We start from the raw sequence: 72,089 nt of genomic DNA, 5'->3' as shown, positions 1-72,089 counted from the left end.
TCGGAATCGGGACGACGCTGAATGTAAATTTTGCTCAGAAGTAGGAACATGCCTTCCCGTAATCGGGGTGTGCGACTTTAGCCCTGAGCACCCTCCTCACTTACCGTCAACTACCCAACAAGAGCAATGGGAGATGCTGCTGTCCAGGCCCTCTCTACCTACCCAGCTTCAGTGGGTGGACAGAACACAGGCCGCGCGGACTGCATATGGGCCCCACAGAAGAAGGAAACACTCCCCAGGGCGGCACTCTGGGCCGTTCAGAAATCTGAACAGAAGTATTTCTTCCTCCTCCTCCTTCTCGGCCGCAAATCTCGTTCCCTCCGTCCGCGGCACAGAGACGGAGAAGACAGATCGTCTAACACTGGGTTGGAGGTTACTTTAATTTGTTAAAAAAGTTTCCACTCTTGTGCTACACCAATACACTCAATCAAACACCGTTTATGCTTCATGCATTGATTTTACGTTAACAAGAATATCCTTTGAAGTAATAAATGGTGTGGTTAAGTGCATTTCACTTCTCTCTGGTTTTGCTATTTGTAGAGCGATGTGAGTGAATTGAAGTTACGTCGCATGAGTAATCGTTATCGGTGCCGTTTACAGCTTTGCTTTCCAACCACATTCACGGGTGGATTGGCGCGATTTTTTACTTTTCTCTTGCTTTCCTACTTTCCTCTCTCTTCCCATCTTTACACCTTCTTTCGTATGCCACATGGTAAAAACACGAAGAAAAAAGTAGCTACGAATTTGTACTATGGTGCTTCATGGAACCAGCATGACACACATACCATGTAGCAGTGAAGTATCAGCATTTAGGGCAGCATTTAGGGCCGAGGTCCACTTAGGGCTGCTCCAGTTGATTTTAATGCTTGCGCATTAAATTCAACGGGAGCACTCCGACGTGCGCCTTTAAAACTGTGTTCCATGTGAAGAAGTGGGGTACAAAGTTCACGTCAACTATGCTCTACTCCGGAAACACTGCATCAGCTACAAGCCTGAGGTTCAGCTGGCCTTTCTGACCGCCCTGCCGACGACTACTGTATTGTTCTGCCCCGCCTATCCGCCAGTTATATAGTTCGCAATGCTGTTTTTCGGTATGTAGATCTCCGTGGCTGACCGAACCCGGCGATCGATTTCCGTGATGCCTTGGGGTGTCTTGTCGTGTTGCCGTAAACCTTGCTTCAAGGTATGAAGCTCGTGTGGGACGTGGGTTGGAGGTTCTTGCACGCTTCGGTGCCGTGCGATCAGGATCCAAGTAAAGTTGACGCTGCGCGGGCATGGAGTATATGTGCTGTGGTACCCGTGAGGTATGTCCGACGGTGGGTGAGGGCAGGAACGTTGAATATATGATCTCCTATCCGTTAACGGCATCCGGACCCTCGTCGGGATTCTTGGTAGACCCTCAATGTGCCTACGCTGGCAATGGGTTGATCACGTCGCCAGTGCAGAACACCGCTCTGGGAGAAGAAGTACGACAGGTAAGCTATTTGAGCGAAGCTTGCGTCTCCACTTAGACACGAAATTCTCCGGATTCTAAAGAAGAAGACCCCGTCATTTAACACTAATTGACACTACAGAGGGGGTTGACACAACTAGAGTGGCTTCCGGTGATTCTCCTGTTGTCACCTACGCTTTGCACTGGTCACGACTCATGTGTTTTGCATGAAGCGCCTCAAGCAGTCCTGTCGAAACTAGACTAGTATGGAGCGCGTCAACCGGCGTTAAATTGACCCTTCGGTACCGGCGGGCACGTCGCCTCCATCCCCGTACTTTGACTGCTATGTCAAAGCTCCCTCGCAAAGATAAACGGTAGAGCTCGGCTATGACTCCGAGTGTGCGGAAGTCATTGAGGGTTCTGAGTATTCTCAGCTCCCTGCTGCGGCACAGCCGTCTTAACGGGCACATGTCAAAAGTGACTGGAACTTGGCTCCTAAGCGACATGATTCTGAAGTAGCTTCTTCACCTACTGTCTTTAAGGAGGATTCTGTGCCAAGGTCTTACGAGCAGAAGGTTCCGGGAGTGCGGCAGAAGCCATTTGAGAAGCGTACTGGTCATCACAGACTGTCGGACGATGTCTCAGGTGCTAACGTTCCGCCTGTATAGAATATTGCACTATCAAAGTCCTTGCAATTCAAACTGCTTCCGAAAATATTAGGGGCTATTAGATCCAGTAAACGGCAGCAGCAACTCTTGCAGTTGTTGCAAGAAGAGCAGCTTCCGAATAGCAGACCAGGAACCCAATTTTCTTGAAGCTTTACGGCCGTTCCAAGGTCCTTTCGATGTCTGTGTTTGTAGTTCCACTGGATTGTCGGTGGGTGTCCATAGCTTTTATGTGAGGATATTATGTAAAATTTGTTGTCGCGAATAGCGTTTATGGGGAAGAACATTTGAACTGTTGCCACCTTTTGGTCGGATCTTGTAATTTCCGTCCACGCCCCCAATAAGATTCCTGAAAGGAACGCTACTTTCATGCAATGGCTGAACTTTTAGGTACCGGTAGGGAAGTTATCCTGCTTGCGACATTTATTGCGTTTGCTGAGATTCAGATAGGGCGACGCATTTCAATGGTTGCTCTTGTTGGTTCACTTCAGAATAGCGCTATTGTTGAAATTGGCGAGCGTGAACGTACTATAAACTCTGTTTCAGACATTTCAATTGAGGCCAATATCCCGAGGTTATTAACTTTGCGAAGAATATTCCGCCGTCCTTGATAGCTGAGCGATAGAGAGGAGATTTTCAGCCGTCTCATTCCAATTGTTTCTTTGATTCGAATGCTTTGCGGCTTTCCCCGGACGATGAGCGACGTCATGCTCCGTAAAAAGTAATAATAAAAGCCGAGACTGAATCAAGGACATTTGTTGGCACTCCTCCGGCTCTCAAAATATTTGGGCTTCATTATGCCAACATATTTTATGCTCCACTCTTTAGCCAAACTCCTGTCGTACAGTCTTGCCTTGTCCAGTTAATACTGCCTTTGTTCAACGGGAAAACAAACCTACCGCTTCAAGCTTATATTATGGTAGACGAAATTCAGTACGCGGTAAAAGCTCTGCAAGAGTACAAAACGCTAGGTAAATTGTACAAGCGGTTTCAGCCCCAGCTTTGTCCGGTATTTTTGGAGGTTCGGCAGCATGCCTATCAAGTAAGGGACCCTGACCACCACTTTTAGGGGCGAAGCTCCTCTTGCTCGGACCCTGTCCCGTCCCTCGTTGCTGCCAAGCACGGCGGAATGATGATGATTGTGGCAGGATCCCCCTAGGGATTGGCCAACCAAAGATTGGCCGAAGAGGTCAAAACGTTTAACGCGTTCGTTGCTACCCAACAAGGAGGAGAGGAAGAAGAAGAGGTTGTCGTTCGTCGCCTGCGAGCTCAAGACATGTACCGGGGGTACGCGACACAAGACGGTCTGCAGAAAGCGACGGCCAAGGTGGCTAAAATGTCACACACCGAATTTGCCAACTTACCCATGGAGATTCTCATCGTCCCAAACAAGCTCCACAATCACCACAAACATCGACGTCGTCGACGGGCTTGTCAACGAAGCGGTGGTAAGCTTGACGTGTCGAGTCTTTATATGATGTGCGGGCGAATGTTTCACGGTTTTACCGATAAGCATTTTAGCTTCGCCCCTCTCATCATCATTCACTTCGTGGAGATGGCGGGATTTTTTTTACCATGGTTTTACTGTGTTTATCCGGAAGAGTCAATCCCACTCAATCCCACATGATAAATATCGTATTTCGGGCTATATATTAATAGATATTCGCAAAGCATTGGGTAATCGGCTCCAGACCCTTATTGACAAAATTGTGGGCGCGCGCACCAAATTTGCTAAATTCACTGCCACCTTTGTAGCAGCCCGGAATGTCGGCTGCTGAAGGAGGCGAGAAAGCGGATGTAGAGCTGGTTTGCAGTTTCAAGACAAGACTGTTTATTTTCAAAAGATGCGTACGCCAAGCAGCTTCCCCTGACGAGGGAAAGAAGGGGAACCCCCGCGTCCCCTAAAGAAAGAGGAAAAAGGCCCCCCAAGCGAGCAGGCGGCAACGGTACCAGGACTAACGCCAGGAGTCGGCCGGACAAGTTAAGCTTTCCCCCGAAAGGTGACCCTTGAAGGGGACGGGGGAATGACCTCCGTAGTAAGCAGGCGCTGGCGTCGCCATTACGCGTCTTGCACAAAGGCACACTGTCGTCAAGCCGGCGGCAGACCGGAGAGAAAGGAATGCGCGGCTGTGCCGAGCGCCTTCCGCTACACCTTATTCATAGAATATCCACATTGCTAGTTTTGTAATGAAATGCACGTCCAATAGCTCTAAGTAAGCTGCTTATGTTCCCACAGACACAGACAAAATATTGTGCAAAGTGTGTCCCTAATTTTTCTTCTGGGCACTGCACCAAGCCAACGTTGACAAACAAATATTCGGCTGTATTCGCATGTTTTATGCGCATAGCACAATAGGGCTTGTTATAAACGGAAAACTTTCTGTTCCAATAATTCACTCGTTAGTTCTGCGAATGTCCCTCCTCACGTCCTGCTTTTCTATCTTTGCTTCTGTGTTCTACACCGCCTTGATGTCCATGATTTCAGTTGTGAAAATACCCGCTGCTGTGGCTCAGTGGCTAAGGCATTGCGCTGCTGAGCACGAGGACACGGGTTTGTATCCCGGCTGCGGCGGCCGCTTTTCTGATGGAGGCGAAAATCAAGAACGCACTTTCGTACGAGATTTCGGCGCACGTTAAAGATCCCCAGGTGGACAAAATTAATCCCTCCACTACGGTGCGCCTCATCGCCTGCGTTGCGTCGGCGCGTTAAACCCTAAAATCAATCAATCAATCAATCAATCAATCAATCAATCAATCAATCAATCAATCAATCAATCAATCAATCAATCAATCAATCAATCAATCAATCAGTTGTGGAAATGCTAGTGTCAATGTGCTGGCGTACGCAAATGATGGTGCTTATTGGTGTGTGAATCAGCCATGTGCCTTAAAACAAACGCAGTCATTTTGCTTAGCTACCGGGGTTTCTATAAATCTCTAGAAATACCGGGGGTTTCGTTCGAACAAAGGGGAATTACCCCATTCCACCAGAGTTTGCTTGTATTAGCTGGCACACTGTTGCTGTGCGCTACCTGGGGGTTCTCTCGCATAGATAACGTAATAGTAACCAATCTTGGGCAGGGTCAGCGAATTGCGTACGCCGTAAGGCTGAAGCATGGGAAGGACGGCTCTTGCTTGGGACAAAGTTTGAATTTTATTGTTTGCGTTTAGATTGTCGTGCGTAGTAAATTAACGGAGTCCATTTTGATGAGGCCATACATTAGTCAAGTGTGCACGTGTGGCCATTCAGCGTTTTCATGGGATCTTCTCAAAGGTTTGAAATTCGTAGTGGGAGCACACGGGCCAGGAAACTTTTCTGCCTTTGGATATGGGAGGATTTGAACCTGTCGTTCGCTCCGCGAAACAAGAGCGGGAATGGAAGCAGCGTCGGCGCATCGAGAAGTGCGAATGGCAGCGAAAATAACGGAAACCCGCTGCGGCAGAACATGCAGCCGCCGCCATTGCCACCTCAAGTTCCACATCGTCGAGTAGCTACGAATTCCTCCCGGATGAAGAACAACTTGCCCGCTTGGAATGTCGGCGTGTGCGAATAACGATAATATATATAATAAATCTTGCAAAACCCCAAGATATCAACGCCCACCATGGATACAACTTCGCTGGCTTCCATCTTGACAGTGTGAAAGGGCTCAGAATTTTTGTTCTTTTTTTTCGATATAACGATTTCTAAGTTTGTAGTTAAGCACACTATCGTAGATGCATATTGGATGGTAATAATTAGTCATGAATGATGCCCCGAAGCAAAACTGTCGATGGGGTGCCCCGACAGTATGTGAGAAAGATACAAAAGAAATTTGGAATAAATTACAATAACACTGAAAGGCGGGCTAGTTGGTGGCAATTCATAGCTGTAACTTTTGCGCACACAAAAAACGACGACTAAACGGAGACACGAAGACCAGCGCAGACTAACAACTGAAAGTTTATTCATCACCCAACACATATATACCCTATTTGACATCGCCCGCGCATGCTCAAATGTGTACGCATCTCGTCATACACACAAACACAAGAAAAAAACACACTAACATTTGCATTATCTCATGTCATCTAACAACTTAATTTCCTTATCCGACAGGGCTATTGACGGTTTACTTATGCACTTTCCCTTTAATTTCGACATCTGCCAGGCTTCCACTATCTCTCTTGTAGTCCTGTCTTGGTGGTGGAACTCCGTCGTCGCTAGGTCAAACAACGGCTCGCACTTCTTTGTTGTGCACTGCGCACTATGCACTGCGCACCGTGCGCTGTGCACTGTGTGCGCACTGCGCACCACCAAGACAGGACTACAAGAGAGATAGTGGAAGCCTGGCAGATGTCGAAATTAAAGGGAAAGTGCATAAGTAAACCGTCAATAGCCCTGTCGGATAAGGAAATTAAGTTGTTAGATGACATGAGATAATGCAAATGTTAGTGTGTTTTTAAAGCAAAGCTTTTTACCTCTACCCCCCAAGGGTTCTTTCGCGACCGTTGGTGTCACCAGAAAACTCCAGCGAACAAATAAAAGAATTTACTGGCACCGCCGGGAATCGAACCTGGAACTAACAGACTAACAAAGCGAGAGCCCGTCGTCTTACCGATTTAGCTACTAGCCCTCACCAAGAGAGTGAAGACAGGTGGTGTACTCACTAAGTACATCTACGGGTTTACCCCCTTCGTTCTGGCTGAATGCCACGTGAAAGCGTCACGCGACCACTCATGCCCGTCTAGCGGCCCTGTGCGCACCTTGCTCATGTGCTAAGAGTTACAAAAATGAAAGGAAGCTCACACCAATGCATGGCATCTCATTTCTAGTAAGCCAATGTGCTAAAGCCTGTGGCCTCCAGTGTTTACGTAAAAAATCACAGCTCCTTGTCGTCCGCCCTCACGCCAAATCAAGGAATACATTCAAATACTCCTTGATGGCCAGACCATCACTCCAAGCCCCAGCATCAAGATCCTGGGACTACATCTCGAGGCTAACACCAAGAGGGACGTCTCCTTGCATCGCCTCAAAAACAGCATTAATCAAATCATACACATGATCAGGCGACTTGCCACCAAGAAGCGAGGCCTAAAGGAATCCGGTACCTTTCGATTAATTGAAAATTTTGTCCTCTCGAGAGTCACTTACCTCAACCCCACGTCTTCTTCTCGACAAGGAAGACACAGAGATGCCTTATATAATGATTAGAAAGGCGGTCGAGCAGGCCATTGGTCTTCTCATGAGTGCGTCCACACAGAGGCTGCTTAGCACGGGACTCCACAACACGGTGGAAGAACTGATAGAAGGCCATCTTTCAAACCAGAAGGTCCGACTCAGAACTGTGGTGGGTAACCGCATGCTTCACCAGATTGGCTGGGCAGCCCAGAATGTCACTCCGCTTGACGTACTCCCAGACTCTTGGCGACTAAAATTAAAAATGCTCCCTTTGCTTAGGAATATGAACCCCTCACATGACGAGGGTCACCGAAAAGCACGGGCTCAAGCGCTAAACACCGCCCTCGGTGGGGATCACGCAGTTGTTTACACAGACGCCTGCAAATATCTAGGGTAGCAATACGCCATCATCGTGGCTACCTCCAGAACCAACCTCCTTGCGTGTACCTCGCTAAGGACCCAAGAAATGACGGCAGCAGAAGAGGCAGCTATCACTTTAGCTCTCACTCAACCAGGGGTTCGGAGGGTAGTCACCGATTTCCAGCAAGCCTACTGGAATTACCAGTCGGGTTGGGTGTCCTGACCTGCACTGCGCATGCTAAAAAACCCCTCCCCAAATGGTTACATTCAGCTCATCTGGACACCCCCTCACGCTTCAATGGAGGGCAACAAATACGCCCACCCAACGAGCCTGCGCTTTTACCTCCCGTGCTATGGAGCTGCACGAGAACAGTCTCCCGCTTGTCACGTTCAGGGAGATAACCCAGCATTATTGCCTTCTGAGACAGACCGTACCTTCGCCTTACCGTGACCTTTCCAAAGAACAACAAACTACCCTACGACTCATACAATCGGGGCTCCTTCCCACAGCCTACGGGTCTTCACTTAATGCATCCGAATCGCTACGACGCTGAATGTAATTTTTTCTCAGAAGTAGGAACACTCCGCCCCGTAATCGGGGTGTGCGACTTTAGCCCTAAGCACCCTCCTCTCTTTCTGTCAACTACCCAACAAGAGCAATGGGAGATGCTGCTGTCCAGCCCCTCTCTACCTACCCAACTTCAGCGGGTGGACATAACACAGGCCGCGCGGAGTGCATATGGGCCCCACAGAAGAAGGAATCACTCCCCAGGGCTGCACTCAGGGCCGTTCAGAAATTTGAACAGAAGTATTTCTTCCTCCTCCACCTCCTTCTGTGCCGCAAATCTCGTCGCCTCCCTCCGCGGCGACGAGATTTCATTTCTTTGGTCCTAAGCGAGGTACACGCAAGGAGGTTGGTTCTGCAGGTAGTCACAATGATGGCGTATTGCTGCCCTCGATGTTTTTAGGCGTCTGTGTAGATAACTGCATTATCCCCACCGAGGGTGGTGTTTAGCGCATGAGCCCATGCTTTCGGTGACCCTCGTCATGTGAGGGGTTCATATTCCTAAGCAATGGGAGCATCTTTAGTTTTAGTCACCAAGAGTCTGGGAGTACGTCCAGCGGAGTGACATTCTGGGCTGTCCAGCCAATCTGGTGAAGCATGCGGTCACCCATCGCAGTTCTGAGTCGGACCTTATGGTTAGAAAGATGGCCTTTTATAAGCTCTTCCACCGTGTTGTGGAGCCCCGTGCTAAGCAGCCTCTGTGTGGACGCACTCATGAGAAGACCAGTGGCCTGCTCGACCGCCTTTCTAATCATTATATAAAGCATCTCTATGTCTTCCTTGTCGAGACGAAGCAGGGGGTTGACGTGAGTAACTCTTGAGTAGACAAAAGCTTCAATTAATCGAAAGGTACCAGATTTCTTTAGGCCGCGCTTCTTGGTCGCAACTCGACTGATCATGTGTATGATTTGATTAATGCTGTTTTTGAGGCGCTGGAAGGAGACGTCACTCTTGGTGTTAGCCTCGAGATGTAGGCCCAGGATCTTGATGCTGGGGCTTGGAGTGATGGCCTGGCCATCAAGCAGTATTTGAATGTATTCCTTCATTTGGCGTGAGGGCGGATGACAAGGAGCTGTGATTGTTTGCGTGAACACTGGAGGCCACAGTCTTTAGCACATTGGCGTACTCGAAGTCAGATGCCATGCATTGGCGTGAGCTTCCTTTAATTTTTGTAACTCTTAGCACATGAGCAAGGTGCGCACAGGGCCGGTAGACGGGCGTGAGTGGTCGCGTGACGCTTTCACGTGGCATTCAGCGAGAACGCAGGGGGTAAACCCGTAGATGTGCTTGGTGAGTACACCACCTTTTTTCCCAGTCTTCGCTTGAGCTCGTAGCTAAATCGGTAAGACAACCGGCTCTCGCTTTGTTAGTCTATTAGTTCTAGGTTCGATTCCAAGCGGTGCCAGTAATTTCTTTTATTTGTTCGCTGGAGTTTTCTGGTGACACCAACGGTCGCGAAAGAACCCTTTGGGGGTAGAGGTAAAAAGCTTTGCTTTAAAAAACGCACTGTTAGCTTTTAATCAATTTAAGCGCTAGGCAATTGTGTAGGATAAACGAAGCGTATTCAGTGCAGACCAACCACGAGAGCACATGTGGCTTAAACCAGCCGGTGTCATTCCCGGCAGGTGCAGCATGAATATCCAGCAGTGCTTCTTTATTGGCGCATTTGCATGCTTTCTTTATTGTTCCCCATTTCTCTTCATCTTAGGTGTCTTCCGAGAGCAACTGCGGTGTCTCCAGCAGCGCCCCACCCATTTAAACAAGAAACTTCAAATCACGCACTCACCCCAGCATGCAGCTTTTCGTAGCAACCGCAGCGCCCATAGCAACGCACGACGTGCAGCCGTCACCTCAACTCTTCGCATACTTGCTTGCGTAGCCAACTCGCTCGACTATCAAGAGGTGGACAGGAGAGGATGGGAGAGTAACCCAATAAAAAGTCCGAGTACGCGTAAGTGCTTCTTATGAATTGGGATTGCGAAAGCATGAATGCCCAGCTGAACGCATTGGGACGTTTGCGATCTTGCCTCTTGAGGCTCATGGCTCGTCTATCCGCCTTAACGCTTTCAAATGGCTTCAATCCGTCTCCTATGCGTTGTGCCGCAGCTCGTTCCTTCCGCTGTGTAATGGGACGTTTGATGACGATGGTGAACTTCGCTGCTTACTCTTCCGCCCCTTCATCTTTGGTGTACTGCCGTGGACGACCCCGACTCGCTAGCGCTGAGTTTGAGTCCTGAGTGCTGAGTGCTGAGTCCTATGGTACGCCTCTAGAGTAGCCGTGCTTGCGTTGCGGACGCCACACGCCGGCTTTTGCCCTCAATACGCCATTTTAAGCTTTCGCTTTAAATGTTGACAACATAGCCGTAAACAAAGGTATTTTTTAAACCAAAGGCATGGTACGGGGATCGAAGGATATAGCATTCATGAAAATAGTGCCGATGACGTTTTTTTGTTACTGCGAAGCAGTATATGTCTAACGCCGTCAGTTTTCATTCCAGTGAAGCCACTTACTCGGCGCCACTGCGGCGCGCTGCTCCTCGCCTCCGTCGACCCCTTTTTTACTACATTATTGCCCTAGCCACCACTGCAACCTCATTTACGAGCTTAGCAATGGGCTGATAACGAGATGATTACGGAGAATGAACAGAAGCGCGAATGGGTGTAAAAACTGCGAAAAGCCGCTGCAGTCTAATATGCGGACGCCGCTGTTGCCGCCTCAATTTAATCTCCTCGAGTAGCTGCGAATACCTCCCGTATGGAGATCAACTTTCCCGCTTAAAACGCCGACGTGAGCCCATAATTCGTCTTCAGCTTGAAATGATTTCCGAGCGGCATTTTCGCCTGCGTATTTCATGCCTGCCCATAACCGGTTGCCGGTTTATATGGTGCACTTGTTGGGGGTGGAAGGAGAGCGGAATGTACTATTGTGATGCATTGAAATACGAACAACGGAGCGCATGGCTTTCAGAACATGCCGCGAATCCTGGAGAAGAGCCGCATAGGCGCAGTACGAACAAGTTACGAAAGTTCCTGTCCAACCTTGGTATGGAAAGACATCGTTTAGCGTGTGATCGGTTTGGTTTGTCTTTCCGCCGCGTTCGGCGCCCGCTCACGCTAGCGTTATTTAACTTCGTCGTTGCGCCAACTATGGAAAGACGATGGTCTTGCATACCAATGTTGGTCACGAACTATCGCAACTTGTTCCGCACACGCGGCCTGTCGCCGGGATGCGCGGCATGTACTGAAAGCCACGCGCTCCGTTGTTCGTTTATCAATGCATCGCAATAGTACGCACCGCTATAGGCTTCATGCCGCTACAGATGACATGCCCACCATGCTGGTGCAAGATTTAAACATGGAAGTCTCACGGCTCCACACGTCCTGCCAGCAGTCCTCCGTTATCGAGCGATTTGGGTTTGGTTTGGTGTGTTGCACAGACCGTAAGATGCCTCCGACGCGGGAGGGAAACGGATAGCCACAAGTTTGTCCGCTAGAATAATCCTCGAGTCCTTTGAGTTTATAACTCGCTATGGGAAGGACGCATGTCGTTCGCTCGGAGGAAGAAGAGCGGGAATGGACGGAGCGTCGGCCCGAACAGAAGCGAGAATGAACCAATATTGGATGGATCAATATTGGCGAATGGATCAATAGAAGCGTCGACGTTAACCAATATTTTTTGTCCAGCTTGAAGAGCTTTCAGAGTGTCATTTTCGGCGGGGTATCTTCCTTTTAAGAACGTGCACATCAATGTTTGCCGGTTTATGGCCGCACGGATTGGGAGTGCAGAAACGGGGGGGGGGGGGGGGGGGGTTGCAGCCGTGGACGCGCAGCTATGTGTTTCATGCCCTTACTAAAGACATGACAGTTGTGCTGGCGAGAGGTTTAAACGTGGAAGCCAAATGGCCCAATGCGACAATGCGACCTACCCGATGTCCTCATTGGTCGAACGGATCGCGTTGGCGTGTTACACAGACAGTAACATGCCTACGACGCGGGAGGGAAACACAGAGCTCCATATTTGTCCGCTAGAATAAAGCTAGGGTCCTTCGACGTTTGAATCAGCCACTTGGCTAGGAAATATCCTTCATTGCTAATTACAAGCACAGGTTTCGTGCACTCCTTGGACTGTGCCCACCTTCGCAGGTTATCCTTATTCACAGAGTGGAAGGGCACTAATTTTTTATGAGGGCTTTAGGTTACCGCCGAATTATTGCAACGTCCCACTTTCGGAGATAACGTGTCAAGGACTGGGAATATACACCCTTTAAAAGGAAAAAAATATTTTTTTTGTTCAAGAGAATCGTAACAGCCGAGCCGAATGGTAGGAAAAAAGGGCGCACTCGGCGTTGCAAATATTCAAAATTTTCATTTAAAAAAGTAAAGTTCTGCAACTTTTCTTAATATCCCGGCGTCCAGTAATGATATTATAGGCAAGCAAACAGAAGACTTTAAGCGGTATTAGCTTGACTTTTTTTTTTTTTCGCAAGCACTCGGCGTTTGGAAGGCACGTATGTTGGCATGACTGTGACTGTTTGCACAAAAAGTAGTGGCTTTGTGCGATCGATCTGCAGCAGAATTCCTGATGATATTCCTTTGTCGTAACGGCGCTTAAAGAGCAGCTGCGGCAGGATTTAACGCCTCATGAGTAGTCTGTCCTGATAAGCAGAACTGGGTGTTTCTGAACCCTTAAGGCTCCCTTTATCAAGATTATCTGTGTCTTTAATAGTTGCAGGAAACACCGGACGCGGCTACATACATCGATGTGGGCGGTACATAAACGTTGACAGTAAGTTAAGCCCGGAATACATGGAGCGTTTATGCGACGAATAGTCTACGAACTTCGCCCGGCGGCGTCCGCTGGACGCCCGGCGGCGGAAAAACATCGTCCACCGCCGATCTAGCCGGGGCAGAAAAAGTTCGTCGCCGTCGACGGCAGCGGCAAAGCGTTGCCAAACATGGCGGCGCCCTCTCCGCCCGCTTCACAGCGATAACAGCTTCGTCGCTAATCCCTCAATGCGATATCGGGTTCTAAACCGTTTACTTCGAATTAAATTTGTCCACTCTTGCCCTCACATCAATTTTCAAGCGACAAATAGCCTTCTTTTTTCAGATAGAAGGGCGTTTTTCTAGCTGTTAAGCCTGACGCATTAGCGTTTGTCGTCGTCATAGCAACGGTCTCGCGAGATGTGGCGAGACAAAAACATTAAAAACTTCTTCTACACAACATTTCTTCTACACAACAAAACAAGACGCATTAAAAACTTCTTCTACACAACAAAGGGCCTTTCTAGAGGGGTTTGCAACTAAAAAGCAATAATAATAGTCTTGACGGCTTTTTTTGCTTCTCCTGTGTTTCACTTCAATGTATTTGCCTCGTCTAGCCACACGGACAGCAGCGCAGCGGCGAGGCGGCGGCGGCCGCCGTACTTTGCTACATGTAGCGCAGCCCGACGAACATTCGGCGTCGTGACGCGGCTGGTCTTCCGCCGCGCGAACTTCGTCGTGAAAGATCGCTCCATGTATTCTAGCTTTACATGTACAGACATTTCGTCACTTTAGTTGGGTTCCATAAACTAGAATAGCGAACCGCGAAGAATCTTGACTTGATGCACGCGCTACAGAGTTCACTACGGTAAGTGACCTCTGAACTTAACGGGACCCGTTCTTCATGACACAAAATGAAAGTGGTACATTTTCTGTGTCACAGAACCTGAACGAAGCTTTCAGGCCACTGGCAGGAAACAGTACACGACAAAACAGAAGGCATCTCGAAATCGGGCCAACGTAGTCACAGACAAAAGGGCCGATGAGACTCAACTCGCTGATAGAAAATGGAAGCGCGACATAGCAGCACATGCGTAAGATAAGCCATGCCAAACCTGCAGCGAAACTATATTATTTTATTAAAATTAGAGTACGACTCAACAAGTGTCGTAGCGGCGCCCGCCGCCATCAGTCCGTGATCGGCGAAAGAATTTCGGCTATTCGTGCTCCATCAACGCGTTGCCGTCTTCGAAATTCGGTGGCTCGTAAGCACTCGCAGAGTCGAGGCCTGAGGAGCACACCATATGCTCACGTATGAAAAGAAAGGACATCATTCTTGACTTCGAAAGCGGCTCTTTGAAGCACTTTTATGCATTTTTTAAGGCACCGTGACAAATTTTTGCCAAATTAACTTTGTGAAGGTTATGTTTAAACCTCTTGTAGTCTTCTTGCTTTCTGAAAAACTATCAGCTACATTAGCCTTCCAGTGCTTAGAGTTCCATGAGTGTGTACGGGCTTAAATTTGACCTTTTTCACATCTCTCTCAGTAAACGAAACTCCTGTTAAATGGAACTTATTTTTTCGGTCCCTTGAAGTTCCGTTTATCGAGAGTCTACTGTACGGAGAATGCTGCCAGATTTAGTCGTTTGAAAATGTTTTGTTTATAGAAACGTTTCGTTCAAGAATTCTTCTCTTGGCCGGGCAGCTGAATCAACAGACAGACAGACAGACAGACAGACAGACAGACAGACAGACAGACAGACAGACAGACAGACAGACAGACAGACAGACAGACAGACAGACAGACAGACAGACAGACAGACAGACAGACAGACAGACAGACAGACAGACAGACAGACAGACAGACAGACAGACAGACAGACAGACAGACAGACAGACAGACAGACAGACAGACAGACAGACAGACAGACAGACAGACAGACAGACAGACAGACAGACAGACAGACAGACAGACAGACAGACAGACAGACAGACAGACAGACAGACAGACAGCTTTAAGTAGCCCAAAAAAACTATCGTCTTTAAAAATTGCGAGGTCAGCTTAGCACCACCGGTTATGCAGTGAATGCCACACTGCCGAACGTGTATTCTCACTATCTCATCGTCATACCAGATTCTTTGCGCTCTCCTTTCCCTTGGACGTGTAAATACCCTCTGGTTTGACTCTCCTGTTTTCACAGGTGTGCCATAGGGCATATTTTTTGTAATCAAGTTCATTCGATTCAATTCAATCTTCTCATATTTCTAGAGAGCGGGTTTGGTTTTCTTTCCATTAGCTTCGTTGAGCTTGGAACAGCTCGAGCTGACATCGTTTGTTTTTGTCTTTGCTTTTGTTTCGAGTCTCTTTTACACCGTTCTTACAGCGTTGTCTTTTTCGACAGCTATCGTGAAAACCAATCTCGCCTGTTCTCTTAATTAAAATCACGATGACACTCTCGCTTGAGTACCTATATTGTGCCTCAAATACGCCAAAGGTTTCTTTCTTGCCGAACAATGTGGACATGTATTAGCAATGTCAGCAGTTTTAGTAGTTTGTTCTGGCCTTGCCCATATATACTTCGTCTCAAAGAATTATTTCACCCGCTTTTTATTCTTAGAGTCGTTAGTCATTTTGTGCACCGTCTGTGTACCAGGCACACCGTATTTTTGTCTACCATGCTAATTAATGCTTTATCATTAAAATCACCTGCTATATGAGCGGGCGAGCTGGCTGTGCTTCCAGCAGGAACATCCCTTAACTGACACGCGCCAGAAGCTCGATGACTTTGCACTTATAGTGATAACCACACATCACTCGGTATGCAAGCTTCTCGCATACGTGGTTTGTGTTGGCCACCATTGGCAGCATCACTCGCATGACAAGGAAGCGGTCCGAGGTGATAAGCGAGCGGTGAACCATTAGCTAACACGCAGAGTGTAGCCACTAGAAAGCCGTCGCGGAATGCAGGCATGACGACAAATGTGTGGCCAAGACAACCGTGACCGAATCGGTGGGAATGTTTCAGGGAGGATGGGAGAAAAGGAGGATGTCCCATGTCCTGTTTACGGGCAGGACGTGACAGGCAAAGAAAGAAAGAAAGAGAGAGTGTGTGTGTAAGCATTTTAATGAGCTCGAAAGTGAGCGCAGGACCCTGGTCCGGGACTCCATGCGTTGCCCTGGCCGTCTGGGCCCGTGTCACCAGAAGAGTCTGCCTTCCATTTGACAGCTGGTCAATAGTGTCTCCCACAGGTCAGGAAAGGAACGGGTGGAGGGGGGGGGGGGGTGGCAGCGCTGGGTTGTGAGCGCTTTCCAGAATTATATGCTGGAGGGTACCTAGCCATGGACGAAATTTGCATACAGCACTGTACTGAGCGGAAAACAATAAATTCATTTGAACTGGGTAGACAGGGAGGATTAAAAGGAATACGAACTTAGCACGCAGCTCCCGACGCATGCTGCACCATCCGGCTGCAGAGCCCGTAAACGACGCGCATGCGGAATTATTAGTGCGCAGCACTTTGGCGGCCGCTACTGTGGTTTGGTAGCGGCGACGGTATTGTAACCGAGCGAGCGAAGGCAGAATGAAAACGCCGGATGAGCGTCTGGCGAGAGTGTGAGCGGGAAGGTGGCTCGCCCTGCTATGGCGTCATCTCTCTAACTGCCTCTCGCTGCGAAATAGCGGCGCAGTAGCGCGCACCGCCGTCTGTTCGCTGATCTCGCGATCACTTCCTGAGACGCAGCAGATATGCGCCGTGACCGAGAAGACTGCAGTTCGCGCTGCGCGCAAATTTTGCATTAGGGAGTATAGTAATCGTCAGTGCGTTTTTGAGAGCGTTTTAAAAGTGAGGCCTACTCTTATCGGTAATGCTTGCTTCACAATCGACGCCGGTTCTTTATTTTTAGGCACGTTTTCACGCTCCGTCGTGACTGAGCAGGGAGATCGTCGAAGGGTGTCATGCTAGCTGCAATCAGCCTGCTCCGTGCTCCCCATTATAGTAGATAACAGGCAGTCCCCACCCTGCTAAGTCGCGACAGAGGGTAAAAAGGCGCCTCAAAATAAATTGCCGGCGTCGCTTTTTGATCAACAAACATTTCCCATCAAAGAAGGCCGCACTATCAAACGCTCTAAAAGAACTACGCATGCGCGTAGTTCAATGACTTTGCAGCCAGACGGCGCAGCATGGGTTGGAGGCGGTGGGCTCCCTTGTTCGTATTTCTTTTAATCCCTCTGTGCGTACGTCCCTGTTCGTAATTGTCGGAGTGTTATTTCCTGGGTTTTGCTGAGAGATAGGTGAGGCTAAGACTAATGCACCAACATGCGCCACCCCGGCGCAACAATAAATGCAGATATATCTATGCGTGTGTGCACGCGTGCGTGCATGCGTGCGTATGTGTGTGGGTGTACATGCGTGCGTCCGTGTGTGCGCGCGTTGGTGGGCATGCGTGCGTGCGTGCGTGCGTGTGCGGGCGTGTGTGTGCGGGTTCGTGCGGGCATGCATGCGTGCGTGTGCATGGGCATGTGTGTGTGAAAGGCCCTGGTCCGGGCCTTTCATTTGAATTACATTTGAAATTGAATTACATTCAAATGAATTACATTTGGTTGAAGAATAGCCGAAGAGGCTGGGGGCTGGTGTAACGTCGACCGCTTCACGGGATCCGGTGTTTGTCACAAACATCGTTGCATCTAGGGCGCAGTATATGGAGGCACACGTATTAATCAAATGCGCCAAATAAGGCTGGGGTACATCCGGTCACTATCGCACACGTGTACCGGCGTGCACGTGTTCGTATTCGGGCGAGTTGTGTGCTGTACCAAAATATATCCGCTCGTTATGCTTCCAACATTGCATACCATTTTACTCGGAAAGATTGGAAAGAATCTCTCCCCCCCCCCCCCCCCCCCCTCCACCGCACACACGTACGTACTTTTTTTTTCTGGCTTTGCAGCCAATTTTTGAACGCCGTTTACTGGAGCTAGACGAGAATTGCGCTACTGATGTTCCGATCTTTCTGGGTTGACTTCTTTCTTCAAAGAAAAATTCCGAAATTGCCCTCCAGACGTCCAGCGCTGCATTTCAGGCACTCAGGAAAGTGGCCAAGGGAGGCAGGCTTGTTGCTTTGGCGCTGTATTATACATCCAGGACAGACCGTGATTCCGAGCAGCATTTCAAGCCTTCTGCAGGTTTGTCTTTTCTCTTGCTGTCCTCGCCACGTACGGCAAGTCCCGACACGATAAGGGTGCATAAGAACTGCTTGCGCTGGAGTACCTTGGGTGCTAATCCTTCTAACGACCATTTCCTCGTCACCGGTGATAATGCACTGCGCTTCCATAAGACGCCAAAGGATTGGCGATGTAGGGTAGCTGTCTGCTTCCTTCTTCATAACACGTAGCTTAGCCACATAAGTGAACAGACAAGGGCTTTCAGCTAGTCGAATACAACGAATCCACCCGCTAGGGGAACATAAGTACCTTATATAGCATTCACTGCGGGGAGAACATAAACCGTGTATGGTAAGGGGTAAAAAGAATGAGCCAAGGATACTTAGTGATAGCTAGCTGATAAACAAGCAAACGGTGGACTATACGCCTCCCTTGTCGTGCGCAGACGTGAAAGCAAAGACGATGCCAAAAGCGTGTGAAAATTTCTGCTTTCGCAGGTGTGTTGGTACTGTCCTACTTTGGGGCAATACAGTACCAACTGTCGCAATGGGCACGAAAGGGCCTGCCTATGCCCACCAACGTTTGTCTAGGAGCGACGTTGAGTGACAAACCGTCCACAGCACTTCTCTAACATTCCCATTCTCTCTCTCGCTCTCTGTCTCAGTGTGCCTCATTTTTATTTCTTTTTCGGCAAGCTCCTCCTGGTTAGCAGGTGCTGTGGTATTCTGAAAAGGCAAAAAAGGGAGCCCAGCGCATGCATTACGCGCCGTGAAATGGCAAGAATTACTGAAACGAGAACACGGAAATGTGAATTTGAAAGCGCATCATTCTGTGTTTCATTTATTTACAACGAACCAATATACTGGCCAACTTCTAAGTGTTCAATTGCAGTCATGACACATCACTGATGCAGGTACCTGGCCCGTGTAAAAACTTACCTCCAGGCCCTATTTTCTTAGTTTTTTATTTGACGTTGTTATTTTATGGCTAGCTTTTACTTCCTGTCGGTAGCCCCATCCAACTCCGAAGTGTACGCAGAGGAAAAATAAAGCCACCGGCCAGTAGTGTTGCCATTGCGGAATGTGTGCTTGTGTATGGCACAGGTTCCCGCAGAAACACTGGCGATGACGGCTGGAAACCGCCGCTTCTCTCATGATTACCCGCCCCCATTCTATTCATTAGAGGGGCGTCCCTGAATCAGCTCTTGAAATGACCCATCCACGTCCGTTGCTTCCTCTTCTTCCAGTTTACTCACGTGGTCTGCCATGGTAGCAAACGCTTTTTTGCGTTATATAGCGCAGTACTGAAATGTAATTATGAGCAGGCTAGTAATTTAAGCTCGATATTAAATAAATTTTTCCCTGGTGATGTTGATATAAGTGGGCGGTGTTCATCTTACTTTCCCACTAATTTTCTATAGGAAAGGCTTACATATTTGTTACTTACCTTTAACATTATTACAAAGCTAAAAGTTACCTGCCTTGAAATACTCTTCCGGACGGGCTCAGTTTTATTAAAAACGACTTATTGCAGATATCTATCATACGTAGAAGGAAATGTGTGATAAGCTAATTGTGGGAAAAGATGCGGGCTAAGACAGGGGTGGTTTACTCATTTGTTTCCCAGGTAGCCTACGAGTCCGTACAATCGAATCCACATTCCCGTGAGCTTCACCCCGCATTTTCCCCAATAGTGCAAATTCCTACACAATTTCCTTTCCTCTTAGGAAACCTTTCAACATACCTTGCCTGAAAAAAGAAGCGCGTAATGGTCGATGAAAAATAGAAAATTCCGGCATTTGCGCGACGTCATGGGAAAGATGACTCAAGCCATTGGGCGTGTTTAGAATAAAGGAATGGAATGATATATTTGTGTGAAAATGTGGGATTGAACCTTTATGCCGATAATCCACGCCAGAAGAGCGGTAAGAAGACATCAAAATAAGGTCGTTATTGAGGGGACCTTGATTACACGTTAAGAAAAATGCGAAGATGAATATCCTTCCGACGAAGTGATAAACACGGTAAATACGCATGACTTCATTTATGCTACACTAGCCGTTAAGTTAAAATTAGGATTAAGTGACAAGCGTCGTTTCGTAGTTGTTCAATAGCTTGGCAGAAATATTGATGCGACTGCAGTTACATGTGGCAGCAGCATGCGCAAGTGTGAAACGAATCGCGTTTTATACAAAAGCAATATTGCCACGAATCATGTTTTGGGTTTATTTGTTTATGTTTTTGCCGACCGGCTGTGCCGGGCTTTGTTATCTGTGTTATCCGTGGGCCAAGTGAAGCGCATGTTCTATTCTTTATGCCACACGCGTTACCTCCTTTGATAGAGAGAGTGTCGCGAACTTCACCAGCCTAGAATAATCTTCTCTGATCTACAGTGTTCTGGATGCAATTCGACTGTTCGAGAAGCCCTCGCGCCGAGAGATAAATAACCGCAGAGCAGACGCCACGGCATTCGACTCGCCGACGCTCGCCTGCGCAAGTCCCTTTGTTGACTGCTGCTTCGCCGCCTGTGTATTATTTGAGTTGCTAGCATGCACAAGTTCGGTCCAATAAACTTGTTTTCCTTGAAGACAACTTGTTTTCCTTGACAAGTAATAAACTTCCTTGCATAAACTTGTTTTCCTTGAAGAATTCAACCCTATTGAAATGGTGTGGAGCCAGTTTAAGGGGTATATTGCTGCCAACAACACTTCATTCACTCTCGCTGCAGTTGAACGACTACTCAACCAAGCCATCACCCTCGTGACTCGCGAAAACTGGGTCCGGGACTGCGCTCATGTGGAGCGTCTTGAGAAAGATGCCTGGGAGCGGCATGTTGCAATCGACACCAGAATCGATAACGTCGTGATTCCGCTAGGTTCCGACTCCAGCAGCTCTAGTGACTGCAGTGACAGCGAAATGAGCGGCGTGAATGAACTGTGATGAAACCGGTGTGCGCTGACTTATGTGGTGCTGGTCGTGTGTGGCGAGCGACAAGGTGCTTTGTTTACGGTTCTGGTGACCGGAAGCTTGGAAGTACGCTCGGTTGGTGCTGCTTTGGTGTGGCAACTTACAGAGCCTCCTGTTTAACTTTCTCATGCCCAGCAGCTTGGAAGCACGCTTTGTTGGTTATGTGGTGCTGGCCTTGTGTGGCAAGTGACGGGGTACTTTGTTTTCTTTTCTGGTGGCCAGAAGCTTGGAAGTACGCTCTGTTGGTTTATGTGGTGCTGCTTGTGTGCAACAACGTACAGGACACCTTGTTTACCTTTCTGATGCCCCGCAACTTAGGAGGTAGCTGCTCATACAGTGCTGGATTTGTGCAGCACCAGGCAATCATAAGGAGTGCTTGTTGTCAGTATGCGAATTAGTCTTAAGGTTGTCGGTTGTGGGTGACAGCTAAGATGCACTTGCTGTACCTTTGTCATGCATAAAATGAAACCTGACGACGAACGCTGGCAGCAAGCAGTGAGGAGTGGCACGTCACGTATCCTGTTTCACCCAGAACAAATGCAATGGGAAAATTTGATTACAACCCAAGAGGTTCTAAACAGCCTCTGCAAATAGCAGTTACCTGTGCGTGAAATGACAAGACTGGAAGAATTATTTTACAAGAACTGCGATATGGTAGGGATGTCCAGAAATGCATTGTTGAGTTGTCTATCATTTGTAATTGTTTCAGTAATCTGAAAAAAAAATATACTACCATAAGTTGCACATTGTAAGTGAGGTAATCATTTGTACTCACTTGCTCATGTTTTGTTGGTCTTTTCGACTACAGAGGGTAGATTGCTGAAGTAAAAGATTATTTCCGGCTCAAATAATTTCTTTTAAATGCGTATTTACAGGGTTAAATGGCGAGGAGTAATACGAATCGTCAATGCCTCACTTTCAAATCTCGAAACGCTTTGGGTTTCCCTGCTACCAGCCTTAGCTTTTGTAAAAATACTAGCTTCCCGAGGCCCTGGGATATGAGGTCGAACACCCGAAAGGTAACGGCACGCTCTCATGAAACAGAATTTACAGAAATGTTCACTGCCATGGGGATGGTCAGTGTCACTTTGCCATGTTTGTGGTGCAATGTCTGGTACATCTATGTTGTTTTCACATTTATCATGAAGTAATTACTGTACACCGTACCCAGTGACTGCGAATAACTGCTAACAGAGCCAGAAATGTTTGTTTGGAAATACGTGGCTGCGTGACTTTGAGTGCTCAAGTGGGCTTGAAAGATGGAGCCACGGTTTTAAAGGTTTACTCCTGTGACTGGCGTTCGTGTGCATGTTTGTGGTTGTGTGACTACTTGGAGTGGCTTCTCCAGATTTTGTCCAGCTGATTATGCAGGAAATAAATAAATGAAACAAAACACATTCGTTCTTATGCTTCAATTTTTCACGTAGCACACATTATTCCCGCTGACTAATGCTCACGGTGTACCGATGTCAAACGGTTTGGAATTGGCGGTGGCAGCCCTGACTCAGAGTTTTTCTGCTAGTTTTGGAATTGTGTGTGCAAATCCTGGCCATAGCCACAAAATCGTACATTTTTGCGAAATTTTGGAGCACTTTAGCAATTGTGAGGTGTCACGTCGCCGCCAAATGAAAATTGGTGAATTGGACGGGCAGGACCATCACGGGCAGGACCACCACGTGTTGGGCTTGGGAACAAGTAAGAGCAAGGTGAGGCCAACATCAAATTTACAGCTATGGATACCAGTCAGCTATTTTTTTAATGTAGAGCCAGCCATGCTCCCACAACATTGATGTAAGTGACAAAGAAAGGAGGCTGTTGCAGCCAATTGGAATGTTGATGAAGAGTTAGCGGCTACACGCAGCCACCGCAAATTCTGTTGCCTGGTTTGGAAGCCAATTGAAATTTTGCTGACAGGCCCAGTTTCGGTGTTCCGGATACGGTTCCTTTTTCGGCAAGTGAGCCAAGAAGTGTGCGAGTGACCACACATTAAAAAATGGGAAGGGGTGGCTTAACCACCAATCTGAGAACGGCTCGATATATTGGCGTTTGGCAAAGTTACCTAATGCAATGTACTTTGCGATGTCAGTGACCACATTACTCGCAAAATGTTCAGTGACCAATTGTTTTTAAACTTTACGACCAGCGCTAACTGTGCAGGTGTTTAGACAGCGTTACGTTTTTCATCCGTTCAAGTGCTGACACGCCTTTATGCTGTAAATAGGCAACTTAGCCAGTGCAGTACGGCTGCTATCATAAGGTATGAAACCTGCGCCACGTAGTATAGCGAGACACGCCCGAAAGTCTGCATGATGTTCATCAAAGATATTGTAATAGGAAGGTGTGAGGATTGAGCGCAAGATTCATGGGTTCTGCAGCGCGAGCTTCCTCTATACGCTTTCCGAGTTGCGGGTCACCGAAACTTCTTGGGGCCTGCCTAACTCAGAGCGATCCAAATGGGATTTCACTTCGCGCCGTAGTGTGCGCGTGCTGCCCTAATGGTATAGCGAGCCTGTGCTATGTAAGCACGCAACACGTGCCCGTTGTGCTGCCCAGTTTTCGGCTAAAGAAGAGTTTAAAGAAGAGTTTAAAGAGAAGCCTGCCCTCAAAACTGCAGTGCTGACAAAATTGACTGCGTTTCTGGGCGGTTCAGAGTTCGACGGTACCGTCCACGCTATAATATATTAAGTCGGTCCGAGTTCTCCCGTGAAAGCGTTGGCTTTTGCTTAGAATCAAATGAAACGTAGAGGAGGAGACGTCAATATGCCTGCATGATTGGTGATTGCGGTTCAGCGCACTCAACCAAAGAGCTCATGCGAAGAAACGAACTGTAGCAAATGCGTATGCGTCACGCCGAAACCGAAACCGAAACTAGTTTACTGGGATACTTTGGCGCTGTAACACAAAGCAGTTCGCCCCCCATCCCCCCCCCCCCCCCCCCCCCCGCGCGTAGCTTTGTCTTCATTGCCACAGAAAGTTGTCCCCGAGTATAGCTACTTACCGCAACAAAAAAAAATGCAAAATTTTTGTGTCAGTGCCCCTTTAAGGTCCTCTCACATCAATCTTATGGGGCCGACAAACAACTCCTGCTGCGCCTTTAGACAGCCTTGGTGGGGTCCCGGCTCGACTACGGCAGTGTCGTGTATGGGTCGACGACAAAGACAGCACTGAAAATGCTTGACCCAGTGCTGCATCTTGGCCTTCGCCTCTCATGCGGCGCTTTCTGCACTAGCGCTGTCGAAAGTCTTTATGTCGATTGCGACAAATGGTGCCTAGGGAATCAGCGGGAGTATGTTGACCTGCTGTATGCATCTACGATCGTGTCTCTCACCAACAATCCTTTTAATGCCATCATGAACAATACATCAAACTTGCAACTCTTTTTAAATAGGCCATCTATTTCCTTACCTTTTTTTCTCTCAGAGAGAGGGAGGAGGCTTCTGCACTCAATGTCCCCCTTTCAGACACACACAAGATGGCCATCCGTAATTTCATTCCACAATGAAATCTTCGTCCTATTTATTTTATTTTATTTACAAGATACTGCAGGCATGAAGCCCAAGCAGGAGTGGTACAGGCAATAAACAGGAAAAAAAGAATATGAAAAGGCATCAAGCCTAACATCACATACATACAACAACCAATTAAGCGGGATTACACGACTTACATTTTGCAAAAAAGGGGGGGCGGGAAGAGAAACATGGCACTGAAGTAAAGCAATGCAACAACACAATGAAACAGTGGATAAGACAACAGCAAATCATTTTCACTTCCCCAGGAAGACATGCGCGTCGATAGAATCTGTCGAAAGAAGGGCGGCAAGCGGTAGCGTGTTCCACTCACTGATCGTGCGTGGAAAAAACGAAAATTTGAAAAGATTCGTTTTGGCGAAATATGGAGTTAAGGCAAGAGCATGTGAATTACGACCGCGCCGTGTTGCCAGGAGACTAATGTAGGGGCTGGAATCAAATAAGAGCTTCCGGTTAACTAATTGATAGAGCAATTTTAGCCGAACTGATTTACGTCGGGATTCTAATGTTGGGATAGCATGTCTTTCCATGAGGGCCGAAACGGAGTCTGTTCGCCCGTACATACCATAGATAAAGCGGATGGCTCTTCTTTGAATTCTCTCGAGGCAATCGATATTGGTTTTCGTGTGAGGATCCCAAATAACGCAAGCATATTCGAGTTTCGGTCTAATTATTGAAGTATACGCTAAGTATTTAACTTGAGATGGAGCATCCTTGAGTTTGTGTCGTAATAAACAAAGTTTACGGAAAGCTGCAGCGCATATGTTAGTAATGTAGAGAGTTCCAACTTAAGGTACTGGTTAATGTTACGCCGAGATATTTGTGTTCATATACTTGCTTTAGCGGTTGGTCACTAGCACAATAAGTAAATTACAAAGGGTGTTTCTTTCTAGTCATTCAGAGGTATACTGTTTTGTCATGGTTTAGTTGCATGTTAGAAGTTTTGCTCCAAGAAGCAACATTTTCTAACGCTGAGTTTAACGCAAGTTGATCCTCGATGCTATTAATTTCGTTAAAAAGGATGCAATCGTCTGCAAAAAGACGTATTTGGACCGGATTATTTATAGCATTAACAATGTCGTTACAAAAAATAAGAAAAAGTAAAGGCCCTAGCACACTTCCTTGCGGTACGCCAGATGTAACGGGGAGAGCGTCAGAGGTGCTTCCATTTATGTCGACGTACTGGCTGCGGTTAGTTAAACAGGCAGTTACCCAAGAAACTATAAACGGTTTAAGCCCAATTTGAAGTAATTTGTCGATTAATTTGTCGTGTGGAACGCGATCAAATGCCTTACTGAAGTCTAAGAGAATGAGGTCAACCTGTCCTCTCTTATCTAGAATTGAAGAAGCGTGCTGAACAACTGTAAGTAATTGAGTGATGGTCGAGAATCCCTTGCGAAACCCGTGCTGAAATGGCGAGAGGATTTGATGGGTATCTAAAAATTCCGTTATGAACGTAGCAACGACGTGCTCAAGTAGCTTACAGGCAGATGATAACATAGATATGGGTCTGTAGCTAGGAATTAGGAGTGGGTCTCCTTTTTTGGGAATAGGTACGATACGGGCTATTTTAAAATCAGAAGGTAGCGTGGCTGAATGAAGAGAAGATCCTGGCCATAGCCATATTGCGGGCTGCTTTTATATCATGTGACCTGTCATTCACGCAACTAGAAAAAAAATAGGGAACCCAGGAGTGCAATTCTGCAGCACTTCCTGTTCCTGCAGGACAAGTACAGGTGCGCAGAATTCTTCAGCGACGCGTCGAAAACTTCTTCTGCTGTCTCTTGCGCTGCGCACGAACCAAATTTTAGCGTTACTAAAACAATGAATTTTCATAGCAGTATTTACACAGCAGAAGCGTATGGCATCTTACTAGTTTCAAATCACATCATCGAACATAAAATTCGCAAGTCCATCGTGTACACAGATTCTCTAAGCGTTGTGCAGGCACTGTCACCAGGAAGGTAGTCTAAAAACTATGTAATCAATGTTCTTTTAAAGGTTAGAATGACTGCATATGCTTCAAATTTAGAAATAACTGTATCCTGGGTACTGTTGGGAATGACCTTCCCAGCGCTGTCTGCAGGGTTGTGACTCGCATCCAGCTCGTCACCGAGGTTGGGAATCAGCCATCCCGACGCTGTCACCGCTGTTGTGACAGGGCCCTCTCACCGCAGCCTCCACTGTTGCGACTGGCCACCCGAGCGCAGTCACCGGTGTAGCGACGTTGCCTTGCTCCGTCCGCTATCGACGCGGCTCAGAGCAGAGCGATGAAGTCCTCGAGCCGACGAAGAGTTGAAGCAACATTTATATACAGTATGTACAGGGTAAGCAAACGTTACATGACTCGCACAAAGGCGACAGCACCCTTTCACTCGGTGCCTCCGTAGACTGCCGCCGGAGAGAAGCCGCCGAAGAATGCCGACGATGAGAGCCTCCGGGCTTCTTTTATACCCCGGGAAGTTCGTTGGGGCTCCGAGAAGTTCGAATAGCTCCAATCAGGGCTCTCGCTGCCTGAAGTTTGAATTCCGACGAATGGCAGCGAAGCGGTGAGTCAGCTGCGCCGTCAATGGGGAAAGGGAGGGCGATGCCCCCGCCGTCTCCGTGACCTCGCCTCCGGGCGTAGCGACATGCCCTTATTTGGTCGTTCTCAGATGCGGGATTCGGCCGCACCGCAGCGACGAAAGGGAGAGGCGTGACTCAGCCTCGCTGTCGGCGCGTCGTCTCGTGCAACGCATTTGGGCCAGGCGCTCCGGCACAACAGTACCAGGTCACTGTGGGATCCCTGCCAATGAGACCGCTGATCACATGGCTGGTGCTGCTGCTCTCATGACCACAGTTGACATAACAACAGTATCTTACACCGACCTAAAGACACACATCAGACGACACCTTCGTAACACATGGCAACTACACTGGAGTCAACAAACAGACAACAAACTACATGTAATAAAACCACAATTGGGACGCTACACAACTGACTCACACAACAGATACACTGAAGTCGCCCTGGCTTGGCTGCGGATAGGCCACACACAAGTGATGCACTCCAACCTGCTCCCTGGAACTTCGGGACCCATGTGTAGCAGGTGTGGAAAGGGCCTATCCGTAGTCCACATACTAATCACATGCAAGGCACTTGACACAACACGGCACAAACATTTCCCTGAATTAAACAGACGACACATTCCTTTGCACCCATCTTATTTTTTAGCCGACGAACCAATGTTTTCTACTTAACGTGTTCTTAAGTTTTTAGCGGGAGTAAAATTTCTGCAGCTCTTCTTATATCACAGTGTAATCATCCTGGCCCTATACACCAGCCATCTCCATTGTGTTTTGTATTGCGCAACTCTTACTTCTACTCACAGGTTTTAGTATTTAGTCTCATCAACCATTAAATAACTTCTTATTTGGCGCTCTTTGATCTTATTCGGCCTTGCGCCAAAAAAAAACTAACCATCATCATCATCATGTATTCTAACTGGCGGAACGGGTTCCATTCCATTTACGGAAAAACTTAGGAGCGAAAAGGTTCCTTTATAATTCCTCGGCTATTTTTAGTATGTCATCAATATTGTTTCTTATGCGACCACTGGCGGCCCAAAGTGCATACATTGTATTTTTGCCAATAGTGAGCTTCCTTCTAGTCGCTTTCAAACACCCTTCGTGTTTGAATGTTCCTTCAATTTTTGCAACATCGAAAGCACAGATGTGGACAGTCTTGCTTTTGTTGATCAATTTGGAGAGCTCTCCATTTCTATTTGGTCCCGCGGAGTGCGGACTAACGTTAATTTTCCCGCGCTCATCAATAAGGTCCTTCGTTTTCTGTGATACCTTGGATTCTAATGCGGGCTGCTTTTCTTCTATGGCTAGTGCTGACTCCATGACCGCATGTGTGAAATGATAGTTGGGAGAGTCCTCATCATTGCTGTCATTAGACAACGCAGAGAAGTTGTTTTCAAGTAACAATCGGAGTTCGCCCACTTTCCATTCTGAAGAGGGTAGGTTAGGCGTCTTCCGCTTCCATCCTTAATCTTTCCCTTCTCAAATCGAGACTGATACGACTACTGACCGTTATGTGATCACTTGTTTTAATCCGGCCAATCACCTGTACATCGTGAATCATGCGGGGCGTGCCAGTTAAAATGAAGTAAATTTCGTTTTAGTTTCACCATTCGGACCTTTCCAAGACCATTTTGTGTTCTTTCTTTTTTGGAAGAACGTATTCATTATTCGCAGATTATACCTCTCGGCAAAGGAGACTAGCATATCTCCGCGGTTTGTATCATGAACCTAGGCTAAATTTCTCTAGCGCTTGCTCCCCTATCTGTTATGCCCGTATTTTTGCATTTAAATCGCCCATAATGACTCTGTACGGAGTTTGTACTTCTCCAATTGCCAATGAAATGTCTTTGTAAAATGCGTCCGCAGCCTCATCATCGTAAGTGGATGTAGACCTGCGCCACATGCAACGTGTGCTCCTTATTTAGCCTAATAACGGGAGATGTTACACGCTCATTAATACTGCGAAATTCGGCCACATTGCCTGCTATAGCTCTATCAACCAGAAACCCTACACCTAAGTGATGTTTCAGAATGCCCGAGATAACAGAAAGTATCACCAGTAGGAAGCACGACAAATCCCTCCCCAACCATTCTACTTGAATTAACCCTATACTATATAGCATCGAATACCGGATAACTGATGTAAAAGAACAGATAAACTTGCTTCGCTCGAAAGAGTTCGAGCAATTAATGTACAAATAAACAATTCCCATTGGCGGCCTACCCGGACCCAGAGATTCTTAGATTCTCCTACTGTATGGCTTGCCTTCCCTCTTTCGTGGGTATACCGGGTATACTGCATTGCCCCTACAGGGGCAATGCAGCTGCTGGGAACTGGAGGCCGATAGTGTGATTGAGTAATCATTGGTAGGATTTTTGGAAAATGGGCTCAACCACGGTTGCTAAATCCTTGTCTGGTGAGGAAATGCTCTTTTGTGTCTCAGGGGAACTCTCATGGTTGAACCTATCCAGTAACGCCTCCCATAGTAGATTGTTATGACCACGACGATTGGTATACATACATACATACATACATACATACATACATACATACACACATACATACATACATACATACATACATACATACATACATACATACATACATACATACATACATACATACATACATACATACATACATACATACATACATACATACATACATACATACATACATACATACATACACTGCATGTAGGCGCCCTTTGTAACTGGCTATCATGTGCGCAGCCAATGAGCATCTCCTGTGATACTCGCCGCGGTGCACTCAGTGGCTCCTACGGGCGCATGTACGATCCCCGCCGCGGCTGCCGTCTTCCCAACGGAGGCGAAAAGTGACAACTCCCATTTGTTGCGATTTCGGTGCAGGTTAAATACCGCAGGTGGTCAAAATAAATCGAGAGTACTCTCCTACAGCGCGCCTTACAGTCCACGTGTAGCTTCGGCACGTAGCCACACCTCCCTATTTTTTATTACTACCTGTAATAAATTATGGGGCAGACACTCGAGGTCTTGCTAAACACATCGAAAGAAAACTTAAATCGGCCCAGGAACGAAGAACGATCGCAGGAGCGCTTAGGTACAGGAGACTTTCGTATTGGATCAGCGAGCAAACTGTGGTGGAAGACATCGTGGTTCAAATAAAAGGAGAAGTGGTATCGAGCCGGGCATGTAATGCGTAGAATTGACAACCAGTTGGCAATTAGAGTAACCTAATGGCTAAGAAAGATACATTATTGGGGTATGAGATAACAAAATTCATTGCAAAGAATGGATTCGTACAGATCAGGACAGAGCGGTTGAACGCATATGGGAAAGGCCTTTGTCCTGCCGTTGACGCAAACAGGCCGAATATAATGATGACAAAGATGATGACAGATAAATGTATCAGCTACATTATATAGCTGGAATTATTGAACTTCAGGGTGATAGTACGTCGAAAACAGATAGACATATTACAGAAATATGTGGAACGGCAGTCATTATACCTAAATGTTTCGTCCAGCCTAATAAAATAGTGAAGACGCGAAATATTACGAAAACGCAACCGCCAGCACTAGTGTGTTGCCAACCTCTTACTTTCCGCGGCAGCGACCAAAAACAGGTCCTCTTCCTGCGTGCAGTGTTGATTTCAGGCGCGATTGTAGTAATTCGCTGCACTATATCCTGTTCGCATTACTATTTTAAATAACTTCTTCTAGCACTCCTCTTCAACCGCGAAGTACATTCTCTTCTATTAAAGGTTCGAATGGATGTTTCTGACGTAGGGATGCCCCGAGAGGCCCACACACTCGCAAGTGTGCACAAGGGGCTCACGTCAAATGGCGGCATCACGACGCAGCGCGCTTGGGCGCCTTTAAACCCCACACAAGCCCCTCCTGGCTGTGTGTGTCGTTGTCTACCTTCACCACCCTCAGCCCATGTGAGAGAGGATGTATTACTACGCACGAGCATAAGCAAGAGCGACATCGGCGGAAATACTATGAGAGGCGGCATATGACGGGCTTATACGGGTAGAACAACAACCACACAAGAGAATGCCGGAAGAAGGAACGAAAAGCTGAGAACGGTGAAAAGAGACAAAAAAAAAGAAACGAAGAGCGCAAGTGAAACGTGAACTGGCCCCTGTTTCATCCCAGCTTAGAAAACGTCACCGTTTGGCGGCTTAACTTCAAGATGTGTTCGTTTACTCAGTGACTGACTCGGTAGAAATCGAGAAAAGGAAAAAAAGGACAAGCCAAGCCCCGAAAACGCTTTTAGTTTTCTCCCGCCACAAATATCTGCAGGGCCGGTGCATACTCCCAAAAGTCATTCAGTGAGATCCTAGAAAATAGGAGCATTGCTCTTGATCCAGAAGAGCTTGAAGAGGGGCATTCAAGGAGCCTCGCGAACGGAGGGCTTTTCGTCGCGGCGGGGGCCCGACTTTACCCCTGAGGAGAGTTTCCGTATTGCTTCCGCCTGGTAGTGTATCCCAGCGCTGTTTACGAAACGCCTCGGAGAAAACTCGGAAGCTGCAGGGCCCTGCGGAAGTGGCACGCCCGCCAACCAAGAAAGCCGATTAAAGTCCGGTGTTTGGGAAATATTTCCCAACGCATGGGCGCTAATGCAGTGTTAGTGGCTAGCTTCACTCATTATGACGTTTGATCACTGGAAGCTCGAATGCATCGCAGCCCATTAGGCGGTTGTTCTTAAAGCAACGAAAAAACATCGAAAAATTTTAATTTGCACAAAACGCATTTCATTTCAAAATTTTATACTTTTGCGCCAGTGCTGAGCTACAGAGAAGTCAAGTGAAATAAACGACTGCTCTACACAAGCACAAGCGATGAGGTCGCCTCATCATTGCGACACTCTTATTACTAGGGCAGCAAGGAAATTTGACCGGTTGCTCCCAGGCCCTTTTAGCATTTTTAACATTTCAAGTAGCGGAACAGCTGTCGACCCGCTAGAATTGTACAGTCTTTGTCAAAATTTTCTAGACCATGTGAAGTGCATAAACCACAGAAATATCAAAGTACGAGGTTACAATTCCAGTGGGGCCGTAACATTTTATGCCTAAAAGGAAGAGAAGACACCTTCCTTTCTTACTTTCATAGAATAATTTGGTCACAGTTAAAGGTTAAGCTTGTGCTTTGATTTCTTTGTGGCCAGGAATCTGGCTAAGCCTAGAAAACTTTGACGAAGGCTGTACATCACTACCTTTTCAAATAATGCTATTGTTAGTTTGTTTCATAAAAGAAGTATAGAACAAAAAAATGAAAAGGCAACCTTCTTATGCTGTTGTCTTGCTTGCGATTGGTTGCTTTTATTTGTTGGTTTTATTAAGTCTCTTAATTCATAAGTCGTGTATTAACAAACTGTATAAGAGGAGGTTCCAGAGCGAGACTGAGGGGTGGGGGGACATGCTGTTATTTAACAGAAAAAGGACCTATCTGAAAAAAAGGTAGCCAGGAAAAATGCCACTTTTACAGAACATGCACATAGTTAAATATTTTCGTGATAGCTACGGAATACAAGGTAACCACCATACGGGTAATGAACCGAAGAAGAGAAGAACGAGTCAGTCTTGTCACGTTTCTTTTAACCTACACGGTTCTAAGCAGCGATATGAGAAATGACCGGTAAGGCAAGTATTCGGATTTTGTGGCAGTGTTCCTGAAGTTATATGAATGCGCACACCTGGTTGTTTTCCGTAATTTGTGCCGTTTTTTAAGTAATAAGTTATTTTGCTTACGAAACTAAGTCGAGTTAGTAATTGTCGTACGGCATATCGAAAAGCTACTAACGGTAATGTTAAAGTTAAGAAAAGTACAAGTAAACAGGGTTTAAATAGCATGTCAGAAGTGCTTGTGAATGTGTGTGGCGGATTCAGTGTACAGATTAAATGTTCGTTTTCTAATATCCTGAATAATTAGACGTTGGTTACTTACAAGATGAGTGGGGCACTAATTTCAACAAGCCCTCGAAAAGCTTTATTACGCGAACGCAAACCAGCTAGCTCGGAAGCCGGAAGTTGTGACTTAGTAGCATTAAGGCTACTTATCAATGCTCAGCCCTGGAGGCAAGAACGGAATTGAAAAAGAAAAGCAACCCGCCTTATCATGACCATGTCGCAGTGATCCCAGTGTTCAGAAAAAGAAATCCGAGGCTCATTGCTGGCCTTGCCGCAGGTTGACCCCGGGAAGCACCGAGTCTCCTTCGTATGGATCGAGTGAATAATAGATTCACCTGCAGCGCTCTAAATATTATTTGCAGAAAGCAAGTGACGATTCATGGTGCATGCTTAAAACTGCAATATATTCTGTTTTAGGCGCCCACGTAACCGCAGGCCTATGAGGCGCGCTCTGTAGTAAAACAGGGATTTAGGCCTGCAAAAGACAATCCGGGGCGGCTTAATTCTTAGCAAAATATCCTTTCCACTGGCGGTTTTGTCCTCACGGCAGAAAAAAAATTTCAGCGTATGCGCTGGCTTGGCTGCAAATGACGCCAAAAGACGATAGCCTTCTGTCGCCCTGGCCACCCAAGTCCTTCTCTTCTCTCTGCCACCCACCCCTCGGGCTCTTCTCCTACCTTTTCGCTCTTCCCGTGAGGAATGAAATCAATGGTTGCCCAATTCAATTCAATTTTCTCCCGCTCTCACAGCATGCATGCCGTCTGTTGGGACAGTGCATCGATTTTGTTGTTTTGTGTTTTGTTCTGTTTAAAACAGTATGAGCCGGGAGCTTTTGTTGAGCGTTTACTTTCACCTCGCCTGTCTTAGACGCCGTTTTTAAATCATTGTTTTTTTTATTTGCTGTTGTAAAAATCGATATCTCGTGTATTCTTAATTAAGGAAACACTGGTACTCGTACTCTCGGTTATGTGCTGATATTTTGCCTCAGATATGCCCGAAACACTCTTCTCTTGCTCCTTCCTCTTAACGTGAGCTCCTTTATTTCCAGCTCTTCTTGGATATCTCCTTCGGGGCTCACCCTGAATCGTGAACGAGGCCAAGTTTAAAGCTTATCTTCACCATGCAAAGAACGTGGCTTAGCTGCTGGAACTTCGGAGGCTGTCTGAATGTAGACATGTGCGCTATTCACAAACATTCGCTGTTTTAGGGGCGAAGCCCCTTGGGGGCTGGGACTGTTGGCGTCTCCTGTCGTCGTCATCGTCGTCGTCGTAATCGTAGTCTCATGTAGTCACGGTACTAAAACACCGGGAATCTTGTTAACGCCTCGCGCTAGAACGTAACACGTGCTAAAAAAACACCAAGGCACTCCTTTACGCATCGGGCTGGAGCGCTGCGTGCTTCAAAGACAAGAGATTTTTACAGCAAAGCTGTATACCTCTACCCCCCAACGGTTTCATCTCCGTTGGCAAAAAGGCCAAGGCGCCAAGAATACACTTATACACTGCATGATTCGCCCCCCCCCCCCCCCACCACCCTCCCCACCCCTTCCTTCCCTCCAGATTTCAGGTTGGCGGAGATGGCCCGGGATTTTTTTTTAACAACGCCAACTTTTTCATCGTAGGTACAAAACTAAGAAACTCAGGAATGGCAAAGACGTTTTAGGGGTGAAGCCCCTTAGGGGCTCGGGCTGTCGGTGTCTTATGTCGTTGTCGTCGTAATCGTCGTCTCATGTAGTCACAGTACTAAAACAACGGGCGACGGGACGCTCGTTTACGCCTCGAGCGAGAACGTAACACGTACTAAAAATCACCAGGGCACTCGTTTACGCCTCGCGCTAGAACGCTTCATAACGCGTATAAAAAGCACCGGGACACTCGTTTGCGCCTCGCGCTGGAACGCTACGTAAGGCGTACTAAAAAACACCAGGATACTTGTTTACGCCTCGCACTAGAACGCTTCATGCTTCAAAGACGCTAGACTTTTACAGCAAAGCTGTATACTTTTCTCCCCAACGGTTTCATCTCCGTTTGCAAAAACGCAAAGGCATCAAGAATACAGTTATACACTGTATGCTTCGCCCTTCCCCAGGTTTCACGTTAGTGGAGATGGCCCGGGATTTTATCGTCGTCGTGTTTTCTCTCCGTAGACACGTTCGGCGTCCGCAGTGTTTAGGCGCGACTTAGTTGGTTCATGGCCTTAAATCATATTTGAAGGCGCCGAAAAAAAAAAAAAAAAAACGAAACCACAGACTATGAACACGAAGAGCGTGCTTCTGTGTTTCTTTGTGGTCACAATCTTTCGTCCCGTTTTTTTTTTCTGCGCTGTTCAAATTTGCGTCAAGTCATTGTGGAAAAGCCAATAATAATGGAATACCAAATATGATTTACTGAATTAGGACGAGTGTTCATTATTCCTGATGGTATTGAGAACCGTCATCAATACTTTTTACGCGTAACATTCTTTAGCTAGTAAACTGGAGAATTGGTGATTCTCTCATCACCCGCTCGATCTTTCTGTGCTGGAGTGGTTGTTTCTGCGTTGAAAACCGCAGGTGCCACTATGCGCCCGTCGTTGTAGCTAGGATGCATACGAAGTATATATTATACGTCAAAACGTCGTACCAATGCCAGGACGGTTCATTTCTGTCACCATTAAATAGCGCAGAGTTATCGTTAGACAAATGTAAGAAAAAAACTAGTGCAAAACAGAAATTACAGCATCCTTGTTATGAAATATTCACAAAGGATAGCCGTATTGAAGGCGGAGGAAAGATGAAGGAGAGAAGGGTATGGGAAATTAGGCGGGAGAAAGAGAGGGTCGTAGAAATAGGGAGCAGAAGGGAGGAGGGAGAGGGTAAGTGGCGGCGGAGTTGGGGAATGATGTGTGCGGGCGGCGAAGAGCGGAACCAAGTGGAGCGGGAGGGAGGACGGGGCGAAGGAGCTGTCGTTACCTGGATGAAGGAGGGGGCAGAAAGGCTGTTGTCGGACGTCATATGCAGTGAAGAAAGCACAACTCGGAGATTTGCAACATGTGCGACGCCTGCATGTTCGCCACTCGACAATGAGGCCTTCAACTGACGGGTGTGTTTCGGTGAATGAGGGAACGCGTGCAAGGCACGTCTAATGGTCCTACTTGCACGGACGTTCCGACACTGCGGGGGAAGATCACGTGGTGTCCCGCACACGAAGGACTAGAGGGAAATGAAGCGGCGGAGAGTGGAGTGCGTGAACTCATACACCGCACCCCCAAAGATCACGCTTACCACAACCTCCCCACCCCCCACCCTGAATAATACGAAAAAAGACTCTAGATCATTAGACAGAATATAAGCCCTTTCTCCACGCCGCACAAGGATTTAAATGCCATAGAATCCCAAACCCTGAGGCAAATACAAACAAACACATACCCACACGGATACGGACTTGCAAAAGTGTTCCGCAACACCTTTTAAAAACAATGCGCAAAATGCGGAGAGATAGCCACGATATTCCACGCTACCTGGGTGTGCCTCAGCATTTGGCCCCAAGAAAACACCAATACCAACATCAATGCTATCGGCGATAAGGAGGCAGCCCCCTACCAGCTCATCTCGTGAAGGTCAGCTACGCATGCTCCAGAGAGCCCAGATGGGAGCTGTCGCATTTGGAGCCGTGGACGTCAGGCCCCGCCCGTGAGCTCCCCCCCAATTTTTTGCCCCCATCCCTCTCCCAACCCTACATTTTTCTCACTCAATGTTCTACTGCTACTGCTACTACACTGCACGGTGGGGCATTTGATGCATAGGATAGAATTTTCTGCAGACGACGTTAAGAAGCAAGCGATGCGTAATGACGTCGACACGCCTGCGTATAGCTACGCGGCATCCGTGGGCACTTTTAGTATCACTTCAGTGCCGCGGTTTGCATACCATGGCGTTTTGAGCCCATATAGATAATTTATACGAGCGATGGCACATGGCGTGAGGTAATTTTTGCCTCATTGGATAATATTTTGAGCGAACGTTGATCGAAAGGCTCAGAAGAAGGCCCTGTTGGTTCCGCCGGGGTTGGCCCAATGTCACAAACACATCTATATGTAGAGCTAGATCGTGGCTAGTTCATGGTTACTTTAGTTGCTGGTATTCCTGCGCGTTGTTGTGCTATAGCTGGATGGGGCCGTGTAAGAAGTTTCCGCAGACGATGATGATTGATGTTTGATGATTACTATTGGTTTCCCCTTTGTAGCTTGGGGATGACGTGTCATCTTACCAAAAAACGAGTAATATACTTATGTTTTCCACTCTTGGTTCAATACTAGCGCTGCTTAGGGCAGGCACAAAAAACTCATTAGGCACAAAATACTTTTTTTCCCTGTTGCAGGTGGTAACTGTCTTAGGCAATATTCCCCTCTCTGCTTTTCGTCCACCAGCATTCTAATCTTCTTTTTGTCGCCTCGACAGCCTTGAAGTTAACTTCCTCTCTGCTACCCTTAATTCCTAGGGCTCCTGGAAGCCTAATATTTCCTTCATGTAGATTTGGATGGATACCCTCGCATTCTAACCCTATGTGCCGCATAGTTTCTGTTTCTTTTCCACAAACCACGCATACACCGTCATTTTGTGAATACTTCCTCACAAAGCTCTTAGTTCGCAGCAACCTTCTCTAGCCTCAAAAAGCAAAGCACTGCCCTGGAAATTATCGTAGAAATTTTCCTTTCTGATGTCCCATTTCTCAGCCCTGTGCATCTCTAACGACTATTTAGCTTCCATTTTTTCTCTCTATTTATTCTTTTCTATCTGCATGCCTTGCCTCTTTTTTGGTTACCTTGGCTGTTTTGGATTGTCCATTGCACTTTCCGTATTTCATCGTTAGCCTTCTAGTCTTCCTAAACCACTGCGTGTCCACGCCTTTCAAGTATAGGTACCTAAAAACCTTAGCTGCCCACCTACGTTGATCCATTGCTCTGAACGTCATCTCAAAACATATTTTGCTCTGCGCTTCTAGAACTTCAACCGACGCACATCCCATATTTCCCTGCACTGCTTCGTTAGTTGTTTTTCCATGCGCGCCTAAGGTCAAACGGCCTACCGTTCTCTGGTTCACTTCACGGCCTGATGGAACGTCTGATTTTAAGCAGAGTACAGCATTCGCAAATGTGAGACCCGGAACCATTACTCCTTTCTACATTCCTCTCACTACTTCATATTTTTTATACCCCCACAGAGCTCTCTGCTTCATTATAGCTGCGTTTCGCTTTCCCTTACCCTTAAGTTGCTCCTCGTGAGTTCTTAAGTAGTTATCCCCTTCGTTTATCCACACTCCCAAATATATATATTCCTTCACTCTGGGTAATTCGTCTTGCTGGATAGACACTGCGTCAGTGGTAGCGTCATTGAAAATCATTATTCCCAATTTTTCTGCGCTCAAATTTAACCCGAGGTCGGTGGCTTCCTGGCCGCTAATATTTATGAGCCGTTGCATATCGGTCTTGTAATCAGCTAAACGAACACTGTCGTCTGAGTATAACAGCCCCAGAATACGCTGTTGTACCACTTCACATTGAAGCATATGCGTTAGGTTGAACCCTACTTGACTTTCTTCCAGTTTCTTTTCTAACCCTGCCATGTAAAGCATAAACAGTATTGGGCTCAAAGGGCATCCATGTTTCAGTCCCCGATGGGTGTTGACCTGCTGGGCGCATTACTGTCCTTCCCATGTAAGGTGCACTCTCTTGTTTTTATAGATTGCTATAAGAAACTGTATTAAATAAGCCATGAAGACAAAATACAAGTTTGGTTCATTAGAAAGGCTGCTTTGTCCTGATAAAAATGATACCGATTTCATCGCAAACTTCCAAAAAATAACAGAGATATTAAACAAAACGTGTGGAGCTGTGGCGACTCGCTAGCCAGTTTTCGGCAACTTTTCTATGACGTCACAGAATCTTGTTTGGGCGATTGACAGGGGTCGAACTAATCAATCGCCAGGACACATGACTGGACGATTGTAGTGGGGCCGGTAGTTCCGTTTGATCGAATCACTTGAATGCTAACGTGCACCTAACCCACTGAAAATTATGCTTTTAGTGCTGGCCCATATGACGTCACTCGCGCCGATAACACGTCACTGTGGCGCAAAATTTGAAAGTCCTTAAGTACTTCTTGCGTTTTCATCGGTTAAAAAACGTCTTTCGTGGATGGAATGAAGCTGAGTGATGTACTAAAGTCTAACTCTTTAAAGTTAAACAAAGTTGTATTTTCTCTTCATGGACCCTTTAACTCGTCATCTAATCACTGGAGTTGCAGCATTCTCCACAGCAGTTTCTAAATCCATTCTGCAGTTCCCCAAGGATTTCATTTTCTTCCATCCATGCTTGAATTTCTGATTTTATCGCCTGCATTACAAATCTATACACCACTGACGTTACTGTGAGTAGTCTGTATGAATCAATACTGGCTTTGTTGCATCTGCCTTTATATATTAAATTCATCCTACTTTCTAGCCCGTCCTCCGGTATTTGTTTGATTTGTATCACCTTATCTATTGTTCTCATAAACGATGTCTTACTTTTAGGTCCAAGCAGGTTTATTGGTTTATCCAAGGTCCAAGCAGGTTTATTGGTTTATTTAGGTCCAAGCAGGTTCATCCGTCCAGGCCCACTGCTGTCTGGGGGGAAACCTTTTGCTCTGCTTTTTTCCAATCAAGGTTGCTCAAACTTATTTCCTTTTCGGCAGTCTTCTGTAGCGCTGGTGTTATCGGTGCAGGATTCCCCACCACTATGGCCATAAACTTCTCACTAATCACTCGATGAATCTGCGCCAACGCGTGCTGTCTTTCTAAATGCTTGCCCTCCTCATCAATCAAGAATTTTTGATGGATATCGTTTTTTGAGCTTAGTAATTTTACATGGATCCAAAACTTCTTGGATGCCCTTTTTTCCTTCTGCCGTATTTCTACAATCCATTGTTCGCTTTTCTGCTTCATCTTTGCTTGCACCATTTTCTGCACTTCTAGTTTTTTTCCCCGGTAGATATCCCATTTTCCCTTCACTACCTCCGGTTCCATGCCAGTTCTTTTAGCTTCTCTATGTTTTCTCGACGGCCTTTTTCTCTTCCATTTCCATCGGTTTCGTTGCTTTGCTTCATTCATCTTACCCTTTATGAACGCAATCATTTAGTCGTAATCCCAATTGTTGTCTGGGTATTTATTGATTCATCTTCCATCATATCAGCGATGATCTTTAACTCCTCATTGTTCAAATTAGTTCCTCCGGTCATACCATTTCTAAATTTGTCCTGGTTGCGCCTCCAAAGTGCATGGTAAGCCGCTTGTGGTCGCTCCCTAAGCTGTCTGTTCCACTTTCATCTATCCTCATCTCCCACAACCTTTCGTATACTGTCTCGAAGACTAGACTATAGTCTATGCTGGACTGTCTGCTACCGCTTTCCCACGATATTTGTCCTTCACCCTTGTTTTCCGTGTGTGCTATTGCAAGCCGGTTTTCCTGACATAGATCTATCACTAGAGAACCGTTGTGTTGTGGTCTGTGTATCCATCCAAACCTTCTATGTGGGCATTCATATCTCCAACTAAGATTATTTCACCTGAATCTTTGAACTCGTTTATATTTATTCTCAAACAGTTTACCATTTACTCATTTCCCTCCCTAGCACTAATTCCGGTCCACAGCTACACCACTCCTAACCATGTATTTTTCCCCGCTATGGTGCCTCTAACCCATAGATGCTCTTTACAGCTTTCATGCACTCTCTGCCAGTCGGTTCCTTGTTTAATGAACATGCCAACACCTCCCCCTCTCTTCCTTGTTTTGGTCCTGTTGCAACCTTCCCAGACATAATTGTCTATGACAGGTGGCGCTTCTAGGTCTCGGAGGTGAGTCTCAGCTAAAGCGTACACGTTTATTTCTTCCCTTTCAAGTTGGTTTTGAATTTCAACCCACTTATCAGGCTTTCTGCCTCCCTGCATATTTATGTAGCTGAGTAGATATTTATTGCATTTCTTTTTCCCTTTGCACTTAAATCGTTTCTGCCAACGTTCTCAGTTATTTCTGTAGGTTCTCCGGTTAGCTCTGGGCCTGGCTGCCTCCCAGCGTTGAGTGTGCATGTGGCCCTCGCTTCCCCTTCGGGTCCTAGTTTGCCTTCCTTAGCTGCGCGGGGCCCCCTAAAAAAGCTACCGCCTTCCCATCTAAGCGCCACCCCACCTTGTTTCCTAGCCTGGGGCTGAAGTGAATCCCGTTCCACTGAAAAGCTTGTCTATGTCCAATGCTGTCCACTACCCTGTTCACGTCTATCACTTCAAGCCCAAGTTCCCTGCCGCGCCTCACGATCTCGCTGTTAGCAGCGAGTACTGCCCGTTCGGTGTGCACGCCCTGCTTTGTCACCTCCGGCACGGTGCAGGCTGCAAATATCTCCTGGCCAAGTTTTCCCTCCTCTCCCTTGAGAACATCGTTAAACCCCGCGGCAATCATGACAAGGTTTCTAGCTTTACTTATCGTCACTAAATAAGCTACGCTTAGTGACGCTAGCTTTACTGGAGAAGGCCAGCTGCCCCTTCGCTTGAGTCCTCACGGTCTGCATCGTTTGACCGGGGAAACACCCCACCTTCACACGCTTCTCCCCCTTTACGCTTTCCACTATGGCAGCGCTGCTCCTCTTCATGTTAGAATCTCCCGCAATGATTACCACGCTATCATCTGCCACGTACTGCTCTTTACTGGTACGCGGCTTATCGACTGGTTTTGCTGGCCTATCTTGCAGCACGTGGAAGTAGCTGTTGCCTTTCGTTGCTTCCATCCCCGGTGTCACCTCGGCGCATGCCTCCGCTTCGCTGCATGGGCCGAGGTGTTTGTCATTTGTTGGCGAAATGACGCTCCTTTCTAGCTTCCTCTCAGCTGCTTCTAACTTTCCCTCAACGGCCCTCTGTTCGTCGCGTTCGTTACTTAGCGCTGCCTCCAGTTCTGCAACCCGCTTAGCTAACCACGAGTTATCCGCTTCTACGCGTTCTAGCCGCGACACCACAAAGCATAAACGGCACGTACCTGCCCGTTCGTCTGCCTCGCCGCCATCCCGCTGAAGCTCCTCTGCGTCTACTTGCCGCGGACGGGAGGTTCCCGTTTGAACCCATTCCCATTTCATCCTTCCCGCATGTTCCCTCCCGTTTCAACCCGCCGCAAAACGCCCTTCCCTTTTCGCCCTTTCCCATTTCGCCTGTTCCCATTTGAACCCGTTCCCATTTGAACCTTCTCGTTTGTTCCGTGCCGCTTCAACCCGGTACAAAACGCCATTCCCGTTTCGTATTTTCCCATTTAGCCCCTTCCGGAATAACGGACCTAGTTTCTACTCGGGTGACTCGGGCCGAGGCGCGCGGTTTTTGAAATTAATCCGACTGATTAACTCCCGATGTTTTGAGTTACGCCCTATGCCCCCGAAAGTGAAAAATTACTTGCGTCAACCGTAACCTGAAAATTAAATTGAAATTACTTCAAACGTATTTCACTGTAAAAAAAACAAACAAAGTATGCAGATGCCCTATTAACCTGCAACCTTTTTGCAATGGTCCGTTTTACGATACGCGGCGTCAATAAACAACACGTAGGTCGCTGCGTTACGTCAGACCCGGTACAGCGTATCAGCTGAAACCATACCCTTCCGTCTGCTTCTGCGTTGGTCGAGCGGTCTGGAAAGTGTTGCTCGCATGCGCGTACTCCGCGGCAGCGGGGCTGGTACCAGTCCCTGCGGTTTCATATACGAATTCACATGCACGTATATGCAACACACATACACAAAAAAGAAAGGACGAGAATTGACAAAATAGAACCTTTTCGCGGTCGCAGTGCCAGTTTGTAGCGTCCGTAGCTCTTGTCGAGAATGAAGTTGGGTGTTTTAAGAAATGCAACTATTAATTTATTAGGGGTAGTACAGGGCTACTGTTTTATTTCTACGCAGGAAAAAGATCTCGCGAGATACTGTAAATACCAGATCTAGCTAACTACAGAAAAAAACGTATTTTATGAAAGCGGTAACTGTTATGGGCGAAGCCAGTGGTACGATCCATTTTAATGTGTGGCTAACGGTCACTTTATATGCAAATGTCTGTAAAAGAATGGCCATTGAAGTCTAAAGCTGAAATTTTTGCTTGGAGAAAATAGTTCGCACACATTTTCAATCCAGGCGTTAAGAACGCCCCAAGCTGTATTCTCTTGTGTGTACTTACGGATAATACTCAGGCAGGCACACAGCACGTGGAAAAGCAAAAGCATAGAGAGTTTTAGCATATCGTTACCGTGTTTGCGTTACCGTTTACCGTGTTACCGGGAGCCGGAGTTTCCGTAGGCCGCTGAAAACGGTAGGACACGTTTTAGCACACCGTTTGCGGTGCGTATTCCGGCCGGGGCGGCGCATGTAGCGCCATCTGATGAATTAGTCTCAAAGCAAATCACGCATAATTTTGCTACTCATATGTATTTGCTTTCGTTTAAAGTAGCTGGAATAGTTCACTTTTCGGGTGAAGCGTTCACAATAATTGTAGTTTTGAGAACACTGTAGCCATATTCTGTAGAGCTTTAAAAAGAAAACGTATCGGTGGCGCCATATACCGAGTAGAGTTAGAGTCAGGGTAAAATAGAATTTGCCCAGCGCTAGATATTTAGGGAAAAAATGAGTAAACTATGTTGAAGTCATTACTCAGTAACCTACGCTACCTAGCCCTGCGCAATTTTGGAAGCCTAAAAGCGCACTGCGAGCTCAGAAACTTGTCTGAACTATTTGAGGCGGGCGTTTTTGGAACGGGTTGAAACGAGAAGGGTGTTTTGGGAACGGGTTGAAACAGAAAGCGGTCTAAGGGGAAGGGCGTTTTGGGAACGGGTGCAAACGGGACGGGCCAAACGGGAAGGGCGTTTCGGGAATGGGTTCAAGCGGGACGGGTTCAAACAGGAATGGGTTGTTTCGGGCTACACCCCCGCGGACAGCTACCACACTGTACCAGCTTTCTACACAACCCTACACAACGAGAAAGACCCGTGCAGGAAAATACTCAGCTTCGGCTGGCCTCCGCTGTCTCGGCCGGTCCGCTGACCTTCACTGTAGAACCACGCTGTTGTCGGAGCACCAGAAAAGCACGTCCGCACAGGTTGACTGCGCACTCCGCGCCACCTCGCGGGACTTCGTGTTGCCGGCGGTGTTTTGGAGGGCAGTTATCCACTGATGCTGTCATCGTCCATTCAAATTACATTCTAAAGTATAGTGGCCTGCTGTGATCAAAAACAGTATGCGTCAACCAAGCGATAAGAAAATGTGGTGCCAATCCACGCTGTTGAGGTGGTTGGATTGCGGTAGCGTCGTGTATGCTTTGCAGCAATGCAATTACTCGAAGTGCTATGTCGGTAACACAGTTTGAGTTTTGGGACTCGCGCAAAACCGACATTTGGGTAAAGCATTGGCCAATACACCTCTACGTGCATGTGCACCTCTGTCGGTATGTGGCACTGCGCGAGTATTGATACTGGGACCAAACGAGATATCCCGGGGAGCAAACATTGGCGACCAATACGGTTGTACTGCGGGTATGTACTGCTCTGTGATCTGATGATGATGCTGATGATTATTTTGGGGCTCACAAGAAACGAAAAGCCCCAGGCCGTGAGCGAGGAGTGCACAGAACTACGCACACTCCTAAATCGGTGCGCACATTGGTGCAGACGCGCGTACTCAGAACCGGTCAGTGCACCATACAAGCGTCAACGAAGTCAACGTATTGTCCCGATTTATCTGGGTCACTGGGAATTCCGACTTCAGTGAAACACAGTAGCCCGAAGCCAGGAATTGAGCCTTAATGTACCTCCTATCTGGAGTATGACGATTGTTCTGCTTTTATACCACGGGCGTTGCAAACGGGTGTAGTTATTAACAGTACCAACTGGTTTATTTAAACTAGGCCTTTAGTTGTGCATTATAGCTTCACCAGCTCAAAAAACGTTGCGAGATTGTATTTATGCATAGTAATGACTGCATGGCAGCGAATCTGGTAGCCGATTTGGCTGTTCGAGCGCTTCACTGGGGAGTAAACGCGTTCTGAAGTGTCGGCGCTTCCTTTCATCATTAGTGCAGCAGGAAGCAGTGAACAGAAAACGAATCGGCTTTTTGGTCCCGCAGGACCTGTCTGAAAAAGAAAATGTACTGCTCAGATCCTGAATAAATCATCGTGCGTCCGTCAGACTTTAAGCGAAAAGAACTAACAAAGGCTCGTGCTCGCTTTTCTAACAGACTATCACGGAAAGACACACACTTATGTTCCTGGCCTTCGGCCGCTTATGTCCTGCTGAGCGACGGTCCTGGCGCGCCGATGACCCGCAAATGGAACTTGCTCCCCGTGAGGAATAACGAATAAATTAGGGATAATTTTTTTTTAACGCAGAACGCAACAGGACCGACAGCGTAAGAACATAAAACAAGAAAGGGAGAAAAATAAGGACGCGTAGCGTTTGGCGGGAAAGGGGCGGTGAGTGAGCGGGAGAATGCAGAGAGAGCCGCTCCGCCTTCTCTCCCCCGGCGAACGCCCCCTCACCGTCCTTTCGACGGCGCGCATGCGTCGAACCCCCACCCGATTCCCCACAGAGCCTCGTGCCGCCGAGGCGCGGGCTCAGTGTGATCGCAACCGCGCCGGCGAGAAGGTGAGCGTACTCGAAAACACGACGCGGAGCGAAGCACCACGACGCTTCGAAACAACGATATCCAACGCAAGCGGACCGTTCGTCCTTCACGTTTACGAGCCCCCCGCTTCCTCCTCTGTTTCCCTTTTCCCACTTCTCTTCTTTGGGAACTTGCAGTCGTCCGTCTTGCTTTCGGACCCGTTTTGTTTCGCAGGCCACGCCGCTGCTCGGCGCACGTGCCGCCGGCTTTCGTACGCTTCCTTGCATCGAGGGAACCGAGCGGAGGGAAACGCCCCTCTTCGGCTCCCGCTTTTTGGGGACCACAAGAAGGAAGTTTCAAGCAAGGCAGGCAACTCTTGAACTTGTTTTATCGCGCTCCAGTCCCGTGCGGCTGCTCTGGCGCAGACCCGACGCTTACTCCAGAAATTGGTTGTATGACAGTTCTTTGAAGAAACCCGGCCATCCGGAAGAGTGATCGTGCACAGCAGTTCTTGTCTGCAGGCTACGTGGGGACAGGTGCACGGTAGACGCCGACCGGGGACTACCGCGTCCTCTGCGTGTTTTCGAGTGCGCGCGATCCCTCGGTGCTGCAACGCGCTTCCTGCTGCCGACACTGCGCTCTCAGCTGCTCGTCTGCCGTTGCCCAGCATCCCAGGCGGGAATGGGAGTGGTGAAGTGTGACGAACTACCACCGCGGCTCTGACGGCCGGCGTTTGTCGTCCCGTGAAGGCGGGTGAACCATCTCGGGCACGTTTCGCTGACGTGCGGCCTCCCAGCCGGTACCGGAGTGCGCGTACAGCTATCTCATATGGATACCCAGCGAGGGAGCGACCCTTTGTGATATTTGCACTTTCTTTTCCTCTCGTAACTTTTCTGGGTCAAAGGTTTGACTCTTGCCGTGTGTATAACAGTCCAGCACACAGTCAGATATTTTGTTGACGGACAATTCTATACCGCATGCACGAAGCAGCACCCTCAGTCAGCACCGAATCTCCGGCGTGATGGTCGTTGTCGCAAAAACGAAAAAAGGAAGTGCGTTCATTTAACGATGACTTCAGTTGTTGCGACAAGCCTGGAAATCTGTTTGGCCCGCGTGAGTTATCGCTGACGACACGTTATGAAATAACGTGTTTCGAAACTTTGATACTAACGTCCAGAGGGTTGTGAAAGCTGAGAAGTATATTTAGTCAATCGAGAATACTCAAACAACCCCTTGAACACAAAGCCTGGAGGCGAAGATACCTATAGCGGTGTATTGTTGTGATCCCCTTCATCCTCCTTTAATTTCCCGTCTGAAGCTGCTTTCGTGCGCTGCATGCTGAGTCAAGCACCTTCCAGAAAAGACGTTTCTACGCAGCGTTGGAAAGCTGTTCGCGTTGTATGTTACGTAGAAGCGCAGGACAGCGGTGCTTTGGCCTTCCACTGCGCACAGGCTGCAAATTCCACGGACTACAGAGAGCAGTTTTGATGGAAGAGGGCGGATAACACAGGAGGCTGAACCCAGCAAACCCTACAGAATAGTCTGTGGTCACTTGAAAATAACTTGAACAAAGCACTCCCTGCTGCGAACCCTGTCTCTCCACTGCTTTGGAAGGGACTGCCGAATTTATAACCTTCGAGACAAGGCCACGTAACGTGGTTCCTGCGCCCAGCTTCGTCAACAGGTGTAGCGCGCCTTTTTTGTCGTGACGGGAGGTTAAGACTCGAGGATAATCGGCGTTCCGTAGCTTCGTTCATTCAAAGAGCAGACTGGTGAGCATACCACGTGATCCGTGAGCAGCGGGATACCCGGAGATCAGCGACGAAATAAAAAGTGCGGCTGGCAGACGGTGCGCCCGGGGCGCATGGTGAGCTGTCGTCGGGAGTGCGCGTGACAGCGGCCGGCGCCTTGGATATTCTGGCCCAGGGCGGGATCTCGCCGCCGGGTCACGGTCGCGAAGGCGCGGCCGGCCCGGCCGGCCCATCGTCCGATCACCCCTCGCGGGATGCTGCGGCTTGCGCGGCGGGCCCCTCGTGCGACAACGTGGCCGGCGCGGAGGCCGCCACCACGTCGCTGGCCGACGGCGACGACGAGGACTCCCTGCCGCAGACGTGAGTCCCCCGTTATCTAGCCTCTGTTTGCATAGCTATTCGCGGGTGGGCGGAGAACCTGTGCGTGGAAATTAGTCACTCTCGGTGCCATTAGGTGGAGCTTACGCCTACGCAGATAAGAAAAAAATCTTACCCGCCACCCGGACGAGCCAGCTGTTGCTATCGCCCGTATTACTCTTACATTTACAAAAACGAATCTTTTGCGTGAAATGTGCAACTACTCCGGAGCTGCGGCACGGAGTCATTGCGCGTTTGACGCTTTCGAAATGCGGGAGCAGCAGAAGTTCGCGATTGATCTGCGGATACGTACGTAAGGAAGAAAGTTGAAAAATAATGTGCCTTCTACAAACATTTTTTTTTTTAATTTTCTACGAACGTACACAGTAATGTCAGTGCACCCTAAAGTACACGGTTTTTACTGTGCTTAAGTCTGCCAGTAATAAATGTGAACACTATCCCGAAGTGACAAGTGCGTACTGCCTTTTGGGTTTTAAACCAAGTTGGGACTTTGTAGAAAGGTCCGCAGTTACAGACATCTTTCTCATGGATTCCTGAACGAAAAATCATTATGTTTATCCTTCTGCGAATATTGCTGTACTTGCGTTGTTATTGTGTTTCGTTGAGTAACTGACCACCGAAAAAAAATCCTGCATTAGTATACCTTTAACACCGTCTGACTCTATGCGGCACTAATTTCCGACGTGCATTTGTTTCGCAAATCTCCTTTATATAGTGAAGTAACGTCATCGCTCAAGTGATGACCAACCCCCTCCTGGCATGCGGACTTAGAGGGTTGTCAGAATTGAATTTTGTTTTTTTCAGAAATACCTGGGGGTAGGCAACCGCAGGAGGGGAGGGGGGGCAATCTTTTTTTGCTCGTTATAAGCTGGCTAACACAGACACACGCTTAAACTGAAAGCGAGTGAATAATATAAGCGGCGCTTCAATGAAGCACTCGTATTAGGCTGTATGGGAATGTTTTTTTTTGTTATTCAGTATTGTTCGTCACAAACAAAGGATACTGTCGCGTCGAAACCAAGTATGGCCCACGACCGGCTTTGTATGGCTAGCCGCTGGGATTATTCTAGTTTGATTGGCAACATGCGTTTAAGGAAATGAGACCTAACCGTCAACTTAGTGGTAACCTAGCCGGACTTTGCGACAATGTTTAAAGCTGCAAAATAAAATGCGATATTTTGATTTCTCAATTTTTAGCATTCATCCCTACTACAAGCACTTGTACGACGTTACCACGGCCTTGTAAGAGCCAAGGGGAGAACAAAAAAAAAAAAAGAGGCTGCTTCGCATTCTGTTACTCGATGTGTTTGCTCAAAAGGGATGGGCTCAATTTATGAAATCCACGACTTCTCTTCAAATATTTAGCCTTCATTTTAGGTTGCAGTCTGAGCTTTCAGCTGTTAATTTACGTATTTGTTACGAGTAATCTGAGAGGTGTGCAGTGCTTATTCGGAAGACGTTCTTCGTACCGATAAGTGAGGGAGAGAGCTTTGAGAGAGCTTTGTGAGAGAGAGCTTTGAAGTGAGAAGAGAGAAGTGAGAGAGCTTTGGCCGCATGCAACATAATGGACGAGGCTGTGGCGTGCTTATGCACCTTGCTGCTCCTCGAACTCTTTTCTGAGGTGCTGATTTGTCCAGGCTAACGTGCTTCGGGCACGACACGCGGTGCATCTCGCGCCGTACTCCCGAGCTGAGTGCGTTTCAGGCTGCCGGGGCAGTGAATGATTGATGACGCATTCATAGGGTACTCCAGTTCCTTCTTTCTGCGTAATTTCGGTTTTCCGGCTTGCGCTGAAAGCACTGCAACCGACCCACTGCGCGCCTCGTTACTGCACCGACTCGGTCTGCTCTCCATCCGCTCGTTCCCGCCGTCGGCATGGTCGTCGCGGAGTCATTTCCTGAAGTAAGCAGCTCCGCGAACAGAGGTCTCCGGGGTTTCGGTGCAGCCGTGCGCGCGAGAGAGAATGTCCGTAACGACGGCGCTGCCATCACTGACCGAGCACGCAAGGTGACGCAAACGTCCAATGTCTTTTCTCCAGCCGGAGACGGCGTAGCCGGCGGATGAGGGCGAGACGTAATGCGTATGTGTCCCAACAGCCCCCGGAGGAAAAGACGGTCCCTGCCCTCAGCGGTGGCGGTCAAGGGAGAGCGGTAACTTGTGTCCCTTCTTGGCCTTTGGGGCCAATGGCGGGATCACTGCATACATGTATGAGGCGGCTTGCGGAGTAGACTCCGGCTTGTTGTGCCCGGAACCGCGCTTTCTTCCTCCGGGGTGCGCCCAGATAGCGATTAGGCATTGTCCGAGTAAAAGTACCAAGACGATCATCCACATAATTAATCAGAATGGGCACACTCCTAATTTGCGAGCCCAGAAAGTCGTAAGCTGGAGACAAAAACGCGCGCACATGCGGGGTCAGCTGCTTTTCCGACGATCGTGTTAATTATCCACGCTTCTCTGTGCTTGTCTCTGCATGCGCGCGGTTACCCCTCGAATGCCTCATGGTAAACACACGAGGTGCACCCTTCCTGTTTGCGAAAGCGGAAGGCGTCCGAGGAGTTAGCTCGAAACCAAGCGCGGGTAGGGCACGGAACCAGCTGCACAAATAGACCCGTTACTTAATGCCTTCATCAGGGTAAAGTTTACGGCACATGTGGTGTAAACTTCCAGTGCATTAGCATTACGTGAGTAATAATCTTTGTTATTGTTCTTGCCCGACTCTTTGATCATACTTCTTCTATGCGCTCTTTGTTAGTTTTCTCTTATATATATATATATATATATATATATATATATATATATATATATATATATATATATATATATATATATATATATATAAAATTTGGGAATGAGGGGCTCGTTAGGAAATACAGAAAGAAATGCTGGCAGTCTACAACGCCAAAGGAGGCTAGGGGAATGGTTAGACTATTTTTTGGCCGTTAGTGAAATTATATTTTTTATTAATTTACGTAGAAAGAAAGAAAGAAAGAAAGAAAGAAAGAAATAAAGAAAGAAAGAAAGAAGAACACGCGCCCAGAGTGGGGACCCTGGCATTCGAGATCTAATCGAAAGGTGTGGGTTCGGTCCCCACTCTGGGCGCGTGTTTTTCTTTCTTTCTTTCTTTCTTTCTTTCTTTCTTTCCTTCTTTCTTTCTTTCTACGTAAATGAATAAAAAAATATAATTTCACTAACGGTCAAAAAATAGTCTAACCATTCCCCTATGCCTCCTTTGGCGTTGTAGACTGCCGGCGTTTCTTTCTGTATATATATATATATATATATATATATATATATATATATATATATATATATATATATATATATATATATATATATATATATATATATATATATATATATATATATATATATATATATATATATATATAGGAAATGAGGGGCTCGTTGAAAATAACACAGAAATAAGGGTTGGCAGTCGAGAAAACCTCGGAAAGCAAAGGGGAGGATGTGGTAGATCATTGAAACAGATTAAGAATTTGGAAAGAAAGAAAGAAAGTGAAGAAAAAATGCCCGCCAGGTGGGATCTGATCGAACTGATCGGTCCTTTACTGTAGAATTAAAGATGAGATGCTAACGACCCCTTTCTGTTCTTCTCTCTTCGAATGAGAGAGCTTGAGTGGGAGGCACTTCACCACCAGTCGTTCGTTGGAGGGAACAGCTACTGCCACGTCATTGACCATCGCCTGTTTTAACGCCCATATTGTTACGTTCTGCCTAAAAGTAAACAAATGCATAAATAAATGCTCTAAAGTGTAAAGGTACAGTCCGTTTTGTGATCAGATTGATTTTGATTCTCTCGTAAAGCCAGGTTTGAATGGCGGGTTTGATTCTCTCAGTTCAAGCCGTGCCACTCCCCTGCCGTAACTTGGGCGTTGCATTTTCGCCCTTCGAAGATTCATCGCGAGTACAGCTTTAGCACACGCTGGCGTTTTCGCTGACTTCATATCTTTGGAGTGCACTATTCTACTTTCAGGAAGGTGTGCTGGGAGGAAGTTGCTCTTTTCGCAACATATTACGTTGACGACTGCTACCGAAGTTCATGTGTCTTCGATTATTTTAAGTGAGCAACTTTTTGTTCACGTTCACAATAAGCGCCTCTTTTTGTTAATGGCTACCCGCGTTTACATCATCACTGAAAATGCAATATCTATCATCATGAAGTAATTGTGGGCGACCGCAAAAAGAATGGCAACCTCCGGGCTATGGTTGTGAAAAAGAAACAGCGGTTTGGACATTCTTGTGGGTGTGACCAAGTATGCAATAATTAATGTCACGTAACTGCTCGTTCGAAACTGAACTACATAGTGAACAACAAAGTTGTGGTTACATGACCCTAATACTTGTATTCATACATTAATAAAATCCTGTGTTGTCACTCAACGTTTAACTGTACAATAGGCAGCGAATATAAGCAAACTAAACCGGAGGCTGGGGTCTAATAAATAGCACTGGAGGCTTAAAAAACCCGGTCTTGCGGTGTATTATTGAATTAAGCCCGGGGATCAATTTTCAATTCATTCTTGCGCTACGAAAGGACGCCTAATGACACCGGAATATTGCAATCATTGATCGCCTGCTGGGGGGGATCATACTTTAGTTTGTGTTCTTGAAACTGCCCTGGATTATAGCGCAATAAATGCAGAACTGTATTCTTTAACTACTCGAAGTGGTTACGAATATTAACTATGAACTGCGTTGGGCATAAACGCAGCGCTACGACCACCCGTGAATTCTCTTGATTCCGACCCGTGCACTTCGGTCAGCTAAGGAATATGTCGAAAGCACCCCACTAAAACAATGGATGGTGTATCTGCTTTCTTCGCAACAGAATAAGTTGAAATACGATGGCGTTTATATATGCCCCTGCCACGCAACGCTCCCGCCTCTTCATTCATTCGCCGATTTCGTGTTTCGCGGACTATCCAACCATTTAGGTTTATTTTCAACTTGTTGCCCAGTGCTGCAACGCCCGTATCGCTGTGCGCCACGAATGGCATGACAAAGCTTTCAAACAAGAGTAACGGTGCGCGACCCGTTCATCCTATTTATTGCGCGACCGGATCGCTACCGCCTCTGCGCATGCAGTGATACGCCGTACTAAATCCAGAACCGTTTGATGACCTTTAGCAGCAGAACTGCACGACCGATTGTTCCAGCGCAACGCTATGGCGTTCAACAAAATTACCTGTTATTGCTCTCAATACCGTGCGTGGTTCAATTCGTTTTGCTCCCGTTTTTAACGCCTATACGAGGGTTCAATTTCCATTACAGACCCCGTTGAAATTGGCTCCCTGGCATGCCTGGCGCCACACTGTCAGGCGGCCGTTGCAGTGCTGTTATCCACTAAGGCAAAAAGTAGAAACTGGATCTGAATGATTGGATAGGCCGAGAAATTTAAAACCGGCAACGGAATTGGGGAATTCTATTTCTCCCTAGCAGCGGTAGCAGCGCTATCGCCTTCCGACGTCATTTGCAGCGGTGGAAGCAGATGGACCGCAGATTTCTCAAACTGGCATTCGCTTACACGCCCTGAATTGAACACCGCGACGTAGAACAAGCTTGCGTCAAATGTACCCGTCAGTGCACAGTAAGAAGAGTAAGTGTAGAAGTATGAAGACAAGTGAGGTTGAATTTCTCGGGCGTTACGTCCCTAAAGCCACCAAGAACAGTGCCTAATGCTTCAGGAATAAAAAAATTGGCTTCGTATCTGCTCCTTTAGTTGCAAGTGTCGTCAAAAGACGATAGTCTTTGAAGACATTTGCCAAGGAAATGCCCCCCTTTGCTTTCCCGCTCCCCTCTCATGCTGTTGCTGTTCCGACGCACTCATGCCAAGGTAAACACACTAAAGCTTTTCTTAAGGCGATTTGAATTTACCGCGTTCCACTGCTACAGGCCGGGTTCCTCGATGCCAGCGCTACAGTACGGCGGAGACACGCGTGAATCGAGGCGGCCGACTTCAAGGTTTATAGAACCGCGTTGCCATGCTCCACGTGCGTTCGAAGCAGAACGTGAAACCTAGCTAGTGGAACCTTTCTTTGCTGTTGCCGCGTGATTACTTACATGCCGCCAGGAGGTGGCGGTTTTCTGCAGTAGATGTAGAATATCATTTGCTATCGAAATACCAAGCACCCAGGATTTTTTTTAATAAAGGAACACTGTAAATATCCCCTGTGTACTAATTTTCTGTCTTATATTTCCGTAATGTCTTGTTCTTGTTCAACAAAGTTGACAAGTATGAACATATAAACCGGGATTAAACGTTTACATTTGGCTGTGAGTATATGAGACTACTGCGCAGCAAGCATTTTAAAGACGATAGTCTTTCTTGGGCTACTTAAACCCAGAAATGTTGGTCTGTCTGTATGTCTGTCTGTCTGTCTGTCTGTGACTCGATTCAGCCACCCGGCCAAAGCAAAACAATGCCTGCGCAATAGTCTTATATAGTCACAGCTAAATCTACCCGTCTATGTCCGGTGTAATGTTCATACTTGTCAACATTGTTGAAGAAGAACAAGACATTACGCAAATATGAGACAACAATTCAATACAGAAGGGATATTTGCAGTGTTCCTTTATAAAAAAATCAAACATGCTTCACTTTTGCGATATTAAATACTTCATCAACTGCAGAAAAAGAATTCACTCCGCCGTCGCCTGCTGTCGCCCGCGCGACTATAGCTTCTGGCGCCATTTTAAGAAATCGACCGGCAACAGTTACGCAAGGTTCCACTAGATATCTAGGTTACACGTTCTGCTTGCAACGCACGTGGAGTAGGGAAACGTGGTTCTATAAACGTTGAAGTAGGGCGCCTCGATTAACTCGCGTCTTCGCCGTACGGCAGCGTTCGCATCGATTTGATTGATTGATTGATTGATTGATTGATTGATTGATTGATTGATTGATTGATTGATTGATTGATTGATTGATTGATTGATTGTGGGGTTTAACGCGCCGACGCAACGCAGGCGATGAGGCGCGCCGTAGTGGAGGGCTCCGGATTAATTTTGACCACCTGGGGATCTTTATCGTGCGCCGAAATCTCGTACACACGGGCGTTTTAAATGCGGAGCATTTCTTAGGCTCGCGATGTCACTCGCCGAAGTTGTCGGAGCCGTCCACACGCTCACTGCGCATGCGCGTCACGTCGAGGCGCAGGTGCGCGTCTCTCCTCCGTACCCTCCTCGCTCTCAACAACAGGTGCGGCGGTGCGGGAGGAGCGCGTGTACCCCGTGCGCTCCGTCGCTCTCAACAACAGCTGCGGCGGTGGCGTGGTGGGTGCGTGGAAAGTTCGCGCGCTTGTGTACGGAAGTGTGCGCATGCGCGTCTCTCCCCCGTACTCCTCTCCCTCGAACGCGGGCGGTGTGTATATAAGCGGCGGAGCGCGCGTTCGGAATTCAGTCAAGGGCGTCTTTGCTTGGCTTTCGCTTGACTTGACGCTTTGCATGACGGCACCAAGCAAAAAAGACAGACTTTAACTTTACACTCCTTGCCTTCGCTTCTCCTGCATTCAATAAATAAGAATAATAAAGACGAAATAACAATTAAGCATTCCCAAACCATACCCAATTACGCAACATTCACGCGATACCCCCACCACTCTGCGACGCATTTACTCGAGTTCCCCCCGTGGGAAGATGCGGGCGGGGTTTTTTTGCTTTTCGCCTCCATCAGAAAAGCGGCCGCCGCGGCCGGGAATCGAACCCGTGACCTCGTGCTCAGCAGCGCAACGCCTTAGCCACTGAGCCACCGCGGCGGGTGCGTTCGCATCGAGACACCCGGTTTGGAGCAGTGGAATGCGGGAAATTTAAAATCATTTAAGCAAACCTTTGGCGTCTTTACCTTGGGAGGAGCGCGACGCAAGAGGAACAACATGAGAGGTGAGCGGGAAAGCTAAGGGAGGCATTTACTTCGCAAAAGCCGATAAGGACTATCGTCTTTTGACGGCATTTGCAACCAAAGGAGCAGATACGCGGCCAATTTTTTACTTTGGCCGGGTGGCTGAATCGATTTACAGACAGACAGACAGACAGACAGACAGACCAAAATTTCTGGGTTTAAGTAGCCCAAGAAAGACTATCGTCTTTAAAAACCAAAACTTGGTCTGAAGAAATTGCAAAAAAAAAAAAAAAAAGAAACACACACACACAGGAAAGCTCGCTGCCATAATACCAATTTATGCGCGAACAATGCACTGAATAAACGGAACAGGGTTAGGAGGGGGAACTGGATCTAACCAAATCCATAGAAGCGATGCCGGGCATTATCATAAAATGCACACACCCGCACACACAAACACACTCACTGACGCCGCTGTCGTGCGTCTGAAGCGTGTTGAGACAAAGCGAAACTCTCGCCCTTTCCACCCCCGACGCTCGAACTGCGCAGCAGTCTCCCGTGTATTACGGCGAAACGACTGCGGCGTTTTCATGTATGCTCTATTGCGTAGTTCCAAGGCTGGCGTTGGCTCCACGGGATTATGGCGGGTTTGACGGTGCAGCGTGGCTAAGCAATACAAATATCAACACGCTTCCCTGTTACATTGTCCTGATCCGAAGCGCATCCTATCTGCGGAATTCTATACCGATTCCCGCTTGCTTCACTGATTCCACGATTCTTCCAGCAAGACAGAGCTGATGTGCCACGGTTGTTTTAGCGCGTATCTTCCTGCTTTCTTTCGACTAACGGAGGGCTTGCGCGGGCGTTTCGTTTCATGGGCGCGGGGCTGTCGAAGGTCTCAGATAAGCTGCGGTCCATGAAAAGTTTCTTGCTTCACCTCTCGACGAGGCATTGCAAGGGTATTTTGTTCGTTTTTGGGCACGGTGCGGGTGAGGTTCTAGAATATGCTGTTGCCCATAAAAATTTTCTCAATTCAAATTCTTGCAGTTCTTGTAGCAGGATCGCCGCTACTACTCTTCTCATACAAGGTCATCGCAAAATACTTGCCGCCATCGTGAGCTAGCACGCACCGTCGCAATCAATTTAAAGATGATCGCTGGAGTGGTGAAGGAACAAGCAGTGGCGCCATGTTACTGGTTGTGTCATGGTTGTATTACACTAGAGACTACGAGGGGAAGAAGACAGCGCTATCTTTATATCCAAAGTTCTGAAAACGGCCACTATGCAGCTTGAAAGGCCAGCTTATCGATGCTCTCGCGATCACCTTCAAATTGATAGTAACTGTACGCTTGAAACACCACAGTAAAGTAATATATATCTTTCTCTTCTGTTGCGCAACAAAACGGTAGTGAGAAAAATTACGTGCAATCTCACCCTGTTCATGGCCCACAACATTCAATTCCAATGAATCCGCCCGTGGCTCGGCGGCCTAAGCGGAGTACTGGTGTGCACGAGGACGCTGGTTCGATTCCGGCCGCGGGTGCACTTCTCTGATGGAGGCAAAAAGGAAAAGCGCCCGTGCGTCGAGATTTAGGCGCCCGTTAAACATCCTCAGTTTGCCGAAATTAATGCGGAGCTCTACACTGCTGTGCGCCTCGTAGCCCAAGCGCAAATTCGCGGTGCATTAAACTTTCCAGATATCTGAAATTCCAATAGCAACTATCATGCACTTTTGTTTAGGATCAAGCTTAGAGGCGTAGATGAATACTTGAGGCCATTTGCTCAAACACCTTCAAACGTATCAGTTTTGACTACTTCGTCTTGTGCGAATCCAAACAATAGAATAAGACTGTGGCCGTAGAGCAGAAGCGCGCCGCGTTATCGCTGAAACTGGACCGCCAACACGGGTGCTCATCCCACATCCAGCGCCATTTTATCCCGCCGATATCACGTGTACGTCTGTTCGCGCGGTGTGGGGGCATTCTGACTAGGTCACTTCTCGTGACATCAGAAGTACGGTCCTTAATTTAAGGAGTGTACTTTTCAAAGCGAAGCTTTTTAGCTCTACTCCCCGAGGGTTATGTCGCGACCGTTGGTGTCAACATAAAACTCCAGCGAACAAATAAAAGTTACTGGCACCGCCAGGAATAGAACCTGGAAGGAGTATAGAAACGGAACGAGGGCCCGTTGTCTTACCGATTGAGCTACGAGCCCACGCGAAGACGGGGGAGACAGACGGTGAGCCCACCGAGCACATCTGTGGGTTTACCCCCTGCGTTCTCGCTGAATGACACGTGATAGCGTCACGCGACCTCTCGCGCCACTGTGCTCTCCGCCCACGGCACGTGTAGCGGCCGTGTGCGCGCCTTGCGCATGCGCTAGGAGTTAATAAAAATTGAAGGAAGCTCACACCACCGCATGACAGTTCACTTCTCCTCCGTCTCTGCCGCCGATCTCGTCGCCTCCGTCGGCGGCGGCACAGACGGAGGAGAAGTGAGATCGTCTAACATCAATTTTGAGGCTTCTTTAATTTTATAAAAAACAGTTTCCACTCATGTTCTCCACCAATACAACTCAACCAACTACCATTCATGGATCATGCCTTGATTTAACCTTGGCAAAGAATATCTCTTTGAAGCAATAAAGGGTGCGGTTGAGAACCTTTCACTTGTCTCTAGTTTCACTCTGTGTCGAGTCACGTGCGTGAATTCAAGTGACATTGCATGGGTAATCGTTGTGGGTGTTGTTTACAGCTTCGCTTTCCAGCCACCTGCGCAGAGTGGATTGGCGCGCTTTTTTTTTTCTTAACACTGAAGCTGCAGCTGCGATGTTCTGAGGTGGTCAGCACGGAATATGTGGCCTCGCAAGAAAATGCCTTGCGGCGAAGCCAATTTTATAACAAAACCAGCAATGACCGCCGATGCAGAGGATTCAGATGCAGCCGTGCTTCCCGCCTTCACACCTGATATCAAACGTACCTGCGAAAGAAGAGCACGAGAGAGGCTGCAGGAGAGGAGCGCAATTCACACTGCCCATTCACGCCTCCAAGCCTGGGTGGAGCGAAGTGCTGTGTCACTATGTTACATCCCACGGCCAAGACCACTCGGCGATACAGCCGACGCGGTGGAGTTTCGAAAAAGGCGCGGGGCGTGGCTCGTGTTTACATCCGCCTAGCGAAATCGGCCGGCCTAAAAATACGCCGGACGGAGCAAGCGGCTGTTTCGTCATGCTATCTCCTAGCTACCGCCGTAGCTGTGGTGTCATTTTTGCATCACGTCGCATGGTCGTCGGCAACTTTTAAATAAAATGCATGCTCTTTTGGAGCCTCAGTTCGTTAGTGCACAATATTCCGAGTTTTCAGGCTTTTTTTGTCCTATTTTATTCCCTACAAGCACCGTTTAATTCGGAAATACGCGCTTTCGGGCCCAAAAATGATTTGCAGGACAATTGCGTTATCAAGCGGGTAACAAACGAATCACTCATTGTACCCCGCTTGAAGCAAATGCGATTACATTTCCCAGAATTTTTGTCATTGAGTGAGGCCTGCCCCTGGCAGCTGGTGACACGGTGAACCGGGGACGCCTTTTAGACGTTCACACTGAATAATTAGAGTAGCAAGCTGGACCACTGTGGAACTTTCAGAAACCGGCCAGCCCGAAACACGCATACACGATAGCGGCACCAGCTTCTTGATCTGCAATGATGCCTTACGATCGATAAGGATCTTTGCTAGGACCCCATAGTGCGGGCAAAACGTTGTATCCACAAAACTCCGCATTTTATCCCTAATACACAAGTATAGCCACTAGAAACGTGAAGTCGGCCCCCGACGCTATGAACAAAGGAGTCGTACGGTTGTGTACTGCCGTTCGTTCTGTCAAACCCTCTCCACCTCTCCAGTGAACTTTTATCGGTGATGCTTCAATGTGTTGTGCGCTGCTGACTTCCAGGCGTGTGGTGGAGTAATGTACAGGAAATCTTCGCGGAGCCCTTTCATGCTAAGGGCCCTACTTCGGTGCTCGCCCTTTCACACTTCGGAACGTGAAGAGAAGCATTCAATGCGAGCCTATCGCGTCTCAAACTCGAGTAGAGCAAATCAGTGTGTGCCCGGCCCTCCTGCAGCCGCTTCTATTGACTTGTAGCTGCGAGAACGATTCACGCCGCAGGGATCACTCACCGGTTTTGTCGCTTCGCGTGTCGATCAGTGCGTGAGGTCACCCTTATGCAACGCTGGCAAAAACGCTATGTACCGAAAACATCACATCGGTGCGTATACTTCCACTCCGAATGCTCTCAAAAACCCAATTTTTGCGGGTGAATCCGGTTGAGCAAGAATTCTATTGGAGAATGTTTTTTGGAGTTTCCGGGATCGATCCGACATGCGGAGGCCTATACGACTCACCAGCCATGCCAACTTGTAGTCATTAACGCGAATGCTGCTCCTTGGTTCTATTCGTGGGATATTAACAGCGCGGGGGCAGTCGGCCGGCGCTGCTCATGCAATTACTTAGCATTCAAAAGGGTAATGAATGACTTTATAAGGCTGCGACTGCAGATTACTATCAATTCCGCGTGAATATTTCTTCCCGACAGCCTAGTTTAGCCCACCGCCATGAACGAACTCACAGACAGCTAGAGGTTATCTACAGATTAATGACCGAACGGTAACGCCAAACGGCGAGGCAAAACTGGCGTGGTTGGCGCGGTTCGATGCTAAAATTACCACAGCCCTACGGACAAAGGACCAGGGAGTCCGTGAAGGAAGCGCTGTTCGTTTGCCGGCGCTTTTGTATGTCTGACCTAATCCTTTGTTGGCCGCTATGTGGTCTTTTGATTAACATAAATGGCAGCGTATTTTCTACCCTTTTAATGTTGAATCAGCCATGCGCTTCAGCTGGAAGTTTTCTTAATTCGGGTGACGCTTATTTTATCCACGGTTTGCGAAAAATTGCGTACGTTTTATTTTATAGAAGGAAATTATTACCTGGTTTCCTGTCTTGTCTTGGAAAACGTTCCTATCGTAGGGGGTTTGGGGGGATCAGCGTTGGCAGGCGGTGGGAATGTCAAAATAAAGCTACAAGCTACTGGCTGCTGGTTTTGAACTGACTTGACTATAGACGTTGATTAATTGGCGTAGTTGAAGAGCCACACCTTCTGTTTTCCCGTGAGACAAATACCCGGTTTCTGAGGGTGGGTTCTCTCTAGCCGACGGCCCTGTCCGTGCTAAACTGAGCCTTTACTCACTACCATGGTCAAGCTCATACCACATGCGCCAAGTCCCTGCATTATAGCGGCTGTGAAAACGTGAGTTTATTTTGTGCTACCTAACTTATCCTTAGTTGGTATGACGCTCAGTACTTGTACTCGGCCTCACTGCGGAGCTTCGTCTAAACGCTGGCTGGCACGCGTAGGAGCACACCATTGCGAGCCTACTGATGCAGCCGTGTTCGTTGTGTTGAAATAAACTAGAACGAAATAAAAATCAATGCGAAATTCGAAATGTGACCATGGAATATGTAGCGAAAGAGAAAATAGCATGAGTGGAAGAAAAAAAAAACGTTTAGGAAGGAACAGCGCAGCACCACAAAATTATCGCGCACTTTTTCTGCGGTTCTTCTTGCATTGTGCAATGATTATTCGAACTCGATTTGCTGGATTACTCGAAATAGAACCTGGCTCCGTCATAGTTGCACCCATGTTAAACGAGTGATTAAAATTTCTATTTTTCTCTTGAACGAATTTCGGGCTCGAAATAACAAGATTCCGCAATATTTTTTTAAACTATTTACAGCTTAATGATAATGACCTTTCTCCACAGCCTCCAGACACGGTAAGCAGGTCACCCTATCTTCAGTCGACATGGCAGAACGAGAAGTAGTGAGTGGCCGGTGATTTATTTTCATGGAGCGATCAAGCCTGTACAAGCAGGTACAAAACCATCAAGGCGCTAATAGGAGTAGAAAAAAGGGAGGGAGACCGAACCAGATGCGGGCGATGTTATCAGTCAACGCGTGGCAGTTTATTGGCTCATTATGGCTGCTACGTTGCCCCTCAAACCACTGCGGTGCTAACAGGTTATAGCAATAACGGGATGGAAATCAGACCAGATGCATGGAGCGTTATCGGTTAGCGCAGAGCAGTTTATTGGCTCATTATGGCGGCTATGTCGCCCTTAACACATAGGCTCTAAACCTGCTAACACACATTCGGAGTACGCTGTGTGATATGAGGAAATCATTCGAGCCAGCACGTGTGGTTCGGCACAATCAATTTCAAGAGTGGTTAGCTAGGCATATATGCACGGGCGATATTTTCGATCGACCTTATGAGAACGTTCTGCTGTGCACTTGCCTTGTAACTTTACAGCACGAATAATTCCAGTCAACTCTCCGTCGACATTCGGTCAGTTGCATCGACATAAGGTTGTTGACTCGGGAGTCGCCGTACTGGGAAAGGTAGGAAGAAGCCAATGGGTGTTCGCCTTCCCCAGAGCGTGTTTTTGCGTTTTGTAATGGGTATCATTTATCAGCGAAAAGTAATGTCATATCAATCGGCCGAACATATATCCTGGAATCTGTAAAAACAGACAGTTTATTCCGGAATGAAGACTTGCACCACATGGACTGGTTAGACGGAAACCCTTAAACTTTTTTTTATAGATTTTTACGCGCTAGATATATCGACGAAAACCACTTCGAAATCTCAATGGGCGAACGAAGTGATCGCGAATCTGCGAAAACACAATTTTCCCCTTTTTGATCACGCATGGGTGGAATTTCCGAGGAAAAAAATCCAGTGAAGCCAGCACTCACGCATAAGGCTTGAATAGCAAGGCTGTTGTAGGCGAGCATCGGTGGACACAAAGTTGAGTTTTAGTATCGCTGTGGTGTCGTGGTTGACGTCAGCGGCGTGGCATTTCAATGACCTTATGGTGAGCAAGGCCAGAGTGAGCTCGTCGTTTTGGTCGACGCTTTTGTGCACCACTCTACAAGCGCGATTTTCGTGTCTAGCGGATGTCTTGCACGCCGAGCCTCTCGAAGCGCGGCCTCTTCCTCGGCCGTGCGAACTATCCGCGGCCGGATCATGTGGAGTGAATGATCACCCGCAGAAGCTTCGACATTCAAGTCGAAGCTCTTCTACGGTACAGAGCGCATGCGCACGACGACACGAGGACGAAGGAACGAGGGGCGTACGCTATGACGTGTCCTTCTCGTTCCGAGCAAGTGTTTCCACGATACGGCGAACGGTGAAGTTTTTTTTGCGGCTAATCTCTCGAATCGGTATGCTTGGCTTGACGAACGTGCGCTCCAGGCACGCGGCGAACGCTGGAGTTCTTTTGGGGAGGAGGGGAATGGGGCGGGGGCGGGGGGGGGGGATATTGGCCAGTCTCCCTAAGTAGGTATGCTTAGTTTGACGAACGTGCGCTAGAGGCACGCGTGCATGAGCGCTCGGCATTTTCTTGGAATTTTTAACTGCGGGCACCATACACAAATGATTTACTCAACAGCTCCTCTGTTAATGAAGTCTTAGTGAGACCCTACGCCCCGATAGGAATGCACTCCTGAAATTTCAAATCTCTAGGGTTATGATGAATCAGTGAGACAGTCAGCTCGGCGCACACTGAAGTCACGTGTCCTCTCAGCATCATCAATCATCATTATTTCCTTCGCGACTTATTCTTCTCTCCGTAACTATGACTAAGGCCTTGGGCACTCGCGCTTGTTAGACTTGTATTTATGCCTAACGTTTGGTACTGGTAACGCTGAGCCTAACGATGTGGCCAGGGGCGCCTAACTGATGGTACGTCAAGCTGCGGGTACCGGTTGATGACGTTGGAACTCATAGCGTAACATTAGGTTTGTCGTCAGACTGCACGTATACCCATGCCGCTGTGGGTACAAGTTAATACTGCGGCTTTTTATTTCTGTGGCGTTCGCAGCGACATTACGCGTTGCAGCCAATGAGGGCCTCAGGCCGGCGCAAAGCTGCGTCCGGTGCCAGTGGGACGCCCCCTTTCTAAGCAAAGTTTCAATGGCTATTCGAATAGAAATTCCGGTGGTCCCGTGTACGCAGAATGCTCCTCCGGTGCAATTATATGCGCATGCCCGAAAAAAAAAAAAACAGGTTGGAGAGCACTGAGTAGTGAGAGGAGACTTATTGTCTGGGTTTATCACATCTACCTACAGACGTAAGTGGGAACGGCGCTCCGCAGGGAGCGAGACACACGGGTTAACACCAGCGGCGCGTTACAGCTTCTTTAGTTAACCGTGTGTACGGAGTGCATGGACACATCTTTTGTCTTTTTGTAGCGTGAGCTACACTGGCCGAGGTTGAGCAGTTTCGCGTGGTCCTGGAGAGCCGTGCTGCGCATGCGCGACGAGCAGTGACGTCTCACGTCGCACAGCTGGCGCGCCGGAGCCGCCGCCACCACGATTGGATTGGATTAGATTGAACTTGATTGGATTGGAAATTGTTTTAGCAGCAGTAAGCATGATAATCAGCTAATCCTAGACAACCAGGAAACCTCAGAATAACCAGCTGAACCTTAGCTCACGCTACCTATATCCTGGCATAGCCGAGCTAAGCCACTGCTAATTTTTTCTGACGACCATAGTATGGGAGTAGTCGCTACTTATAAGCCGCTACTGACGCCGACGCCGAATTTATAAGCCGCTACTGACGCCGACGCCGGCTTTTTCGTTTAATGGCAATTTATTTAGCACCAAAACAGTTCTCATTTGGTACGGCTGGTTGCTCTCGCTGCTCACAATTATGACTGCTTGGAGAAGCAGGAAACGCAAACAGCACCTGATTTCTGGCCACGATATTTGATGAAATTCCACTGTTCTACCAGACTGTCGGAACAAAGTTTTTCTTGTCCTGGCTTCCGTTTCATTCTATAAATAAACGTTCTGTTCCGGTGCAGCTCCCGAACGAAAAAAATAATGGTTCGTAACGGTTTATAACGGTTTGTGTTTTCGCGAAAAAATTGAGAATTATAAAGTTTTGTTTAGAAACCCAGTGATGCTTACAATTTTTTATAAAAATGTAGCCCGTAAATAGCTTCACTGCACGCACAACAAAATCTGAGGACAACTAAGCACTTCTTGCGGTATACCTCTTGATAGGGCAAATACAAATGATGATCCAAGTTTCCACCCTGGCTCCATAAACTAAATGCCGGCAGTCCTCAATCTGGCACGTATCTCTGTTTGAGCCCCCGTCGTAGATGAAAAGAAATTTGTTTTGGGGCACCCCATTAGGACGAGGTGTACAATTGTAAGGTGCGAACGCTTCAACCCTCCGAAAGACCAACCTGCAGCACGCTTACGCTCCGTTCTTGAGTATGCTCTTATAAATAAATTAGAGGCAATTCAAAATCGTGGCGTGCGCTTTGTCACCAACTTGTATAGTTATGATATTAGCGTTACAAGTATAGAACGCTGTGTCTCAGGGGGCACTCTAATACTCTAATACTGATTGTATGTATGTAAGGAGGTAGGAACGGATCGACATCAGTACCTTCAGCGCCCCACACTTATATCCAGTCGAGGGGGTCATACCAAGAAAGTGGTGTATATTTACTGCGCACATTCGCACTCCAAGCATATTTAAAAATTATTAGGTACGAACACACGGTCCAACACTGTTCTTTTCACCCCTTATGAAATGTTTTCCGCTGCGTTCTGGCAGCACTTGCCTACAAGCGCAACATTACTTGTAGCTGTTTCCATTGAGTGTGCGCTTGTAATCTTCTTTTTTGCTGCGATCTGTGTACGATACTGTAATCACGCCAAACATCGCATCTTGTTTTTAGGGGCGAAGCCCTTTAGGGGCTCGGGCTGTCGGCGTCTCCTGTCGTCATCGTCTCGTGTAGTCAGGGTACTAAAACACCGTGACACTCGTTTTCCAACGCCTCGCGCTAGAACGTAACGAGAACTAAAAAAAGTGTATAATGGATAAAACCAGTTCAAAATAAACCACTTACATTATTTAACTACTTAAATAAACTACTTACTTACAGATAGCCCGGGATTTTCCCCCTCGCCACCCCGATGTCTCTTCCACAAGCTGCGCAATCGGCTGATAACAGCGGTAGGGCCGTTATCAGATGATTGCGGAGAATGAACAGAAGCGCGAATGGGCGTAAAAACGACAGAAAGCTGCTACCTCTGAACATTCAGCCTGAGCCGTTGCTACCTGAAATTCCACCTCGCCAAGTGGCTGAGAATCCCTCCCGTATGAAACGCTACTTGCCGGATGGAACTCCTATGTGAGCACGTAACTCGTCTTCAGCTTGACTTGCCCAGCGCCTATAGACAATAGTCTGCTGGACGCGCCATTGCTGCTGCTTCACGGAGATTCACGTCGAGGCTCCTCGCTCTTGTTGCTCGCCTACCTATCCCTTTATCACTCCCTTTCTCCTCTCTAATCTTTATATACCCCTCCTCCCCCTCCCCCCCGCACTGGGTTGTATGCAGGTGAGCCCCCAGCTGGGCTCAATATCCCCAGTGCATCTCCTTTCCTTTTCACTCGAACCACTTAGTAGTAGTAGCTTGAAAGGCTTTCCGAGCGTCATTTTCGCCGGTGTATTTCGCGCCTAACGCGCCCAACGCCGGTTGCCGGTTTATGCGGGCATGGGTTGGGGGTGGAAAGCGGGAGGGGGGGGGGGGGGGCGTGCACGTGCAACAAAGCTTCACGCCGCTACCGATAACACGCCCGTTGTGCTAATGGGAGATTCCAACGAGAAAGTCTCACGGCTCAATGGACCTGCCGGCTGTCCTCCTTGGTCGAGCGGTTTGTGTTTAGGTTAGTGTTACACAGACCGTAAGATGGCTACGACGCGGGGGGAAGAACAGCCACAAGTTCGTACGCTGAAATAAAGCTCGAGTCCTTCCAGGTTCAACTTGTTATAGGACGCACGCATGCCGTTCGCTCGGAAGAAGAATAGCGGGAATTGAAGGAGCCTCGGTCCGAACAGAGTAAGTACGAATACGGAAAGTCGCCGCCGCCGCCACCGTGGCCGCCGCAAGTTCCAGCTTCTCGAGTAGCTGCGAATTCCGCCCGGATAAACAGCAACTTGCCCGCTTGGAACGCCGACCTGAGCCAACATTTCTTGTTCGGCTTGAAGGGCCTTCAGAGCGACATTTTGGACGGCGCCTTTCACTTCTAAGAACACGCGCAGAACCGGTTGCCAGTTTATGCGTGCACGGGAGCGGGGGTGTGCAAACGTAACTATGGACCGTTCCAACGAGGGCGCCGCCACCTTGCGTGCGCAGCGCCCTCGGGTAGCTGGGCGATTTGCTGGCTTGGGCACTTGCTCTGTGGCGCATGGGCACCAGCGCCGGCTCGGTTAATTTTTTGTTGTAGCGCGCTGTACGTTCTTTTACGTAATATACTTTAAATGTGAAAGTTGTTAGTTAGGACCAGTTTAGGCGATCTGGTTTAAATTGGCAAATTTTTGGGGCGCGGTAGAGCTGAAATTCGCCTCGGGGTAGCGTGGTCCACGGTGCACATCAACGATGCCGTGTCGAATATAAGTTAGCAATACTTCGTCACAATTTTTTGTTTGTTGGCGTGTGTGTGTCCGGGATCGCGTATAGCGGGTATTTTGATTGCTTTGCTGCAAAAACTGATCTTTGTTAAAACGATTTAACCGTGATACGCTCCGCGCCCATGGCCAACAGAAGCACGTGTCAATGTAACAGACTTCGGGCTTCATATCCCTGCACGGTTTAATACAGGTAGTTTTGGGTAAACTTAATAAGCATATGGCATATTATGTAGTTGTATTAAGTTGTACCTAATGCTCAATAAAAAAAATGTTTTGTATCTCCCTCCTTGTTCGTGTTTCTATGTTCCGTTTCTGAAATTGTTTGGAGTTTTACGTGCTGAATCTACACGTAGGCTGTAGTGTATGGATTCTAATTAATTTAGACCAGCTGAGGAACTACTATGACGTGCACTGAAATGTTGACACACGGGTGTTTTCGTTTATGGCCTTCATCGGTGAAAATATAAACGGCCGCCGCGGTTAGGATCACAGCCATCCTTAGGCTCAGCACCACGACGCCTTTGGTACTGAGCCACTGCGACAGGAGTAAGTCGATGTTCATTAACTGTGATATACATATTTACCAGGGTGTCGAACCGGAACGGAACCGAACCGAAAACCGGAACCGAACCGGTAATTTTGCCGGAACTGAATCCGAACCGGGGCCGTTATTTTTTGAGCACGCTGAACGCGAACCCGAACTGAACCGAGAGAACAAACAACGGTTACCGGTTCACGACGAAACGGTTCCACCATCACCTGTTGGTAATGCGCGGTCGACGCTATTCGGTGCTTTTCTTTTTCGCACCATCGGTTTAGTAAGTTCTCACGGACGTCCCCCTTCATATCAGTCACAACACTATCAACGCTTTAGGCCGGGTTCAGGCTGTTGCCGCAACTGTCGTAAAAACTTTAAAGAATGACGTCATTTCACGGGTAACCCAGCCGAACTGCCTGACACGCCGTTTTTTTACGTCCATAGATCACGATATGGCTTTTGCGTCAGTAGTCTGAACATGGCATTATTCATCCTTACCACAGGAGGAAAGCTATACGCACCAATGTTGCAATGGCATGCTACTGCTGGTAGCGCGGGCAGTATGTGAAGCTGAGAAAGCGAAATGTCAAACTTTCGGAAGCCTGCAGGCGATATGAAACATCGTGTTTCCCTTCCTTCTCTGCAACTGTGTAAGGACAATAGGGCCGCAAGATAGCTGCACTGCGCAACGGCGAATGTCAGCACCCGTACTGTGCATACTTGGTGCATATAATAATTATCTTTCAAAAGGTCGCATACCTGGAAAGCGTAAATATTAGACAAATGGGGCCACCAAGAGCTGCTCGGAGGCAGAGCCATTGGCGGGTGACCGCAAGGATGCGGGTTCGATCACCGCACCCGGCTGCCGGTTTTGTGATGTAGACGAAAAGCGAAAACTTGCGTGCGTACAGTTCGACGCGCGCGAGAGATCCTCATGTTGTCTAAATTGTTTTGTCGGCCTGCATTATGCGGTGTGCTTCATAGCACAAGCGTGGCTTCAAGGCATCGAACCCGCCAATATTTTTTTGGAAATGTGTTTCTACGGTAAAACAAAACATGCAGGCCCCACCACATGATTTTAAATTACTCCGCACCGAGTTCACTCGTGAATAACTTCTGCTCTTTTTTGCTGCATCCAGCCCATCGAATAAGCAAAACCCCAGGGGTAGGTTTTGCTCTAAACTTTTCACAACCAAACGTGCCATCAGCGAGCGCTACGGTGCCTAGTATAATCTTCAGTGTTTTAGGACCCGTAGAGCGGACAAGTGCGCGTATCGTTGACATATGCAAATAAGGAAAACAGGCATAGAAAAGAGAAAAGGGCAGTGCAAGGAAATTTGAACTCCCTTCTATGCTTAGCAAACTTACGTGCCAGTACATCTGTATATTCTTACAGATACCAACACCATGGCAAATACCGTTTTCCCGCACAAACTACGGTCAGCAACGGCTGAGCCCTACATTACCTTCCATACTAACTCATTTTCATCGTCACCACAGGGAAGTCATGACCTTAAGCAAAGCTCATATTGAGGAACTTTTTGTAACACATATGCGTGAATTGGGGCAATGCTAAAAAAACTAAGATGCGCGCAAATATATGTACGTTGTTTTGAAATAACATGAGTCCGTCAGAAAGGTGTCCTTAGGTGTTTATGTTTCTTCTTGGTTGTTGTTATGCAGTGTTTTGCCATTATGTTTTTCTTTTGACAACCCGTCATGAAGAAGAATGCGTTTGTGATTGTGCATTTTATTGTAACTATTTTACTTCCTTTGAGCGTCGACCTGGCACGACCGTGTGCGTGGCTGGAGCTTTGTCAAGCCGTAAACATTCGGCTTTTTCTCCGGCCACACCCCTTTTTCACTGAATGCTGTACTGGTGAAAATAAAAACATTTTGATTGATTGAACTTCTACTGCGTCGCAGGCACTTTTGCAAGAAACTGTATAACCCAACCTCACAGGCACTACGTAATTTATGTTGAAAAAAAAATACAGCACTAAAGTAGATGCCCGTCCCGTTCTGTCCCAATTGCCCAGCACCCATCCTTTCTGCTTGCTCTGCTGTTTCGTCTCTTTCAGGCCGCTTTGTTTTTTAACATACACTTTCACTTACTAGTCTAACTTGCTACTCGGCTGCTCCTGCTACTCGCTCCAAAGGAGGTAAGGAGGAAGGGTACTGTTTCCGGCTAATTAGAGAGCGTCTTTTCAAAAGAGTTCTATCTCATGATGCACGCGTCCACAATTTCACCTTCTCAGTTTGCAATCGCATAATCTAATATAACATTCCGAACTTGACGGACGGAACGAGGGCGCTGTTCAGGCGGAACGAAGACGTATTCATGGTGACGCACACATACGTAATAGCTACCTCAGAATGATTCCAATTATCAGAGGAATATAAAGTGACTGAGCGTTAACTATTGCTCACTTTAACTAGATTTTAGCTCACACCTTCGGGAAGGTGACTGCTAACAAATTGCCCTAGGTGACCAAACAATCAAATTCATATACAGCATTTACGTGGCAGCTGTAGGACTTTTTTTCTTATGCTACAAATGATGAGAAAAAGTACACCGCTGTTATTTAAACATGTCCCCTGCTAATGTACGCAGGGGAATAGCGGGTACGCAGGCCTAACTATAGGGCGATTATATGGCGTTCGCGGTCGTGGGCGATTCCAGAGAGAAAATTGCGACTTCAAAAAAAAAAAAAAAAGGAATCGGGAAGCAGTATATTTCACGGACAGCCTTACCCCTGGTGGTCGCTTTAAGTAGTCCCTACACGAGAACATAAGGATTGGGTGGGACAGTAGCTGGTAAAGCTTCACTACTTCAACCGTTTTCCTTAATCTCTGGCCTTATCACTAACTATTGCCTTTATATTTTCGTAACTTTTATCGAAAAAAAGCAGAATTTTAATTGCCCCAAAATTGTATTTAGTTTTTATGGCCGCTTTAAACTACAAATTTTTTTTTCGCAGTTCGGTACTAATTGGACTCACCGAACCGGTTCGCGAACGGGCTCGGGATGTGATTTTGTCTAACTGAACTGGAACCGAAACGAAATAAATTCTCCCAAACCCGAACCGTAACTGAACAGGTATTTTTTCGTTTCAACACACTGATATTGACGTATTTAAGCCCTTATGGGCTACGGCTTGGGGGCTGAAAACCTCATCATAGGTACTGTTGGTACTTAGTGACAAGTCGAAGCAATGTCCAAATGCCTTAGTTTTATTTTATGGGTGGTCAGTGACGAACATCAGAAGAGTTGAAACTTGAGCTGGTTGGTATTTATCTTTGGGGGTAAGAGGCAGCGCAGCAAACGGGTCGAAACGGAGACGAGACAAACACTTGCGCTACAAAGCGCAAGTGTTTGTCTCGTTTCCGTTTCATCCCGATTGCTGCGCTGCCCCTTACCCTCAGTGACGGACTATAACTATGCGAACGCCATGGGTAGCTTTTGGGGTGTTTTGTAGACGCCACTGTAACCATCCTAAAAATGCTGAAATCTCCTGACGGCTGACAGTTACATCCGCTATTTGAAAGTTTAAAAGTGAATGTCAGCGACAAAAGTAACAAGAAATCCGATGATCATCATTACAAGGCTGATATCATTTTGCCCGGTGCTGTCATCGGCTTTTAGCAGCGGAATCTGCGTTTCCTCTGAACTTCCATGCAGACCCCAGGCCGGATGCCTGGTGTGTTTACTCCGCTGCTCGGAGGCCACCGGTCCGTGAATTATTACACGCGTCTGCTTCCGGCGCGCCAGGGTCGCGGGCATATAATCGCTCACAAAGGGGGCATGTGTGCTCGCTATGATCACGAAGCATAGTGTCAAGGGCATGCGATTTCGTCGAACGAATCTAGTTGGGGTTGTTTTTTTGCCCTGGTATGTTTATGTGTGGACCTCGTGGTCAAATAAAGGATAATCTAAAGCGAAATTCATAATGATTTGTAAACAATATTTCTCTTCAGACAGTATTTTACTGTGAAGCAGCATATGTGGCACTCCTCCCCCCTTTCCCCCCGCCCCCCTCCCCACTTCCTCGTTTTTACTCCGGTGAAGCCAATTTACTCGGCGCCGCTCCGGGCTCCTCCTCGCCACCGCCGACACCCGTCTTTCACAATCACACTGGTTATCCTCGCCGCCATCGATGCCTCTTTCACAAGTTGCGCAATCGTCGGACGGCAGCCGTAGCGCCGTTATTGGGTAATTGCGGAGAATCAGCAGCGGCGCGAATGGGTGTAAAAACGCCCGAAGCACCCGCCACCGCCGCCGCCACCGCCGAGAACGTAGCCGCGGTGGTTGCCGCCTA

This window comes from Haemaphysalis longicornis, unplaced genomic scaffold, assembly GCF_048455015.1.
Source record: "Haemaphysalis longicornis isolate Haplotype H1 unplaced genomic scaffold, Haemaphysalis longicornis Haplotype H1 scaffold_1, whole genome shotgun sequence".
NCBI lineage: Eukaryota > Metazoa > Arthropoda > Arachnida > Ixodida > Ixodidae > Haemaphysalis > Haemaphysalis longicornis.
This window is presented reverse-complemented; position numbering follows the sequence as displayed.